This window comes from Cervus elaphus, chromosome 24, assembly GCF_910594005.1.
Source record: "Cervus elaphus chromosome 24, mCerEla1.1, whole genome shotgun sequence".
Classification (NCBI taxonomy): Eukaryota; Metazoa; Chordata; class Mammalia; order Artiodactyla; family Cervidae; genus Cervus; species Cervus elaphus.
The window spans coordinates 25,796,918-25,867,387 of NC_057838.1; the positions used below are offsets into that span (position 1 = coordinate 25,796,918).

General features: G+C 44.0%; 2 protein-coding genes and 2 long non-coding RNA genes across 16 annotated transcripts; 2 read left to right on the plus strand and 2 right to left on the minus strand.

Moving 5' to 3' along the window:
- Positions 1-1,817: 1,817 nt before the first annotated feature.
- LOC122682538 lies at positions 1,818-40,849 on the minus strand. 7 transcript variants are annotated; one of them, XR_006337413.1, is made up of 4 exons: positions 40,654-40,849; positions 40,455-40,566; positions 39,865-39,993; positions 1,818-2,312 (listed from the first exon to the last, which is right to left on the minus strand). It is a non-coding gene; the product is annotated as an uncharacterized LOC122682538 (long non-coding RNA). The 7 variants fall into 7 exon arrangements; XR_006337412.1 differs by lacking the exon at positions 1,818-2,312 and adding an exon at positions 15,604-15,733; XR_006337415.1 differs by lacking the exon at positions 1,818-2,312 and adding an exon at positions 22,174-22,508.
- Positions 3,267-3,935, minus strand: LOC122682539. Its single transcript, XR_006337417.1, has 2 exons — positions 3,747-3,935; positions 3,267-3,659 (listed from the first exon to the last, which is right to left on the minus strand). It is a non-coding gene; the product is annotated as an uncharacterized LOC122682539 (long non-coding RNA).
- Positions 3,962-17,151, plus strand: LOC122682537 (zinc finger protein 621-like). Of its 5 annotated transcripts, none has more exons than XM_043885359.1 (5): positions 3,962-4,117; positions 4,826-4,909; positions 12,155-12,281; positions 12,827-12,934; positions 14,290-17,151. In XM_043885359.1, the coding sequence occupies exons 2-5, from the start codon at positions 4,886-4,888 to the stop codon at positions 15,228-15,230; spliced, it is 1,200 nt and encodes a 399-aa protein (XP_043741294.1). In that variant the 5' UTR covers positions 3,962-4,117; positions 4,826-4,885; the 3' UTR covers positions 15,231-17,151. The 5 variants fall into 5 exon arrangements, with proteins under 5 accessions (XP_043741294.1, XP_043741293.1, XP_043741296.1 ...); XM_043885358.1 differs by having other exon boundaries at positions 4,023-4,358; XM_043885360.1 differs by having other exon boundaries at positions 4,025-4,358; positions 12,830-12,934.
- Positions 40,850-40,908: 59 nt separating the features above from the next.
- Positions 40,909-52,739, plus strand: LOC122682534 (zinc finger protein 621-like). Of its 3 annotated transcripts, none has more exons than XM_043885348.1 (5): positions 40,909-41,025; positions 41,734-41,817; positions 49,095-49,221; positions 49,763-49,870; positions 51,009-52,739. In XM_043885348.1, exons 1-5 carry the CDS (start codon positions 40,981-40,983, stop codon positions 52,058-52,060), a joined length of 1,416 nt encoding a protein of 471 aa, XP_043741283.1. In that variant the 5' UTR covers positions 40,909-40,980; the 3' UTR covers positions 52,061-52,739. The 3 variants fall into 3 exon arrangements, with proteins under 3 accessions (XP_043741283.1, XP_043741284.1, XP_043741285.1); XM_043885349.1 differs by lacking the exon at positions 40,909-41,025 and adding an exon at positions 41,032-41,266; XM_043885350.1 differs by lacking the exons at positions 40,909-41,025; positions 41,734-41,817 and adding an exon at positions 41,856-42,363.
- Positions 52,740-70,470: the final 17,731 nt, after the last annotated feature.

Here is a 70,470-nt window from a genome sequence, read left to right on the forward strand (position 1 = left end):
AGAATGTTAGCAGGGGAGGGGCTTCAGCCTGTGTTGTTGCTGGTTTCCTTCTAAGGCAGTTTGAGAACAAATACGTTTCCCCACAGTGAGAATTCATTTCCTTCAGTTTTCAATGAACAGATGACTATTCCTCACATAAACAAAAGGCTGCCTTCATTTCTTGTCTATTATAATTCTATCCTTAGGATTCCTTCCCTTCTCGTTTCATGTTGCACTCTGGAGATTTCTGGAATTAACTGACAATGTGTGGTCTAAGCACCAGATAAGTGTTCTGTAATCCGTAGGTTTTTCTCCTGGCAGGTTGAATGGGGTGGTCAGAGAGTAAGACTGATGTAAAAGAAGTCTTTTCACCCTGCCACGAATCTTTAGAGGATCTTTGTAGTTATACCCCTCAAAGATTTAGACCTTCCCTAAGCACTATTTATTTTCAGAAACTGTCCTGGGTTCCATGGCAGGTTTCATTCAGGCCAAATCCGATAAAAGGGATGGTGCAGTCATAAGACAACATTGAGTCATTTTGTCTCATTGAACCTACTAGGATTTGGTTACTTATTTTTGGCTGTGTGGCATGTAGGATCTTAGTTCCCTTTCAAGGATTGAACCCACCCCCTGTGCATTGGAAACCCAGAGTTTTAACCACTGGACCACCAGGGAAATCCCACTGAACCTAGGAGGATTTATACTCAAGTCTCTGAGTCTTAAAACTGTGTGTCTTGGATATTCTGAGTTTTGTACAAATGGCACCACTGACACACGGGCCTCACTCATCCTCCAGGATCCCTGAGTGTGCACGAGAAAGATCTCAGTAGCCGGACTCGGAAAAGGAGAGGAAGAGACGGCACAGCGGGCAAGCTGGACTCTGCGTTCAGTGGCAGAGGCTAGGCTGCTCCTCTTCCTATCACATTATTCTGCACATATTCCATGAAGTGTTTTTTCTAAACGTCCTCTGATTTGGCAGAGGCACCTTGGCATCATGGGGAACTGGCATTTGGGAGAAGCACTGAAGGTGCATTGCAGTGGAGGCTGATTTCTTAAATGCTCATAAATTCTGCACGCTGTGCATACAACCAAACCCATCACAAACACACACGGTCTGAAAATCCTCTTATGAATTCTTTTCAGTCTGTGCCTCTGCAGAGAACATGGGTGTCATCTGAAAAATAATCACATGATCTCCCAGACTCACAGTGGGATGAACGAGGGACTGATGGGCTTGACTCCCCATTTTTGGAACCTCTCAATCCCCAGGTTCCAACATTACAACTCACTAGTGGGGATGCAGGGGTGAAGGGAGGAAGGGGAGAGAAGGGAGAGAAAAGGGAAACAGCCAGTCACCAGTGGAGCCACAGCTCTTCTCTGGGGAGAGACTGATGTGAGGAAGGTGGGGAAATACATCTACCACAGCATAGAGGTTTTTGAGTCAAATATATCTGGGTCTAAATCCAATTCCTACTGCTTCCCAGCTGCATGACCAGAGGCAAGTCACCCAAAGCCCTGAGCCTTAGCTCCCTTACGTGTACAAAAAGGGTAAGAGCTAACTACCTTGAACAGTTGCTGGCAGGCTAAGATCATGATTGTGAAGAACACGGCACACAGTGGGTCTGCAGGAATGCTAGCTTCCTGACAGCTTTTCTTAGATGAGCGCTCAGAGAAGTCAGTGCCAGACTGAGGCCTGACTTGGCTTCCCCTTTGACAAACAGTTATGGCAGGTGTGGATGGATGTGTGTCCACCCAGGTTGGGGTGTGTTTGAGGAAATGTGGTTTGAGGTGAGATGAGATTATCCCAGCGGGAGATACCTTTGTCTACAGAGAGGACATGATTTTCAGAAGACCCATTTAATTGCATCAAGTGGAAGCACCTGTCAGTACAATTTTCTGGGGGCTAGAAACCCACATCAGTTTCTACAGACAAAGTCTACAAACAGGTAGGTCTCCTGTGCCAATTATTCACACCTGTCTTTGGGGGCCATGGGATTTAAGAGATTTTGGAAGACACCGTTGGGATAGTAGGATGAGTAGAGCATGAATCTAGGAGGGACAGGAGGAGGACGGCAAATACCATGACATCAGGCAGTTCAGACAATTGCTGGGGAAACACAGGAGGACTGAGCAGTGCAGCAGAGGCTGTGGGCTGTGGGGGCCAGGAATTCTCTGTCATGTTTCCATGGTGTTGAAAATGCTTTTCAGCTCCCAGGAGAAACTGTACAGATGTTGGTTAATAGGCTTTTCTAGCTCTGTGGCCTCATATTACATCTAAACTTCTTGAGGTTCAGTATTCTCACTTGTAAAATGGGGAACATAAGAGTACCTACCTAAGAAATGAAGATGAAAAGCAATGATGCTTATAAAGCCTTAGCATAGTTTCTAGCACATATTAAGGTCTCATAAATCTTAGTTATTATACAAAGGCCATTTAAGTGACTAGTGCAACACAACAATGAATATGAATTGATTCCAACAAATTCATATGTTTTCAAACATTAGTTTTTCCTTTTGGATTGCTGTTTCTATCCAGCTGTTTCTGTTTGATTTCAGTATCTATTTATATGTGTAATTACAAAAGGGAGCTGGGCTGGAGCAATGTGAAGCAGATGCTTAATTGCAGGAGAATTTGAGTATACAGTGTGTGAAAGGCCCCCATCATAGGGCTTCCTAGGTGGCATTAGTGGTAAAGAATCTGCCTGCCAGTGCAGGAGACATAAGAGACATGGGTTTGATCCCCGGGTCAGGAAGATTTCCTGGAGGAGGAAACGGCAACCCACTCCAGTATTCTTGCCTGGGAAATCCCATGGACAGAGGAACCTGGCAGGCTACAGTCCATGGGGTTGCAAAGAGTCAGACATGACTGAGCAACTGAGCGCTAAAGGTTCCATCACAGGGCATCTGAAACAGCAAAGGAGAAGTCCCTGGGTACCACAGTACCTGCGGCCACAGGAGAGAAGCCATTCCTAGTTCAGTTACTATCCTGGCCCTCTGTCGTTACAAAAACTTGAAGATGCCTTTGTAGTTAAAACCTTTCTGGACAGAGGTGCTGAATTTCTCCAAGTTGGGCCTGGAACACACATACAGGTATGTGGTGGGAAAGGGCTCTAAGAATAAATGCTAAAAAAAATAAAAAAATTAAAAAAAAAAATGCTAATCACTGTTTCCCTAAACTGTGTCACAGGCTGGAGTCCCAGCAGGGCTTGTATCTCTAAAAACAATACAGTTACAAAACAGAACAGCCTCACAAGCACTTATTTCGTCCCAGGCAGCACCGGAAACACTGCCAATCTGTGAATTCATTTAATGATTAAACTTCAACAGCCCTTTCTGGGGGTACCCCCATCATACCCATATAACAGACAGTGAATCAGGCAAACCAACTGCTGCGGATCCCCAGTTATTTTTAGTGGTTCAGCCAGGTTTCTGGAACTAACTGGTTGACGCTCTCAACCCGTACACATCTGGCCACTGAAATGGTGGGTACTAGTCTTCCCACTTCCAGTTCTTCTACAGCGGTGTAGGCACAGGGCCCAGGCCGCGTGGGCACATTGGAGCAATGTACCTGTTATCTGGAATGGCAACCACAAGTAGTGTACACCTCCTGGGAAATCCTCAGGGCTGCAACCATTCAGCCGCTTGCACTGGATTCCCATGTGGACCAGTGGTGAATTCGCCTGCAAATGCAGGAGACCCAAGGTTCGATCCTTGGGTCTGGACGATCTCCCGGAGGAGGAAATGGCTACTCACTCCAGTGTTCTTACCTGGAAAATTCCATGGACAGAGGAGCCATGGGGGTCGCAGAGTCGGACACTACTGAAGAGACTTCGCACACAGCACATACCTGGGCCCAGAGGCCGCGATCTGAGTAGATTAAGGGGTGCCGCGAAACCCAAACTCTAGTCGGCTCAGCAGCTGGAGCACAAGGGCGGAGCGACCAGCCTCTAGTTCTGTGTTACCGCGCCCACCAATGACGTCACGGCCAAGCGCCTGTCCGAAGCCCAGCCCCTTCGGGTTACGTGAGGTCGCGCCGCCGGAACCACCGAGATGGGCAGCCTAGAGGGATGGTGGACACCTGCGCCCGCTTCCGCATGGTCTTTGAGAGAACCCCTTTAGGGGTTATGAGGGAAAGAGGGTAAATTCTGGCGAGCTCTTCTTGTCAGTCCCGTTAGGCGCCGGCTTCCTCGTTTTCCTTAGCGCCTCGTCAGCACGCTGCCCCTGAACTCGCCTCCCTCTGACCGGATGCCCCGGCGTCTGGGCCTCACAGAAGCCGCAGAGGTGGCTGCGGGCCCAGAGCCCTGGTCCAGTTCCTTGCCCACCGAGGCGGGATCCTCTTTTTGTCTAAAAGAAGTTGGCCCAACAGTCCCCTGTGGCCGGTACTGAAGTTTCTGATGTTTGGGGTCTCCTGCTTGCTTGGGTGGAGAGCCTCTTGGGGTCTCCCGTGCCCTGATAGCTAATATGACCATGAATATTTCACTCAGTCCAAATCCAGCCAGCCTTGTCTCCTCTCTATAGGCACTTTTGGGAGTCAGTGACGTGGTCCCCATAAGCACTTTTTTAGGTTTTTAAGTTTGTTCAGACCCAGCACTGTAGGGGCCGAATTCGTCGTGTGTGTCTCGGTCCACTTGGTGTGAATGGGCCCAGTAGCGCTCTTGGGCAGAGGAGACAGGTGGTGGATTGTCCCGAATACCAGCTAGAGCAATTCATGAGAAGGTGGCGGTGATCAGCCAGTGGAGGGCTGGTAGAGACTCCTGCCAATGCTGGCAATGAGATGGAAGACTGGGCGTTTGTGGGTGATGATGTAGAAAAGGGACCATTGCGCTCATGGCTGTTCTTCTCTTAGCTTTTAAGGTTCTTGCTTTTCCAAACCGGGAAGAGTGCACAGAGCCAGGGGACATCAGCCATGCTCCAAACCACTTGGCCTCAGGTGAGCCTCCCTTCATTTCAGTCTTAAGAGTCACAGTAGCTATCAGGTCATTAGGAAGGGACCAAAAAGGCCTCACTTGTCCAGGCTGTGGTTTCCCTCTTGAGTCCATCCCCCGAGGCTAAGGTTGTAAATACGTGGTGGGGGAGGTTAGAGTCTTGTGTGTAGCCTGAAGAGTTTGGACATATCGATTTAAGTAGAAAAGGGGGGACCCAGGTCAAGAAATTCCCTCAGAATGTGAAAATCCAGATCATGTTGTACAAATAAAAGTTGTGTGCACAGATATAGAAAACAACCTTATCTAGAGGGAAACACGTTGAGGGTGGGGGATAAATTAGAAATATGGGATTAGCAAAAAAGATAAGGTTGCTAGGTGAGAAACAGCTTGAGACAAATTCTTAATTGAAGAGATTGTTCCTCAAATAGTAGGGGTATCCCAGAGAGACCTGCATTGTTCCTTCCATATGTGCTTTCAGATGCTAGGCACATAGGGCTGAATAATGCAGACAAGTTCTCCTTTCTCATGGAGGGTACTTTTACCAAAAACAAGTAAGTTGATATCATAAGTACCTTTTGCTCAAGTACAGTGCTTCCTAACAGTGAGGTCCACAGATGGGCAGCATCAGGATCACTTGGGTGCTTATTAAAACTGCAATTTGCTAGGTGCCACCCTAGATCAGTAATTATACTGGGGAGGAGGGTAGGTCAAGTCAGGAATCTGTTGTAGCAAGTTGTGTGGGTGATTCTCATGCACCCTCTCAAATTTGAGAAGCTTCAAAGAAGCTCCTTTTGAAGGTGATCATCAGGGAATCCCTCATGGAGGTGGTCACGTGAGCTTGAGACCTCAAGGATGAGGTAGAAATAGGATGGAGAACTACTGGAGAGAGAGCCAAAGCTGAGCTTTCCAGACTGTAGAAAATGCATCAGCCCTGAGGTAGGAGAGAAAGCTGGGTGTATTCTAGGGTAGAGAGAGGTTAGAGGAAGTAATTCATTGTGAGGTGGGACAAACTAGGCACAACTAGTGTCTCGGAGGTCACTATGAAGACTCAGGTTTCACTTCTGAGTTCAGTAGGAAGATGCTAAAGGATTTTAAGCAGGGCATGTGAAAGGGATGGATTTATATATTAAAAAGATTTTGGCCCATGGTGGTGAGTTGGTTGCAAAAGAACATTGTCATTTTGTAGGATATGACATCTGGGTAAGAGATTAAGTATTGCTCTCTCAGCTCCCTCCCTTTTCTTTTCTTAGTAGACTTCTTTTTTTTTTTTTTTAGAGAAGTTTTAGGTTCATAGCATAATTAAACAAATAGCACAGAGTTCCCATATGCTTTCTGGCCCCATACATGCATAGCCCATTGTCAGAGTGGTACATTAGTTCAAATTGATGAACCTCCATTGACACATCATAGTCACCCAGAGTCCATAGCTTGCACTAGGGTTCACTCTCGGTGTTGTACATTCTATGGGTTACACATGTATAATGACGTGTATTTACTATCGTTGTATCATACAGAGGCTTTTCACAGGCTCTAAAAATCCTGTGTCCTGCCCTCCTTTCCTGGCAACTGTCGATCTTTTTGCTTTTTCCAGAAAATTGTGTAGTTGGTATCCTACCTTTTTATGTTGGTTTCATTCATTTAGTAGTATTCATTTCAGGTTCTTGTGTGACTTTTCATGGCTTGATAGCTTTTTAAAGCGCTGTATAATATCCCATTGACTGTACCACAGTTTATTCACCTACTGAAGGACTGTTTCATTGCTTCCAAGGTTTGGCAATTATGAATAAAACTACTGTAAACATCCTTGTGCTTGTTTTTGTGTGGATATACATTTTTAGCTCATTGGGAAGATACCAAGGAGTATGATTGCTGGATCATATGGTTAGAATGTGTTTATTCTTGTTTTGTAAGAAGCTGTTAAACTGTCTTCCAAAGTGACTGCACCAGTTTGTATTTTCACCAGCAGTGACTGAGAGTTCGTGTTGCTCCACATCCTCACCAGTGTTTGGTGGTGTCAGTGTTTGGGATTTTGGTCATTCTACTAGTTGTGTTGTGGTATCTCATTGTTTTAATTTGCATTTCCCTGAACACATATGCTGTAGAGTATCTTTTCGTATACCTGTTTGCCATCTGTATAACTTCTTTGGTGAGATTTCTGTTTGGGTCTTTTGCCCATTTTTTAATCAGGTTCTTCATTTTTCTGTTGAGTTTTTAGAGTTCTTTGTGTACTTGGGATAATAGTCCTTTATTATGTGTGTCTCCTTAAATGTTTTCTCACTATCTATGGCCTATATTCTCATTTGCTTGAAGTATTGTCCTTTTCAGGTAGGGTTCAATTCCCTCCCATCTTTTCTTTCAAAGATGTATTTCCTTCAAAACCTTCTCAGGTAGTCTGTCACACTTACTTTTCTCAGATGACTTTAAATGAGCCCCAGCCTCTGCATTCATCCCATTGATTTTTTTTTGGTGGAGAAGTTGATTTTATCGGAATCATAGGCAAAATTGGGGATAATTGACTTCTTTACAGGTTTGATTCTTCCCATTTAGAAACACTGTATATTCTAATTTATTCAGTTCCTGCTTTATTTATTTTAATAATCATTTTGTTTTCTTCATCTTGGTTTTGCAGGTTTTTGTTGGGTCTACTCTTAGCTCTTTTCATATAAATGGCATCTTATTTTCTCCCATTTTGTCTTTTAATTGTTCATACTGATATTTTAAAAAGCTAATCATTTTGGTTCATGTATCCTGTATCTAGCTAACTTAATGAATTATCTTGTCAGTTTTAAATGTTTTTCATTTATTTTCTTGGGTCTTGGATATTTTTTAGGCAGATAGCCATTTCATCTGCAAGTAAAGATATTTATGTTACTTCGTTAGCTGTATTTATGCTGCTTGTCCAGCCTTTTACCAAAAGTAGAACCTCAGCGCATGGTAAATTATCAGCCATCAGCTTTAATGGATGTGCCCTGGCATTTCACTGTGAAAGTGGTATTTGCTGTTCTTCTCTGACCTTCTTCATAAGCGTAAAAATTCTATTTGTGATCGAACCATTTTTCAAATTAATTTTTCCCCAGGTTCATATTAATCATCTTGGATCTGCCAGACACTAGGAAAAGCTACTACTAGCTTTTACCTATTGCCGGGCACTAGGGAAAGCTACTAAGAAAACCTACTGTGCACTAGGAAAGCAATAATGAAGAAAGCAGAACCCTTGCCTCATGGCTTACATTCTGGTGAGAGGGAGATACCCGATAAAAGTGTAATTTGTCAGATGATGAAAAAATACAGTGGAGAAAAATAAAGTGAGGTACACAGGGACCATGCACAGGAAGAGGAAAATTATATCAACAACCTAACTGTCTTAAGTTCCCCTTTATTTAAAAAAACATGTTTTAGTTATTTTTTTGTGCACTGGGTCTCTGCTGTTGTGCTTTCTCTAGTTGTGAGCGGGGACTACTCTCTATTTGCGGTTTGAGGGCTTCTGTGTTGCAGTGGCTTCTCTTGTCGTGGAGCATGGTCTCTAGGCACGCAGGCTTCAGTAGTTGCGGCACAATGGCTTAGTTGCTCCACGGCATGTGGAATCTTCCCAGACCAGGGATTGAACCAGTGTCCGCTGCATTGCAAGGAAGATTCTTATAAATTAGACCACCAGGGAAGCCCAAGTTCCCCTTTAATAATGGGCATTTTTTTGGACTTGTGATACCTGGGAATATTTGAAAGCAGGTGGGAAGAACAGCATGTCAAGGAAGATGGCACTGGGTGGGGAAGACTGTGAGAGCAGCTCTGGAGACGTGAGGGAGTGAGACTTGACTTCCGGGAAGCAGAGTGAAGTTCGGTTTTCCTACCAGGCTGTGGCCGCTGTCCTCAGAAGCCCTTAATGCCTTGTTGCTGAATCGGTGATTACTCACAGGACATCGTGGTTCTATCAGATGTTTGGATTTTGGGCTCAAGTATTTCAGGGGCCCTGTGGACTTTGTCATTGCCCAGTTTAAGGGTCAGCTCTCCTTTGAGAAGTTTCTAAATTTGTTCTTTTATGTTCTTTTTCTTTCACTCTCTGCTTTTGAATTCCCTAGTTCTGGTTTGAAAAGGACCCCCTCATAAGGACCTGAGTTTAGAGCGAGGAGAGTAGCTAGGGGCAGTTACCAGCATTTATCCTGGGGTGTGTTTCTTCCCTGCTTCCTCCAGCAGCCGTTGTGAGAATGTTCCCTTCTCCCTGTCCCCTGTGCTGTCTCCAGAGCACAGGCTGCTCTGGGGGCTGCCGGGAGAGATTGGGACACTCACAGAATCAGGGGCTTAGCTGAGCCCCAGTGGGTAGGTGTTTTCATTTTCATCGGCTGAAAAGAATGCTGACTGCATAGGGGAGTGAGACTCCCAGGAGGTGGAATTATCTGTGGGGTCATCAAGGCGAGAAAGTGCAGAAGACTGGAAACCCCTTCTAGGTTGGGAGTCCAGTCTCTGTGGTCTGCATGGGGCAGCCTGTCCATAGAAGAAGCAAAGAGGGTAGCCAGTGGACGCCGTTAGAGACTGTTCTTGTGTCTCAGAAGATGCAGAGGCTCTGGCTTCTAGAATGATGTGTGCTGTTCTGAAATAGCTGATCCCTCAGTCTAGATTGGGGGAGGGGCCCCGTGTGGCCTGGAGGGAGCATGATAAAGATAGATTGACTGTTGATTTTGGAAGTTGTGGGTGTGAAAAGATCTTCTGCAGACAGGGGCGACACCAGGTTATGAGGAGGTTCAGGGGTTGGCTCTGTGTTTGGAGAAGTTCATGAACCCCGTGTCGGAGGCAGCTCGATATGTGGGAGGAGCCCAGGTTTGCTGTTTGACAAGTTTGGGTTGAAGTCCCAGCTCTGTCACTTCCTGGCTGTGTGATTTGGGGCAAAGTAGTGAATTTTTCTGAACTTTCATTTCATTCTTTGAAAAACGGGGGTAAATAACTCTGACTTCATATTGTGTTATAAAGAGTAAATGACAGACAAGATTTAGAAGTACCCACCCAAGAGCCTGGTGCCTAGGGTCTAGTCTATGAATGTGAGTTCTCGTCACTCTTGGGATGATGGAGGTGGCCCGGGAAGACAGGGAGGAGTGAACTTTCACGAGTGGGATGAAGCGCAAGACACAGGGCAGGGGATGTGCCCATGCCTAGGGACAGCACACAGCCAGCCCTCTCTGAAGATGTGCGGTTCAGAGAAGAGGCCAGAATAGGCAGGCTGCAGGTTTCCTTCAAGAGAGCTGGCTTTCTAATACGGTAAGAAGGAATGAAAAGAAATTTGTGAAATATTGGGAGTGTTTTTTAAGAAATGTTTTGTTTCCTATTGTAATATAGTTGATTAGCAATGTGTTAGTTTCAGGCACACAGCACAGCAGTTCAGTTATACGTATTCAAGTATCTATTCTTTTTCAAATTCTTTCCCTACATTGGTTATTGCAGAATATACAGATATACAGAATATACAGAGTTCCCTGTGCCGTGCAGTGGGCCTTTGTCAGTTATCTCTTTTAAACATAGTAGTGTATACATGTCAGTCCGGAACTCCCACTCTTTCCCTCCCCACTGACCTTCCCCTCTGGTAACCACAAATTCCTTCTCTAAGTCTGTGAGTCTGTTTCTGTTTAGTTCTTTCGTATCTTGTTTTTCTTTTTTAAGATTCTGCATATAGGCTATATCACATGATTCTCTCTCTCCGTCTGACTGACTTAACTCAATATGACCATCTCTAGGTCCATCCGTGTTCCTGCAGATGGCATTATCTTATTCTTTTTTTATGGCCAAGTATATTCCATTGCTGGCTTCCCAGGTGGCTCAGTGGTAAAGAATCCGCTTGCCAGTGGAGGAGACGCAGGAGAACTGCCTGGAGGAGAAAATGGCAACCACTCCAGTATTCTTGCCTGGTAAACCCCATGTACAGAGGAGCCTGGTGGACTACAGCCCTTGGGGTCGCGGGAGAGTCAGACACTGCTGAATTACTAAACATCAGCAACAATATTCCGCTGTATATATGTACCACTCCTCCATTGATGGACATCTAGGTTGCTTCCGTGTCCTGACTGTTGTAAACAGTGCTGCAGTGAACATTGGGTACATGTATCTTTTTGAATTACGGTTTTCTCTGGATATATGCCCAGCAGTGGGATTGCTAAGTCATTTGGTAGCTCTGTTTTTGTGTTGTAAGGAACCTCTGTACTCTTCTGCACAGAGGCTGTACCAGTGTACATTCCCATCAACAGTGTAGGGAGGTTCACTTTTCTCCATACCCTCTCCAGCATTTATTGTTTGTAGATACTTAGGTGATGGATATTCTGAACAGTGTGATTCCTCATTGCAGTTTTGACTTGCATTTCTCTAATAGTCTCTCTAAAGATGCTGAGCATCTTTTCACATGCCTCTTGGCCTTGGTGTATGTCTTATTTGGAGAAATGTCTGTTTGGATCTTCTGCCCATTTTGATTAAATTTTTTTTTTAATTGAGTGCATAAGCTGTTTGTAAATTTGGAAGATTAATCCCTTGTCAGTAATGTTGTTTACAGGTATTTTCTCTCACTTTGGGTTTTTGCTGTGCAAAGGCTTTTGAGTGTGATTAGATTCCGTTTGTTTATTTTTGTTTTTCTTTTCATTACTCTGGGAGACGAACTGAAAAAGATATTACTGTGATTTATGTCAAAAAGTGTTCTGCCTATGTTTTCCTTTAGATCTTTAATCTATTTTGATTTTGTTGTTATACATCATGTTAGAGAATGTTCTGATTTCATTTTTTTTTTTTAACGTGTAGCTGTACTGGGGCTATTTCTAAGGAGTGGCTTCTCTGTGTGTAGTGGAAGCTGGTGGGGAAGGCCAAGGAGAAACTGGATCAGGGAATACGTGCGGTGGTGTACATGTGCTTTGGCTGAGAGGAGACGGGGAGAGTAGTTGGGGTACAGAGAATAAGGTGACAGGTTATGGGTACCTCAGGGCAGTGGGTTCTAGAGAGACAGCTCCATGGAGACAGGGACATAAGCGGTTGATACAGTCACAGCCTGGAGAGCCCCGGATGCCAGGCTGTGAGGTTTGGATGTCAGTTTGGAGCCGCAGGGCTGAGCAGGTGGGACAGCCTTGGCGTTCCACATTTGAAGGTGGGAGCCAGTGCTCTTGTCCATGGAACAGGCCTTCCATGGGGCTCAGTCACAGACCTTGGCAGGTCCACCTCTTCCCAGAAGCTCACACTGGCCCCCTCTGGCCCTCAGTCAGAGCTTGAGCAGGAACCTGTTGTTTCAGGAGCCAGTGACCTTTGAGGACGTGGCTGTGTACTTCACCCAGAACCAATGGGCCAGCCTGGACTCTGCGCAGAGGGCCCTGTACAGGGAGGTGATGCTGGAGAATTATGCAAACGTGGCTTCCCTGGGTAAGGTCTCTCAGTGGCCCTCTGATAGTTGACGTACTCCTCAATTGTCTTGGAGGTTCTAGTAGTCCTTAGGGTTCTGTGGAGATGCTGGGTGGGGAAATGCCAGGTTCCCTCTGGCTTTGAAGTTGGACTTTATTCCTTCCCAGGGAAGAGCGTGGTTTTGGACCCTGAAGGAAAGGACTCTTGGGGTGCCCCCAGGAGGCCTCAGTTCCTCCGTCCTTGCAGTGTCGTGGATGTGGGCCCTCTCCTGTGTGCAGGAGCCTCCCAGGATCTCAGTACATTCATCCTTCCTGAGGGGATGTCCTTTCTTCTGAGTCAGGGCGAGCTTGCACTTTCTCCCTAGGGAGAATCACTGTCTCCCTGATCTTTCCACAGAGTGTAGTTTGGACCCTTTCCTCAGAACCCCTGTGTGGCTCATTGGTCCCCCAGGAAGCCCCCTTCTCCCCCGCCCAGTTCAATTTGCCTGCCTTGGGGTGGGCAGAGGGATCTCAGTAACAGCTCTGGATGTCTCCCTTCAACTTGTCTGTCTCTCTTTCTTGCTGGAGTAGTATCTCCATTCCCCAGACCCGATCTGATCTCCCAGCTGGAGAGAGGGGAAGCTCCATGGGACCCCAATCCCTGGGAAGCAGAGGATTTGAGAGGCATCTGTCCAGGTAAGTAAGGGGACTTAGCACCTTCTGGTTTCGCCTTCCTGGTTTACTGGAAATGTTTCTTCTGCAGTGGAGAGCAAAGCTCCCTGTAGCTGACTCGGTCACTTGCTGACCTGTATTGAGTTCCTGTTCCTAACCTGTAAGGATGGTTTTCATGGCGGGGTGGTAGGGTTTCAGCCATACTTTAAGGAAAGTGTGATTCTGTGCATCAGACTGATTTGTACCATAGCTATGATTTTATTTGCCTTTTTAGTGTTTATATCATTTTTAGTATTTTAAAGTTCCATAATGTTGTGGTTTACAATGAATTTGTTTTCAATGGGGCCATAGAGGAAAGGGCAAGAATACTGTCCCATTTCTACACTGAACACACACACCCACTAACCCTAAAATTTCCTGGAATCTTTGCTGATGAGTTAATCCTGGGAGGTTTTAATTATTTGGGTTTTCTTTGCTCATTCCCAGGTGGCTCAGATGGTAAAGAATCTGCCTGCAATGTGGGAAACCTAGGTTTAATCCCTTGGTTGGGAAGATCCCCTGGAGAAGGAAATGGCTACCCACTCCAGTATTCTTGCCTGGAAAGTCCCATGGATGGAGGAGCCTGGCAGGCTACAGTCCATGGGGTCATAAAGAGTTGGACGCGACTGAGCGACTTCACTTTTCTTTGCTTTAGGAAGAAACTTTCCAGGCCTCACTTCTCACACATATTGTAATATTGTAAAAAGTGGTTTCTTTAGCAGTAAAACCATGGTGGCCTACAGTTCTCCAATCAACTTGTATTCCCACTGACTTTCTGAAATAAATAATGTTTTATCCCAGAATATTATATGAAATATTTAAAAGTAGAATTGTTGCATTGTTATTTAGAATTCAAAATTGGGGGTGGTTTCCTGGCTTCCAGGTGGGGCATTGGGATCCATCATTTCTCTGTTTGTGTTTCTGGGCTTCTCAGCTGCTCCCCTTCATCTCACCGATGTCTCTTCCCTCCTTGGGGGTCTCCCTCTCTCTCTTTTGAAGCCTGTTTGCATTTTGTGCTGGTCTGTCTTAACTCGTCCACTCTTTTTTTCCCCTCTTGGTTCCTTTCCTTCCTACTCTTTCAAGTTCTCATTTGCCCACCTCACCTTCCCTGGTTCATTCCCCAGCCCTTCCTTATAAGAGGCACTTCCTGGACTGCAGTGTCATCACTTCTCCAGTTTATGCTGTTGTTTTTCTATTTCTTTCTTATCCTCCTTTGGAAGCTCATAACCATCTCATGGTATGTTTTTGAAATATCGCATCCTAGAAGAGAAAACCAGGACTGCTGGAACCCGTTTCCCTTCCAGTTCAGTAATGAGGAAACTTGTGGTTTCTTTGGTCAGGTGGTGAGAGGGGCATCAAGACAGAAGAGCCGGCGGTCGAGCAGCAAGCCTCTGAGGGCACAGAGGCCCACGGCAGGCCCGTGGGAGGGCTTCTCACGAACGTGTCTCAGCACTTGGATTTTGAAAGCAAGGCAGTGTGGCAGACTTTCAGTCTGAATCCCAATCTGATACTCCGAGGCGGCATGAAGTTCTACAAATGTAAAGAATGTGGGAAGATCTTCCGATACAACTCAAAGTTCCTTCGGCATCAGAGGACCCATGATGTGGAAAAGCCCTTCAAGTGCAAGGAGTGTGGCAAAGCTTTCAAGTCCAGCCAGAACTGTATCATACATGAGAAAAATCACATTGGTCAAGGACCCTATGAATGTAAGGAGTGTGGCAAAGGTCTGAGTTCTAAAGCCGCCTTGACCCAGCATCAGTGGATCCACACGGGGGAGAAGCCCTACACATGTAAGGAGTGTGGCAAAGGTCTGAGTTCCAGCACTGCCTTTACCCAGCACCAGAGGATCCACACTGGGGAGAAGCTCTATAAGTGTAAGAAGTGTGGGAAGGTGTTCACCCAGAAGATCACCTCCATTCAGCATCAGAGAGTTCACTCCGGAGAGAAAGCCTTCAAGTGGTACCCCAGCTTTCTTCAGCATCAGAAAAGGCACCGTGTGGAGAAGCCCATCAGGCCGCTCGGGCCGCCGCCCCTGCTGTGTCCCCAGGGCCCCTCTGCACCCTCAGCTCCCGGGCGTCTCCAGGGCCCGGGCTCTGCTCCTGCTGTGGTCGTGGCCTTGCCACACGCCATCCTCACTCCTGCCTCCGGGCCCGTGTTCATGCTGCTGCCCGCCTCTGGGGTGCTTTCGTCCTCTGTCCAAGTAGTTCTTGTCTTCCAGGGTCTTCCTCCTGCTGTGAAGCCTTCCCCAGTTATTCTGACCCCTGCTCCTCACCCCCCGTGACCTCTGTCTTGGCACTTCTCTTGCGGTTGCAGCAGATCTCTAACCTACCTTCAGCTTGATTATACTGTACCTGTGTTCCAGCTATTTGAGCATAAACCCCATTGTAATCGAGATATATTTAAAGACTGTGTTATATACAATATATTCTCTTCTGGGTAGAAAATGGAAACACTTGACTTTCATATTGGTCCCTTTCAGACTTGAACAGTGATGACCGTATCTGCATCATGGGGCTGCCCGTGGGTGAAGGGCTGGTAGGACGCTGCGGTGAATTACGGACATTTGAGAGAAGATATCCCCGTGTCAGGTCCCTGTGATGTGAGAGAAGCTGCCTGGGAGAAACAGGAGGCATGTGAGATCTGTCAGAGTTTAGAGTTGACCTGAGTTTCCAACCAGGGCCTCTAGAAATTAATGCAGGTGGTTCAGTGGTTGAAGGTTCATGGTGTTTTCATGCAGTTGAAGTTGGGTTATCTTTGACACAGATCATTGAGGATCTCGTACATCTGCAAAAAAATCATGTGAAATAACCAGTTAAAAAACATGTATTGGGCTTCCCTGGTGGCTCAGGGGTAAAGAATTCACCCCCAATGCAAGAGAAACGGGCTCAATCCCTGGTCTGGGAGATCCCACATGCTCTGGAGAAACTAGGCCCCTGTGTTGCAGCTACTGAGCCCACCTGCCTCAGCTGCTGGAGCCCGATTGCCCGAGAACCCATGCTCTGCAGCAAGAGAAGCCAGTGCCGTGAGAAGCCTATACTGCAACTAGAGAATAGCCTCTAATTGCTGCAGGCAGAGATCAGCCTGTGCAGTAAAGAAGACCCAGCACATCCAAAAAAAGGAAAGAAATTCGTGTACATAGTGATAGCAATTATTTATATGATTGATAGCAGTCATGTCGTGAAAGGTTTTTTTTTTTAATCTTTAGTTTTGCTCTTGATACGTAGTTGTTTCCTTTTAACTTTGGTTTCCTAAGCACACATACACCAAAGCATTCGTCTTTGCTCCACCCATTGTGTACATTTTTCTTGGTGGTGGTTCTGGTTTGCTGTTTGCAAGCGTTGGTTTCTGCATTTCCTTTTCTCCAGATAGCATAAATTATGAGTTTGGCAAATTACTAAAGAAATAGGAGCAGATGATTTGGGGGAAATCTGAATATGCCTGTGTCATGTTTTTAAAATATTTATTTATTAATTTTTGTTGGCACTGGGTCTTCATTGCTGCACATGGGCTTTCTCTACATGTGGTGTGTGGGCTTCTCATTGCAGTGGCTTCTCTTGTTGTGGAGCATGGGCTCTAAGGTGTGTGGGCTCAGTAGTTTTGGCACATAGCCTTAGTTGCCCCATATTATGTGAAGTCTTCCCAGACCTGGGATCAAACCTGCAGTCCACCAGGCTCCTCTGTCCTCCACTGTCTCTTGGAGTTAGCTCAAATTCTTATCCATTGATCGGTGAAGCTAGTTAACCATCTAGTCCTCTGCCTTCTCCTTTTGCCTTCAGTCTTTCCTAGCATCAGGGTCTTTTCCAGTGAGTCAACTTTATATCAGGTAGCTAAATTATTGGAGCTTCAGCTTCAGCATCAGTCCCTCCAATGAATACTCAGGGTTGATATCCTTTAGATTGGCTGGTTTGATCTCCTTGCAGGTCAAGGGACCCTCAAGAGGTTGTGACAGGTTAGTGAAGTAGAACTATGGACTGCTCTTGCTTTTGACTTTAGATGAGGTCTTTTATAACTATGCAAAGGACTATGTGAAGTAATTCCTGGGAAAAGAACTTGAGTTATTCATTACAGGCACACCTTATTTTATTGCGCTTCATTATATCTGTTTTGCATATACTGTGTTTTTTACAAATTGAAGGTTTGTGACAATACTGCATTATTGGAAAATGGCTAATATTTTAGCAATAAAGTAATTTTTAATTAAAGCTGTTCCTCTTTTTTTTTTTTTTGACATAATACTATTACACACTTCACAGATTGTAGTGTAAATAACTTTTATATGCACTGGGAAACCAAAGAATTCATGTGCCTTGCTTTCTTGCTGTATTTGCTTTATCATGGTGCTCAGGAACCAACCCACAGTATCTCCAACATATGCCTTACTAGCACTGTTGTGCTGTGCTTCGTCTCTCAGTCGTGTCTGACTCTTTGTGACCTCACAGACTGTAGCCTGCCAGGCTCCTCTGTCCATGGGGGTTCTCCAAGCAAGAATACTGGAATGGGTTGCCATGTCCTCCTCCAGGGGATCTTCCCAACTCAGCGATCAAACCTAAGTCTCCTGCATTGCAGGCGGGTTCTTTACCATCTGAGCAACCAGGGAGCCCAAGAATATTGGAGTAGGTAGCCTTTCCCTTCTGCAGGGGATCTTCCCGACCCAGGAATTGAACTGGGGTCTCCTACATTGCAAGCGATTGCATTGCATTGCAACCTCTTTCCCAGCTGAGCTACCATGGAAGCTGGTAAAGTATTAGCACAAATTTAAAGTAAATCCTTAAATGTTTATGGAAGGGGCCATATGTTTTTTAAAAGTTGCTTTTCTATCTACATGTTTCTCCGTTGAAATTAGTGCTTTTTAAACTTCACCATGTGTCTCAACAACCTGGTATAGAAAGAGTAATTTTCTGGCCTAACTCTCAGAGATTCTGATTTTTAAAACAATGTTTTATGAGAGTATAGTTGATTTACAACGTTGTGTTAGTTTCTGCTCTACAGCAAAGTGTCTGATTGTGGATATCCATGGTGATGCCCAGCCCTTTAGTGTGGACCACGCTTTGAGAGAGCTGCCTTGAGCAGAAGATGTCTGGGGGCGTACATTGATAAAGGGCTTGCACTGTTAACTCAGTGGTCTTCAGCAAAGAGACCTCTAAAAATAGTTTGGGTGGTGTCACTTTAGAAGGAGAGAGAAAAGGAAGTGGAATTGGTCCATAGGGAAGAAAAGGGAAGGGGAAAGAGATCTGATGTGGCCTATGGAGAGTCCTTGAGTTCTCAACCACCAGGAAGTTCCTGAGGTGGACAGTGGCTACTTTTTGCTGTTTTTGTGGCTTATTTGCATGTTGACTGAAAGAGTGAGAAAATTTTTTTGCTTATATAAAGTTAATACACTTGGGTTAAAGAGAACACAAAGTGGATGCTGCAGATGAATGGAACTGAACAACAACAGTAAAAATGAGATGTAGCCAGGCCTATGGGATGTGACAGAAGGTGGAGCTTGGAATAAGGTTTATAGTCTTGGATGAGTTCTTTGTGTGAAAAGTCACTTGGTCGTGTTCTGACTCTTTGCGACCCCATGAACTGTATAGTCTGCCAGGCTCCTCGGTCCATAGGATGTCCAGGCAAGAACACTGGAGTCGGTAGCCATTCCCTTCTCCAAGGGATCTTCCCCAGCCTGGGATCCAACCCAGGTCTCCTGCATTGTCCGCAGATTTCAGAAGTTACCTGAATCTTTCCTAACCTTTTCTGCCACATGGAGGCGCTGTTCAGCTTCCCGCAACTTGCTTTAGGATTTTTCTTACCTGTACTCAAAGTCAAGTACTCCTTCACCTAATTTCGATTTTCCAAACTGTTATAATTAGCTTATTTTCACTGTCCTTCTGAGTTTATGCCTTTCAATTTTTAATCTCTTTCTCAATGGGGTTTCAGGAGGGTGTGAATGCTATGTTCAATGGCCATCTTTAACAGAGTCCATTGTATCTTATTTCTGCTAAGTTTACTGGGGGAAAGGGTCTATATTTGTTTTTAGTTTTGGGGTAATTATTTTGGTTCCCACAACTACCACCATCCCCAACTCTGAACTACAAGACTTCAAACTTCCCAGGTGGATTAGTGGTAAAGTATCTGCCTACAAAGCAGGAGACCTGGGTTTGATCCTTGGGTCAGGAAGGTCCCCTGGACAAGGAAATGGCAACCCACTCCAGTATTCTTGAGTGAAAAATCCCATGGACAAAGGAGCCTGGAGGGCTACAGTTCGGACATGACTATGCGACTAACACTTTCTCTTTTCTGGAAGTGTAGGTGATGCTGGTGGGGTGAAGAACAGGAAAATCAACTAAAAGTCTTTAAGAAACACTGAGATTCCATGTCACTTACCCACCCCCTCTCCTTGGGAGCAGTGTAGCAGGAATTTTGGGTGTTGGGGAACAACAATAGATGTTAAGTCCTTCTCCCTGTAACCAAAACCTCCTCATCTCTTGAGGATGCTGCTTCCCTAGCAGCATCCCTCACATCACATATTCTGGGTCCTTTCTCTGTGAAAGTTTCAGGCCATTCTTCACCTCTGACTTTTCCCCAAAACCTCCACCTTTGAATCCTGTCATCAGGCTGGAACCTCTGGATCCTGTGCCCTTTGTTCCTTGAAGGTGTCAGCTCATCACCTGCTCTCACTCTGCTCAGCATTAATCTTATCTGAATTCTTGGTGTTTTCAGTGGACGAGCCTGCCAACAGCTCACCTCTCATTTTCCTTCTTACCCTTTCATTTTACCTGAACCACTCCTTTGATTGTGTCCTAGACCTCTTCATGATACTGTATCTCTAGGGTTCCCTTCATTTTGCTGGACTGCTGCTATGCACCTCCTCTCTCAAACCTCCCAGTACCTCCTGCCCAGTCCTCACCAGCCTCAGCTGATACATTCTGCTCTCTGCTGGGATAACTGACCTCCAGGGAGTGGCTGTGGCTTCATCCCTGGTGCCAGAATTCTGAAAAGACACAGATGGGCCCTACCTCATCTCTTCCACCTCCTTTTCAACTTGCAATACTCAGTTCTCATTCCTGTATACTAAGGCAGTTCTGTCACATTCAGCAGCCCACTTCTACTTCCTAATTCTGTGTCTGTGTGTAGTTGCAGACAACATTATCTTTTTTTCTTTGTTCACACTGTGCAGTTTATAGGATCTCAGTCCCCGAAGCAGGAACTGAACCTGGGCCCACAGCAGGGAAAGTTCAAAGTCCTGTCCACTGGACCATCAGCGAATTCCCCAGAATCTATTTTAACATGTTTAAGCAGAAATGGATTTGGTACAAACCACTAGGTAGCTTACAGAATTCCCAAAAAGGAACCAAGCTGGGCTCTCACATAGGCAGATGCCCAGAAAAGGGACCAAGGACAGTACCAAGAGGCTCCAGTGGAAACCCAGCAGCTGCTGGTGCCTGCTACTAGACTGGCACCCTCACCGCACCGAAGAGAGGGGCTAGACCTCCAGGAGGTTTGCTACCTGTTCTGAGAAAAACCAAGTCATCCACATCCACTTGAGAACGATCCTGACTATACGGTCTCATGACCTTTATTTCCATCTTCCAAGTTGTACCTGCTCAGTGAAAATTGGTTGTATGTGTACATCTAAAGAGCAAGGGCTTCTGGGAAATAGTTTTTGAATTCTGCCTCAGAAAGTGAGATTTATAATGTGGAGCAGTCCTAAAACAGAAAGGATTTTCAAAACATTTTGGACAGCTTTTATAAAATATCAAATATTCTTTTGAGACATAGAAAATGACCAAAATTTCTGAAGAATACATGATATTCATGGGTAGGGAAGGTCAATATCCAGATTCCAGTTTTTGCCAAGTGAATTTTTATGTTAAAAGTAATTCCAATCAAAGTTTACAAGGGAAGTTGTCTGTGTGTGCGTGCACGTGTGTACGTGTGGAACCTCACAAATTGACTCTAGAATTTATACAGAAAAGGACAAAGAATAGCTAAGACATTTTTGAAGAAGTTGGCTGATTTTGTGCTACCAGAGAATAAATATATTGATAATCAAAAGCAACCAAACAACAGCAAAAACAAAGCCTCCCTAACCTTAACGTACACTGTAATATGATTTATGTGAGTTAAAACAGCAAAGGAGTCTTTAGAAATGGACACATTTTATACACAGTTATATACCTTTATACAAAGTACAGAATTATGGAGAAAGTATAGAGTGATCAGCATCAGTGGCACAGGCTGAGAAAATACACCTCCTCTCCTCTTCTTGCTCCTCTGTTCTCCTCTTACTACTTCTTTCATTCTGTCCCACATTCCAGGAACCCAGTCCCAAATGCTGCCCCTCAGTGGTCCAACACTCCACACCTTTGCCCTATTCCTTTTCTGAAAGCAATAGTAGATATTCTGTTTCTAAAGTATCTTGAATTAAAGATTCTCAAAGTGCTTTACAAAATGTGGTCTTTTTACTCCTCTGTAAGTAGATCAGTACAAAAAGCTTATTTTACGGCTGTCCAGAAAGAAGTTATATGATTTCAGTTCAGTTCAGTCACTCAGTCGTGTCCGACTCTTTGCGACCCCATGAACCGCAGCACTCCGGGCCTCCCTGTCCATCACCAACTCCTGGAGTCTACCGAAACCCATGTTCATTGAGTTGGTGATGCCATCCAACCGTCTCATCCTCTGTTGTCCCCTTCTCCTCCTGCCCTCAATCTTTTCCAGCATCAGGGTCTTTTCAGTGAGTCAGCTCTTTGCATGAGGTGGCCAAAGTATTGGAGTTTCAGCTTCAGCATCCGTCCTTCCAATGAACACCCAGGACTGATCTCCTTTAGGATGGACTGGTCGGCTCTCCTTGCAGTCCAAGGGACTCTCAAGAGTCTTCTCCAACACCACAGTTCAAAAGCATCAATTCTTCGGCGCTCAGCTTTCTTTATAGTCCCAACTCTCACATTCATACATGACTACTGGAAAAACCATAGCCTTGACCAGACGGACCTTTGCTGGCAAAGTAATGTCTCTGCTTTTTAATATGCTGTCTAGTTTAGTCATAAGTTTCCTTCCAAGGAGTAAGCATCTTTTCATTTCATGGCTGCAGTCACAATCTGCAGTGATTTTGGAGCCCCCCAAAATAAAATCATCCACTGTTTCCACCGTTTCCCCATCTATTTGCCATGAAGTGATGGGACCGGATGCCATGATCTTAGTTTTCTGAATTGCTTTAAGGTAAAAATCATATTGTTTTATTAATTTTTTAAAGATTTGTTTATAGCTGTGCTAGGTCTTCATTGCTGTACTCTGGCTTTTCTCTAGTTGCACCGAGTGGAGGCTACTCTGTTGTGGCGCGCAGGCTTCTCATTCAGTGGCCTCATTGGGATGGGCACGGGCTATAGGCTCTCAGACTTCAGTAGCTGCAGCTCGCAGGCTCTAGAGCGCTGGCTCTATAGTTGTGATGTATGGGCTTGCTTGCCATGCAGCATCTGTGATCTTCCCAAACCAGGTATCAAACCTGTGTCCTCTTCATTAGCAGGTAGATGCTTAACCACTGCGCCACCAGGGAAGCCCCCAAGTCATATTATCTTAAAAGCTAGATAATATATAAAAGAATATGTTGCTTAAAGAAAATATTTTGAAATTTCTATTACATGCAGCCCAGTTGTAGGGTCATGTATAGGCTCATCTATTTCTCATAAATGAATCAGTAATGATTGTTATTTCTACGATCTCCTCACTAGTTACAATGTGTGTTAGTTGCTCAGTCTTGTCTGACTCTTTGTGACCCCATGGGGTGTAACCCTCCAGACTCCTCCGTCCATGACATTTTCCAGGAAACAATACTGGGGTGGGTTTCCATTTCCTTGTCCAAGGGATCTTCCTGACCCAGGGATCAAACCCACGTCTCCTGCATTGTAGGCAGACTCTTTACTGTCTGAGCTACCAGGACTGTTACAGGAAATTTCAGTTGGCCACAATTTTCAATTTACCCCATTACCACCTTCTTGAGGACACCTTGAATTGCTTTAGTCATGACCTGTGGCTTATGGGATTTAGTTTCCCAACCTGGGATCGAACCCAGGCCCCTAGCAGTGGAAGTGGAGAGTCCTAACCACTGGACCACCAGGGAATTCCCCTTGGATTTTAATAATGATAAAAATATCTACTTTACTGGTGCTGTTTACCATTTAACATTTAAGCACAATGCCACTGAAAGTTAGATATTTCTATATCAGGTTTGTATTTTAAAAAACACCAGGAACGGTAAATGATCTTGCTTCAGGACAGTGACTAGAGACAGAACTGAAGTGTATCAATGGCCACTTTCAGCTCTAATCTTTACTTTCTAAGAAAAGCAGTCTCAGGTATAGCAGTTCTCAGTGTATCAAATAATTATGTGGGATAGATGAATTTTTTCTTGCCCTTGTTTTGCCAGCAATCTTAGCAGTTTAGTTATAATTTGTTCTTCAGTGACTACTAGCAAATTGGTTATCTAAGGAAGGAGTGATGTTCATTAGATTCTGTCAATAAAAGTGCAAATAATGAGTCTCAAATGTATAGGGAGCACAAATGTGAAGCCAAATTGTGTCTGTTCCTAAGAACGAGGTTTTCTTTATAGCCACTGTTCTGGGAACAGAGCAGTTTTCTTGTACCTTTTCAGCTCTCTCATTTTCCATAAACAAGAAGCCTGATTATTATTTTTTAAATATTTATTTATTTGACTGCATGGAGTCTTAGTTGAGGCATACTACAACGATCTTCATTGCTTCCTGTGGGATCTTCCACTGTGGGGCACAGAATCTCTACTTGCAGCTTGAGGGCTTAGTTACTCTGAGACATGTGGGATCATAGTTCCCTGACCACAGGGGTTGAATCTGTGAACCACTGCAAGACGGATTCTTAACCACTGGACCAGCAGGCAAGTCCTGATACCTAATTATTTTACAAGCAATTAAGAAGAGGTGTCTACATTATCTCCACTTTTAATCTCTTGGCCATATAAAGTGGCTTTTAAATTTTTTTTTTTTTTTCTGATTAGAAATAACATGCTTTGGAGCAAAAATTTTGCCTGGAAAAATACCTAGGCCTGAATTTCACCATGTTTAATTCTTTGGTGAATATATAAACACACACACAGTGAGTGTGGATGCATCCATGAATTATAATTATGCATACTCTGTCATAGAGTTCTTTTAAGTTAGCAGAATACAAGGTAGGTGTCCTAGTAAACAAACGATCTATAACATGTTTAATAGCTGCATGATATTGCACTGCATGGATTTCTCTTCTTCCTGGAACTAATTTCTTATTGTTGAATGTTTAGGATATTTCCATTTTGAATCTCTCTGAATACTTAGATGAACAGCCAGTACATATGATTGACACAGTTATGATTTATCATTATTTTTTACCTCATTCCATTTAAAAGAAGTGGAATATATCTGTTAAACTAAGGGCCTTTTTGATACCCAGCCCAAGCTCATCCTGCTTACTGCACAACAGGCCAATAAATTAGGAGATGAGTTGTTGGAGCAAGAAATAATGACTTTAACTGGAAAGCCAGCAGGCCAGGAAGATGGTAGACTAGTGTCTTATTGCAAAGAACCATCTTTCTTCAGTCAGAATTTGGGCTCCTTTTACACAGGGAAGGGGGAGGGCTCACTGCAATGCCAATGGGCCACGGGGACCCACCCCTATTAGACCTTTTGTTCTTCTACTTCGCTTATTATTTCTCCAGAGCTACTCTATAAATAATAAATGGCACTGCTTTTCATGCTGAAAAAGTCAGCGTTGGTGCGACTGTCCCAGGGATGCTGGAGAGTCATGCCCTGTGTAGCCTTGTGTGCCAGTTCTCTGTTTGTCTCGGTGGGTTATTAGTCTCTCCCCTGTTACTCAGCAACATGCTCCCCCATTAACATTATGCTTGAGGTGTATTACTAGAGGATTCAGGAAAGTAAGGGAGTAAACCAAAAAGAAATATTTAGAGCTCAGGAAGTGGAGGATCCAGCATTCACAGGGTAGTGGAGGGAGGGGAGGAGAGCTCACACCGGTCCTAGGCAGCAGCCCGTTTGGACTGGAGCAGGACGACGAAGTACTGTGGGGGTTAGGCCTCCAGGAAGACAGGACAACAGTATTCTAATTCCAGGCACGTCATTATGCACTGTCAGAACACCAAGGATTAAAAGAAACTAAGAGCTTCTGCGGGTGTGTGGGAGTGGGGAACAGGTCACATACATCAAGGAACTGGAATTGGAATGGCACGAGACTTCTCAGTAGCATCATGGGATGCTCCAAGAGGATGGACAGTGCCTAAAAATTCTGGAGAAAATTATTTTCAGCCTAGGATTCCATCCCTAGCCAAACTGTCCATCAAAAGTAAATTAATGCAAGTAGAATGCTAAGTGTTAACTATAAATGTACTGAGAGTACTGAAACTGTAAATCACTTTGTGACCATTATAATAAAGACTGGTTCAGGTAAGAATCATCAATGGATGCTCAGTATAGGGGGAAATTTAATGAGGATCAGAATATTTGTATCTTCAGTGTTTCCCACGGAAGCTCATTAGTTGCAAGAGAAATCACAAAGTATCTACAAATTGCACAGCACCTTGACTGGATTATCAAAATTAACAACACCACAGAGGGGCATTTGGAGGTTGTATCCTTCATACCTGATGACCTGAGAAAAGCACATCACTTGTGAGTATCCTAGTAAGGGATGATTATCCCGAATCTAATCACAGGGAATCACCAGGCAAACCCAGTGTGGTGTATTTCTATTCAAAAAGGCGATTCTGTGCTCTTTTAAAAATGTGTCATAAAAGACAAAGACTGAGAAGGTATTCCAGATTAAGTGTGACTAAAGAGATATGATGCTAAATGCAATACTTGAGTGGATGTTCTGTTGAAGGAAAAATAAACTGCTCTAAAGGACAGTATTGGGCTGACATACAACATTAAAATATAGACAATAGATTAGATACAAATTGGATCAATATGAAATTTGCTAAAGGTTAAAGTATTGTTATTATGTAAGAATATTCTGAGGAAAGACGCACACTGAAGTATTTATGGATAAAGGGACATGATGTATGAACATTACTTTTTTATTTTTAATTATTTATTTTAATTGGAGGCTAATTACTTTAAAATATTGTAGTGGTTTTTGCCATACATTGACATGAATCAGCCATGGGAGTACATGTGTCCCCCATCCTGAAACCCCTCCCACTTTCCTCCCCATCCCATCCCTCAGGGTCATCCCAGTGCACCGGCTTTGAGTGCCCTGTTTCATGTATCAAGCTTGGACTAGTGATCTAGTTCACATATAATATACATGTTTCAATGCTATTCTCTCAAATCATCCCACCCTCACCTTCTCCCAGAGTCCAAAAGTCTGTTCTTTGTATCTGTGTCTCTTTTGCTGTCTCGCATATACAGTCATCATTACCATCTTTCTAAATTCCATATATATGTGTTAATATACTGTATTGGTCTTTTTCTTTCTGAGTTACTTCACTCTGTGTAACAGGCCCAGTTTCATCCACCTCATTAGAACCAATTCAGATGTGTTCTTTTTAATAGCTGAGTAAGCTCTCTCCCCCGCCGCCAGCGCACCACGTGCGTACACTCCTTCTCTCTCTCTCTCTCTCTCCACAACCCACCACCCCGCACTGGCGCACTCCTCCACTCTCTTCTCCTTCGAGGATGGATTCTCCTTCTATCTTCCTACTAAAATAGAGCTGTAACACTGATTTGTCTAAGAGCTATGACATGGTTTGTCCAGACCCAAGAGCTGTGACTGGCTGAGGGCTTTAATGTCCTTGGCGCCAAATCATTGTTGTGACGAAACAAGAACCTAGGAGCATACCCTCGCCTGACATCTGTGTTGCCGTGACTCGGATTTAACCTGGCAGAGACAACCTCCACACAGAAGAGTCCAGGCACAGCAGGAGCCCAACTCAGCAAAGCTCCCGCGGTAAAACCCGGAACGCCAAGAAAACCCAGCGCAGGGGAAGGCCCATCGTGCTGGAAACCGGGACAGTGAAACACGAACTCGGCAGAAAGCCCACGCGGCTCAGCCTCAGGTTCTGGAAGACCTCTGGTTAAGATAGGTCTTCGCTCCTGTGGCTGGAGGAACATGCCTAACGAAATCTTAATTCCTTTACAGTCTCTCATTTCTTGTTTCCTCGAACTCCCCGCAAACAGGCGGGCAGCAGTGGGCACAATTGAGGGGTTCTGGAGAGGCTACTCTTTGGTATGTCCCAAAGGCGCTATCTGCTGGGCCCCAGTAGCTGTTACCCAAGCCGGTGGGGGTTCTTCTGTCCTTACTCTTGTCTGTGCCAAGAATCAGGCCAATGAAAACTGTGAGCACAGGTCAGGTATTTAGCAGATTTTCCAGCAGGCTATGAAGGGGATCCCTTGGCACGTTTTTCCCACTGCTTTTTCCTCCTGTCCTTCAGCTCTCTCCCGGGACTCGATCCCGGCCAAAACCCAGAATATCTGGTTTCAGGACCTAATAAAGCTCAGGCTCTGAGGTCTTATTGGAAAAATTTAGTGAGAGACAAAGCCAAAGGTAAGAGGTGGATTTGTTAGGATTCAGAGGGAATCTTCAGGGTGTGGGCCATTGCTGAGGGCAGTGTGGTCTGGATAGGTTTTGCGAGTGAATTCATATGCTAATGAGTGGGACGATCTTCCCAGCCCTGGGGGAGCCAGCCACTCCTCCCTCTTTGACAGTGCCTTGGAGCTGTCTTGTCACCTCTGGGCGCGTCTGTGGTTTATAGATTGGGGACTAAGGTTTACTTGAATTTGACTTGTCTTCTTGGACCCAGCTGATTTTAATTGGTTTCCTTTATGCCCTTGTGCTGTGTCACTCTTTCAAAGGTTGTGCTCTGCCTCCTTCCCTCCTGTCTCATGCTCCTTTCCTCAGCCCCATCCTGGCCCACAATGTTGCCTCTACAATCTTCTAGAGGGACAATCAGAAAATAGCTGGACTTGGGAGGGAAATACTGTATAATATCCAACCCCTTAATCCTACCTAGCACTGGTAAAAAAAAAAAAAAGAAAAAAAAATAGCTGAGTAATATTCCATTGTGTATATGTACCACAGCTTTCTTATCCATTTGTCTGCCAATGGACATCGAGGTTGCTTCCATGTCCCAGCTACTGTAAACAGTGCTGCGATGAACATTGGGGTACACATGTCTCTTTCAATTCTGATTTCCTCGGTGTGTAGGCCCAGCAGTGGGATTTCTTCATCGTATGGCAGTTCTATTTCCAGTTTTTAAAGGAATGTCCACACTGTATGAACATTACTCTTAAATATTTCAGAGAAAGTGATCATCTGTCCCCACCCATCTACCCCTCCCTCCCTCCCTCCATCCATCCCTGAGAGAGAAAGAGGAGAGACAGAAAAAGAAAAAGCAGATATTAAAATGGAACAAAACGCTAGTAACAGGTGAATGTGTGTAAAGGCAACACAAGTTTCATGTAATTATTCTTATTCTTAGAACTATTCTATAAGTTGTAAATATAAAAAAAGTAATATAAACATGTTTTCAGACATCCAAGGACCACATAGTTTAACCATCATGTTATAAGAATGTGTGCTTCAGAAAAAACTACAGATGATCTAGGAAACTGGAAATCCAGCACAGGAGAGAAGGAGAAAGGAAGCCCCGAGAAGGCAACAGTAATCAGTCCAGATTGGAACAGAAGGATAAAGCATGGTGGGAGAGAGATCTGGAAAAAAAAATGGGACTGATAGATTACTTGGAAGTGTTTGAGTGTTCAGAAAATTATTGTTTCACAAATCTGTAGGAGAATTTGGGGAAAAAAAATAAGGGGCAATACAAAACAAAGCAAATTTCAAAAGAAAAAAAAATTCAGGCAACTGTGAAGTACAGGAAAAGCCAAAAACTTAGAAAGAAAAGGTAATCATAAAACACACCATGACTTATCAGGTAATGACATTTACAGTCATGATAAGTAAACACTGCATTTTTATAATCAAACTTTGTGATATATTGGGAGAATGATGGAGTATAGTGAGATGTAAAAAATTACATCCTCAATAATCACCATCAGAACTCAACAGATTCTAAACAGCCGTGTGAAGAACAATGTAAACGTATGTGGCAGTTGCCGCTGTTTGCCTACAAAACAGCCAAGCCCTTTGTTCCTCCTTCTGGATTTTGTTCAGCATTTCCCTCCTTCCACTGGCCATGTGTAGCAGGGGCATCCCCAAAGGGGAAATGCTCTTGGTCCAAGTTGATCATGCTGGGCCTATACCTCTCTTTTTACCAGCCAGGGCACGGCAGTGTGCTGTAGTTCTAGCTGATGACACGCTAGGGAGGGCTTCTCAGGGGTTTCAAGGAGTACATTTTACAGTCTTAAGAAATACATAGCAAGTGGCCTTTAGGCATTGTCATTTCTGGAGTGGTGTTCAGAGCTCCTGAGTCATCTTGTGGGCCTGAGGGGAGCCAGACAAGATGGCAGAGGGCAGAGCCCAGATCCTAGAGGAAGGGAGCCCTGGTCACACACAGCCCCTCTTTTCTTTTGAAGTATCTTGTAAAGATACAATCAAGGGAGTTCCCTAGTGGTCCAGTGATTAGTGGACTAGAGTTCCCTAGTGGTCCTGTGCTTTCACTTCTTAGGGCTCTGGTTCAACCTCTGGTCAGGGAACTCAGATAACAAGCCTTGTGCATAGCCAAAAAAAAAAAAACCATGATACAATCAACATACAATAATATACAATTAAAGACAAAAAATTGTAGTCTTCACCATCTGAATCTTTCATCTATATGTTACTGTGAACAGAGTGTATGTTATTCTGGCCTTTTGCATATGTTTATGCATGTGTTTGATTTTTACTATATGTCCATATGTATGTGTTCATATACATGTACACATACATAATTCTTTAAACCCACAATGGGATCCTCCAAGAGGCCAGTTCTCAAACTTGAACATGCTTAAGAATGATCCTGAGGACTCCATAAACACAGATTACCCGATGCCATCTGCAGAAACTGCCTCACTTCAGGGCTTACACCTCAGTCCTTCTAGGAACCAGTGGACAAACTCACCTGCAGTCCTGCCATGTGAGATCCTCTGAACACTCCCGATTCATGTTCCCATCCTCCCATTTCTTTCCAATCCTGGGAGCACAACTGTCTTTGTTCTGGATTTCCGTTCCAACCAGAAAAGCACAAAGCCTGCACTGCATCTTCTCCGTAGTCAATTGCCGGGCCAGCCGGAAGATTTCAGCGAGCAACATGACGCGTTCCTTTAGGCTAAGAAATAAAGAGACAGAACAGATGGGGTCGAGAGGATCGCTGCAGTCAACGATGATTCTTTATTTCTCAGGGTTACATATATACTAAACCAAGAAGAGAGGCATCCCAAAGAAAATTCTTCCCCATGTACATCATCTTTAAGATAACAATCACCAGAGCTCTCTCCTGGCGCCAAAGGCATCCTACTTATCTTAAGGGCAGTCGTGCAAAGCCATCTATCTGCACCTTGTGTGCATTCAAGGCTCACTAATGGTCTGTTAGGAGTTAACTCGGATAGTAAATTCCAGAGGAGTGGCGGGACAGAGAGCTATGTCTGCGAACAGACCCTTGATAATCAATCAAGGCAGCTCCCAGAGTCAGCTCTTTCAAGCCGCTCCCCGCAGTTAATGTCCTCCTTGTTTGACTTGCTACCTACCTCCAAACCCAGGTCCTTTATGGAGACATTGAGAAACAAGCTGGCAGAGACCCTCAGGGTACGTCAGCCGACCCGAATTGAAAAGGCTGTTTTCTAGAGACAGTCCTCAATACCCATCAGTGCAGGAGGGCCCCCAAGTGGCATATTAATAGCAAATGCCTATTAAAAATTTTTCTTTTAGATTCAAAGAGATTTTTATAATGATAAGATAATTATATCACTGCTGTGCTGTGCTGAGTTGTGTTTGACTCTTTGCAACCTTGTTATAGCCCATCAGGCTCCTCTGTCCATGGAATTCTCCAGGCAAGAATACTGGAGTGGGTTGCCATTTCCTCCTCCAGAAGTCTTCCTGATCCAGAGACAGAACCCGAGTCTCCCGAGTCTCCTGCAGTGCAGGTGGGTTCTTTATCACCGAGCCTCCTGGGAAGCCCATTTGCATCATTAGTAGTTCCTTTTAATTTCTTGGGCAAAATTTAGTAGGTGAAGAATCGAGATAAACTTGTATTTCCTCTTGGAGGTACTTCACATGGGTAAAAGAGGCCACATATTTGAAGGTTAAGGCCTGGCTCTCAGTGAAGAGCCCATGGATGGCTCTGTCTGGCAAGGCCATTGCTGGTAATATATAGACAACTGGAGGTCCATAGCTTAGGTTAAATATGCTCATTGGTCCATGTTATTGGGAGAATATCAGTTCAGTTCAGTTGCTCAGTCGTGTCCGACTCTTTGTGACCCCACAGACTGCAGCACGCCAAGTCTCCCTGTCCATCACCAACTCCCGGAGTTTACTCAAACTCATGTCCATTGAGTCGGTGATGCCATCCAACCATCTCATCCTCTGTTGTCCCCTTCTCCTCCCGCCTTCAATCTTTCCCAGCATCAAGGTCTTTTCAAATCAGTCAGTTCTTCCCTTCAGGTGGCCAAAGTATTGGAGTTTCAGCTTCAGCATCCGTCCTTCCAATGAATATTCAGGACTGATTTCCTTTAGGATGGACTGGTTGGATCTCCTTGCAGTCCAAGGGGACTCTCAAGAGTCTCTCTAACACCACAGTTCAAAAGCATCAATTCTTTGGCACTCAGCTTTCTATGTAGTCCAGCTCTCACATCCATACATGTCTACTGGAAAAGCCACAGCTTTGACTATATGGACATATGTCAGCAAAGTGATGTCTCTGCTTTTTAATACACTGTCTAGGTTTGTCATAGTTTTTCTTCCAAGGAGCAAGTGTCTTTTAATTTCATGGCTGCAGTCACTGTCCACAATGATTCTGGAGCCCAAGAAAATAAAGTCTGCCACTGTTTGCATTTTTTCCCCATCTATTTGCCATGAAGTGATCTGTGGTAGTTAGGTTCCATAAAGTCACTGTGAACACTGAATTAGCAAATATAGAACTCTTTTATCTCAGGGGAAGTACAGGAGTAGGTTTGTGAGACCTCTGGCCGTAGTTTCATCAACTAATAAAAACATGACCTTACTCAATGTGTGTTTTATTTTAGAGACAAGTTGTTTAATATACATCATTGATTCATTAATACTGAACTCATGGCCAACAGTATCATAACACATGCCTGAATGAAGTTTATCTAACAGACATATTTTCTCCATAAGGCGCATCACAGCCTTCTTGCTCTTAGGAACACTGGATTGCATTTCAGGACATAATTCCGGAGCCATCCTAAGCAGTGAAATTACCAACAAAAAGTGGCACAGAAGTGTGAACAGAGTGACATTAGATAGACTACAGAAAGGGCACTTGTGTATAGTCTGAAGGATGAATCAAGAAGGCAGAGTTCCCTTTATCAACCTCATCTAGGAATATGCAGGGTGGGTGACTCAAGGTTTTTAATCATTCTTCACATGTCTGTGAATGACCACAGAAACACTGAGGGTATTGATTTTGGGGTTACTGGTGAATTTTAGTGAGTATAGAAATCCACAAATATAGAACCTGTGAATATTAAGGATTGGCTGTATGCATCTCTTAAATATAAGAATTATTTTAAAAACATAGCTTCAATTACCATTTTTGCTGCTGGATTCCTTAACATTATGGAGTAGCCATCAAAATTCACATTTTCCCAACTGTCTTCTTAAAGCATCTTTATGAATCCATGGATTTAATCATAGCTGACATGTTTGAATTCATTTGCAAAGATTATTATGATTCATATTATTATTTATCTTATTATTATCACCCATGGTCAGACTGTCCCATCTTTGGCCAGTAGGAGTTCTATTTGTCCAGGCAGCATTGGTTCCTTCCCATGAGAAATGGGCTGTAGAGACCCTGCTACGGGTGCTCACTGCTATTCAGCAGTCAGTTTCCAGTGGACAGAACCGGGAAATACAGGAAGTACCTGTCTGTCTATGTATCTGTCTACCTATCTAGCTATCTATCTATTTAATCATAAAATACATCATGAATTTGAACCTGTGCTTCCTTTTAAGGTTCTGGATTATATGATTTTTACTCAATTCTTCTAATACGTGTATTTCCTACTTCCCATAGCCAGAATCTTTGTCCTCAAAAACAACGTGAATGATAAAACATCATGTAATTATTCAGCAGTTTTATCTGACATTGCATTACCCATGTGACAGGTCTAAAATAGCAGAACCACAGTAATATCATTATTGAAAAGTTACTCTGTTGCTGTTTTTTAAAATTGGAGGATAGTTGCTTTACAATATTGTATTGGTCTCTGCCATACATCAACATGAATCAGCCACAGGCATACATATGTCCCCTCTCTCTTGAACCTTCCTCCCACCTCCCACTCCATCCCACCCTTCTAGATTGTCACAGAGCATCTGATTTGAGCTCCCTGCATCGTACACCAAATTCCCACTGGCTCTGTTTTATATGTGGTTATGTATTTCCACTGCTACTCGCTCAGTTTGTCCCACCCTCTCCTCCCCGACTGTGTCCACAATTCTCTTCTCTGTCTGTATCTCCACTGCTGCTCTGCAAAGAGATTCATCAGTACCACCTACAGTCCTTTTTTTTTTTTTCACCTACAGTCCTTTTTGTACTTAGGATGTATCCCACTGGGAGTGTGCAGTCAAATACTTATAGCTTATCTCTGCAGTTTTGCTACCAAAATGGATACACAGCTAGGTTCATTTATTTCATTTTTTATATTTTGGGATTAATATTTTAAAGTGTAATGTTGTCTTTTGTGGTTTACTTGTCCATGGAAAAATAGAATTAAATCTGTATATATTTATATCCTTTATTATAGAAATAGTAGTATACACATGTTTCTGCACTTAAAAAAAATCACTTTAACAATGTATTTTGGAAATTACTCCATAGTAGATGGAGATACTCATTACAATATAGTTATATATAGTACTCTGTCATAAGGATGTACATAGTTTATTCAACCAGTTCCAGATTGTGGCATTTTAATTGTTTTCTGTCTTAGCTATTATAATGAGTGTCCTTGTACACCTCTCTCTTTCTAAAGATTTATTTATCTGTTTATGACTGCAGTGTGACTTTTAAAAGCTTTACGGCTGTGCTGGGTCTTCGTTGCTGTGCATGGGCTTTCTCTAGTTGCAGTGAGCAAAGGCTACTCTTTAGTTATGGTGTCCAGACTTCTCATTGCAGTGGTTTCTCTTGTTGCAGAGCATGGGCTCTAGGAACCGTGGGCTTCATTAATTTCAGCTCCCAGCTCTGGAGCACTGGTTCAGTAGCTCTGGTACACAGGCTTAGATGTCCCTTGGCATGTGAGATCCTCCCGGACCAGGGATCAAACCCATGTCGCCTGCATTGGCAGGTGGATTCTCTACCTCTGGGCCGCCAGGGAAGCTCCAGATATCTCTTTTATATTTGCCAGTATATATTTGAAATAGATTTCAAGAAGGATGATTACTGAATCAAAGGGTAAAAGAATATATAATTTTGCTAAGTATCTTCAAATTCTCTTCCATCCAGGTTATTCCATTTGCATTCCTTCTGTGTGCAAGCCTGTGTGTTCAGTCACTTCAGTTGCCTCCGACTCTTTGCCACCTAGGGACTGCAGTCCACCAGGCTGCTCTGTCTCTGGGGCAAAACACTGGCACGGGTTGCCATGCCCCCTCCAGGGTATCTTCCTGACCAGGAACCAAACAGGTGTCTCCTGCATTGCAGGCAGATCCCGTACGCACTGACGCACTGGGGAAACCCCTGTATTCCTTCTGGCGATGTGTAAAGGTGCTGGTTCTCCCAAAGTTTCATTAACAAGAGTGTACTGTTGAACTTTTTGATTTTTGCTAATCTCTTGGAAAGGTGAGAAATTGTATCAGTGTAATTTGCATTTGTTATTATTGCCCAACTTTTTGAGGAAAATACAATGTATTGGTAACATATAAAATAATACATTTCACAGAAACCCAAGTCTCCTTTCTTGGAAAGTTAATGTGGCTGCACCAAATCAACCTTTCCAGCTGGGGTGACTGGCTGGGACTGAGTCCAGCTGTCCACATTAGATGGGTGTGTGGTTCCTAGTTTAATACAAACTCCACTCTACCTTTCACTGGATTATAGAACCTGCCTTTCCCTGTCAGTGTTTGATCTGTCAGCCCATCCCTTGACTTGGAAAGTAGGTGTATCAGTTATCTGTTGCCAGAAAATGCGGCATCATGAGCATCACAGTTACAGAACTGCGGTGGCCTCTATCACACTGAGCATTTGTTGTTCTGCATCTGGGGTGATTGGCTGGCTGGCTATGCTGGTATTAGCTGGGCTCACTCACTGTGTGAGGGTTTGGTTAGCTGTCAACTGATCTAGATGAATTTTGACTGTATGCTTAGAGCCACATAGATGTGACCCCATAAGTGTAAAGCATAGTGTGTATTGGGTGGTGTGCTCTTTGTCCGGATGCAGCTCATGCACAAGCCCTACTGCTAGATTTATGGGGGGCCATGTCCCCCTAAGAGCCATGTGTCCTGTTCTCTGGGTGCCTCATCCCGATGACCGACCCCCAGCACTCTAGTCTCAGACGTCTGCTCGCTCAGTAAGGACTTTTGCTTCTCCTAGGTCCCTTGGCTCTCTCAAAGATGGGAATGTGGTCTGGTTCTGCGTGAACCATGTGGTGGGGCAGAAGAATGGAAGTAGTGATGTTGACCTGAACAGAAGAAGGCTGAGATCCCCGGGGAGAGGGATTCCTGTCCCTGACCACATCTGGGCTCAGACGGCAGCTCTTCCCTGGGTCTCCAGCCTGCCGGCCCGCCCTGCAGATTCTGGACTTTCCAAGCCTCCACGAACCAATTTCTTTCTTTCTTTTTTTGTTATTGGAGTATAATCGCTTTACAATGCTGTGTTAGTTTCTGCTGAACAATGATGTGAATCAGTCATGTGTACACATATATCCCTCCCCACCTCCCACATCCCACCCCTTTAGGGTCATCCCAGAGCACTGAGCTGAGCTTCCTGTGCTTTATATTAATAGCAAGTCCCCACTAGCTATTTGTTTTACACATGGTAGTGTATATATATGTCAATCCTAATCTCTCAATTCATCTCAGTCTCCCGCCCCCTCACCCCCGCCCCATGTCCAAATGTCTATTCTCTATGTCTGCAACTCTGTTCCTGCCTTGGAAATAAGTTAATCTGTACCATTTTTTAGATCCGACATAAAAGCAATAATATGCAATATTTGTTTTTCTCTTTCTGACTTCACTCTATATGACTGACTCTAGGATCATCCATGTATCTACAAATGATCCCATTTCATTCCTTTCACTGGCTGAGTAATATTCCATCGGCTTCCCTGGTAGCTCAGCTGGTAAACAATCCGCCTGCAATGTGGGACACCTGGGTTCAATCCCTGGGGTGGGAAGACCCCGGAGAAGGGAACAGCTACCCATGCCAGTGTTCTGGCCTGGAGAATGCTATGGACTGTAGAGTCCATGGGGCTGCGAAGAATCAGACACGACTGAGCAACTTGCACACACACACACACGAGCTCGTTTCTTTAAAGCTTTTTAAAGATGTGGTTTTTATTTATTTATTTTTGGCCGCACTGGGTCTTTCTGGCTAGTTGTGGCTGACAGGGGCTGCTCTCTGTTGTGGCGGGAGGGCTCTCACTGCAGTGGCTTCTCCTGTTGTGCAGCACGGGCTCCAGGCGTGAGGACGGACTTCTGAAATCGTGGTGCACAGGCTTACTTGCTCACAGCATGTGAAATCTACCCAGACCAGGGACTGAACCTGTGTCCCCTGCCTCAGCAAGCAGATTCTCATACACTGGGCCGCCAGGGAAGTCCCTGCATGAGCTAATTTCTTAGTCTCTCTGTACACACACACCCCGTTGGTTCTGTTTCTCTGACTAGTGCAGAATGTTAGCAGGGGAGGGGCTTCAGCCTGTGTTGTTGCTGGTTTCCTTCTAAGGCAGTTTGAGAACAAATACGTTTCCCCACAGTGAGAATTCATTTCCTTCAGTTTTCAATGAACAGATGACTATTCCTCACATAAACAAAAGGCTGCCTTCATTTCTTGTCTATTATAATTCTATCCTTAGGATTCCTTCCCTTCTCGTTTCATGTTGCACTCTGGAGATTTCTGGAATTAACTGACAATGTGTGGTCTAAGCACCAGATAAGTGTTCTGTAATCCGTAGGTTTTTCTCCTGGCAGGTTGAATGGGGTGGTCAGAGAGTAAGACTGATGTAAAAGAAGTCTTTTCACCCTGCCACGAATCTTTAGAGGATCTTTGTAGTTATACCCCTCAAAGATTTAGACCTTCCCTAAGCACTATTTATTTTCAGAAACTGTCCTGGGTTCCATGGCAGGTTTCATTCAGGCCAAATCCGATAAAAGGGATGGTGCAGTCATAAGACAACATTGAGCCATTTTGTCTCATTGAACCTACTAGGATTTGGTTACTTATTTTTGGCTGTGTGGCATGTAGGATCTTAGTTCCCTTTCAAGGATTGAACCCACCCCCTGTGCATTGGAAACCCAGAGTTTTAACCACTGGACCACCAGGGAAATCCCACTGAACCTAGGAGGATTTATACTCAAGTCTCTGAGTCTTAAAACTGTGTGTCTTGGATGTTCTGAGTTTTGTACAAATGGCACCACTGACACACGGGCCTCACTCATCCTCCAGGATCCCTGAGTGTGCACGAGAAAGATCTCAGTAGCCAGACTCGGAAAAGGAGAGGAAGAGACGGCACAGTGGGCAAGCTGGACTCTGCGTTCAGTGGCAGAGGCTAGGCTGCTCCTCTTCCTATCACATTATTCTGCACATATTCCATGAAGTTGTTTTTCTAAACGCCCTCTGATTTGGCAGAGGCACCTTGGCATCATGGGGAACTGGCATTTGGGAGAAGCACTGAAGGTGCTTTGCAGTGGGGGCTGATTTCTTAAATGCTCATAAATTCTGCACGCTGTGCATACAACCAAACCCATCACAAACACATGCTCTGAAAATCCTCTTATGAATTCTTTTCAGTCTGTGCCTCTGCAGAGAACACGGGTGTCATCTGAAAAATAATCACATGATCTCCCAGACTCACAGTGGGATGAACGAGGGACTGATGGGCTTGACTCCCCATTTTTGGAACCTCTCAATCCCCAGGTTCCAACATTACAACTCACTAGTGGGGATGCAGGGGTGAAGGGAGGAAGGGGAGAGAAGGGAGAGAAAAGGGAAACAGCCAGTCACCAGTGGAGCCACAGCTCTTCTCTGGGGAGAGACTGATGTGAGGAAGGTGGGGAAATACATCTACCAGCATAGAGGTTTTTGAGTCAAATATATCTGGGTCCAAATCCAATTCCTACTGCTTCCCAGCTGCATGACCAGAGGCAAGTCACCCAAAGCCCTGAGCCTTAGCTCCCTTACGTGTACAAAGAGGGTAAGAGCTAACTACCTTGAACAGTTGCTGGCAGGCTAAGATCATGATTGTGACGAACACGGCACACAGTGGGTCTGCAGGAATGCTAGCTTCCTGACAGCTTTTCTTAGATGAGCGCTCAGAGAAGTCAGTGCCAGACTGAGGCCTGACTTGGCTTCCCCTTTGACAAGCAGTTATGGCAGGTGTGGATGGATGTGTGTCCACCCAGGTTGGGGTGTGTTTGAGGAAATGTGGTTTGAGGTGAGATGAGATTATCCCAGCGGGAGATACCTTTGTCTACAGAGAGGACATGATTTTCAGAAGACCCATTTAATTGCATCAAGTGGAAGCACCTGTCAGTACAATTTTCTGGGGGCTAGAAACCCACATCAGTTTCTACAGACAAAGTCTACAAACAGGTAGGTCTCCGGTGCCAATTATTCACACCTGTCTTTGGGGGCCATGGGATTTAAGAGATTTTGGAAGACACCGTTGGGATAGTAGGATGAGTAGAGCATGAATCTAGGAGGGACAGGAGGAGGACGGCAAATACCATGACATCAGGCAGTTCAGACAATTGCTGGGGAAACACGGGAGGACTGAGCAGTGCAGCAGAGGCTGTGGGCTGTGGGGGCCGGGAATTCTCTGTCATGTTTCCATGGTGTTGAAAATGCTTTTCAGCTCCCAGGAGAAACTGTACAGATGTTGGTTAATAGGCTTTTCTAGCTCTGTGGCCTCATATTACATCTAAACTTCTTGAGGTTCACTATTCTCACTTGTAAAATGGGGAACATAACAGTACCTACCTAAGAAATGAAGATGAAAAGCAATGATGCTTATAAAGCCTTAGCATAGTTTCTAGCACATATTAAGGTCTCATAAATCTTAGTTATTATACAAAGGCCATTTAAGTGACTAGTGCAACACAACAATGAATATGAATTGACTGCAACAAATTCATATGTTTTCAAACATTAGTTTTTCCTTTTGGATTGCTGTTTCTATCCAGCTGTTTCTGTTTGATTTCAGTATCTATTTATATGTGTAATTACAAAAGGGAGCTGGGCTGGAGCAATGTGAAGCAGATGCTTAATTGCAGGAGAATTTGAGTATACAGTGTGTGAAAGGCCCCCATCATAGGGCTTCCTAGGTGGCATTAGTGGTAAAGAATCTGACTGCCAGTGCAGGAGACATAAGAGACATGGGTTTGATCCCTGGGTCGGGAAGATTTCCTGGTGGAGGAAACGGCAACCCACTCCAGTATTCTTGCCTGGGAAATCCCATGGACAGAGGAACCTGGCAGGCTACAGTCCATGGGGTTGCAAAGAGTCAGACATGACTGAGCAACTGAGCGCTAAAGGTTCCATCACAGGGAATCTGAAACAGCAAAGGAGAAGTCCCTGGGTACCACAGTACCTGCGGCCACAGGAGAGAAGCCATTCCTGGTTCAGTTACTATCCTGGCCCTCTGTCGTTGCACAAATTGAAGATGACTTTGTAGTTAAAACCTTTTTGAACAGAGGTGCTGAATTTCTCCAAGTTGGGCCTGGAACACACATACAGGTATATGGTGGGAAAGGGCTCTAAGAATAAATGCTAATCGCTGTTTCCCTAAACTGTGTCACAGGTTGGAGTCCCAGCAGGGCTTGTATCTCTAAAAACAATACAGTTACAAAACAGAACAGCCTCACAAGCACTTATTTCATGCCAGGCACCACCAATTCACTGTGCCAATCTGTGAATTCATTTAATGATTAAACTTCAACAGCCCTTTGTGGGGGTACCCCCATCATACCCATATAACAGACAGTGAATCAGGCAAACCAACTGCTGCGGATCCCGTTATTTTGAGCGGTTCAGACAGGTTTCTGAAACTAACTGGTTGACGCTCTCAACCCGTACACATCTGGCCACTGAAATGGTGGGCACTACTCTTCCCACTTCCAGTTCTCCCACAGCGGTGTAGTCACAAGGCCCAGGCCGCGTGGGCACATTGGAGCAATGTACCTGTTATCTGAAATGGCAACCACAAGTAGTGTACACCTCCTGGGAAATCCTCAGGGCTGCAACCATTCAGCCGCTTGCACCGGATTCCCATGTGGACCAGTGGTGAATTCGCCTGCAAATGCAGGAGACCCAAGGTTCGATCCTTGGGTCTGGACTATCTCCCGGAGGAGGAAATGGCTACTCACTCCAGTGTTCTTACCTGGAAAATTCCATGGACAGAGGAGCCATGGGGGTCGCAGAGTCGGACACTACTGAAGAGACTTCGCACACAGCACATACCTGGGCCCAGAGGCCGCGATCTGAGTAGATTAAGGGGTGCCGCGAAACCCAAACTCTAGTCGGCTCAGCGACTGGAGCACAAGGGCGGAGCGACCAGCCTCTAGTTCTGTGTTACCGCGCCCACCAATGACGTCACGGGCAAGCGCCTGTCCGAAGCCCAGCCCCTTCGGGTTACGTGAGGTCGCGCCGCCGGAACCACCGAGATGGGCAGCCTAGAGGGTTGGTGGACACCTGCGCTCGCTTCTGCATGATCTTTGAGAGAACCCCCTTTAGGGGTTATGAGGGAAAGAGGGTAAATTCTGGCGAGCTCTTCTTGTCAGTCCCGTTAGGCGCCGGCTTCCTCGTTTTCCTTAGCGCCTCGTCAGCACGCTGCCCCTGAACTCGCCTCCCTCTGACCGGATGCCCCGGCGTCTGGGCCTCACAGAAGCCGCAGAGGTGGCTGCGGGCCCAGAGCCCTGGTCCAGTTCCTTGCCCACCGAGGCGGGATCCTCTTTTTGTCTAAAAGAAGTTGGCCCAACAGTCCCCTGTGGCCGGTACTGAAGTTTCTGATGTTTGGGGTCTCCTGCTTGCTTGGGTGGAGAGCCTCTTGGGGTCTCCCGTGCCCTGATAGCTAATATGACCATGAATATTTCACTCAGTCCAAATCCAGTCAGCCTTGTCTCCTCTCTATAGGCACTTTTGGGAGTCAATGACGTGGTCCCCATAAGCACTTTTTTAGGTTTTTAAGTTTGTTCAGACCCAGCACTGTAGGGGCCGAATTCGTCGTGTGTGTCTCGGTCCACTTGGTGTGAATGGGCCCAGTAGCGCTCTTGGGCAGAGGAGACAGGTGGTGGATTGTCCCGAATACCAGCTAGAGCAATTCATGAGAAGGTGGCGGCGATCAGCCAGTGGAGGGCTGGTAGAGACTCCTGCCAATGCTGGCAATGAGATGGAAGACTGGGCGTTTGTGGGTGATGATGTAGAAAAGGGACCATTGCGCTCATGGCTGTTCTTCTCTTAGCTTTTAAGGTTCTTGCTTTTCCAAACCGGGAAGAGTGCACAGAGCCAGGGGACATCAGCCATGCTCCAAACCACTTGGCCTCAGGTGAGCCTCCCTTCATTTCAGTCTTAAGAGTCACAGTAGCTATCAGGTCATTAGGAAGGGACCAAAAAGGCCTCACTTGTCCAGGCTGTGGTTTCCCTCTTGAGTCCATCCCCCGAGGCTAAGGTTGTAAATACGTGGTGGGGGAGGTTAGAGTCTTGTGTGTAGCCTGAAGAGTTTGGACATATCGATTTAAGTAGAAAAGGGGGGACCCAGGTCAAGAAATTCCCTCAGAATGTGAAAATCCAGATCATGTTGTACAAATAAAAGTTGTGTGCACAGATATAGAAAACAACCTTATCTAGAGGGAAACACGTTGAGGGTGGGGGATAAATTAGAAATATGGGATTAGCAAAAAAGATAAGGTTGCTAGGTGAGAAACAGCTTGAGACAAATTCTTAATTGAAGAGATTGTTCCTCAAATAGTAGGGGTATCCCAGAGAGACCTGCATTGTTCCTTCCATATGTGCTTTCAGATGCTAGGCACATAGGGCTGAATAATGCAGACAAGTTCTCCTTTCTCATGGAGGGTACTTTTACCAAAAACAAGTAAGTTGATATCATAAGTACCTTTTGCTCAAGTACAGTGCTTCCTAACAGTGAGGTCCACAGATGGGCAGCATCAGGATCACTTGGGTGCTTATTAAAACTGCAATTTGCTAGGTGCCACCCTAGATCAGTAATTATACTGGGGAGGAGGGTAGGTCAGGTCAGGAATCTGTTGTAGCAAGTTGTGTGGGTGATTCTCATGCACCCTCTCAAATTTGAGAAGCTTCAAAGAAGCTCCTTTTGAAGGTGACCATCAGGGAATCCCTCATGGAGGTGGTCACGTGAGCTTGAGACCTCAAGGATGAGGTAGAAATAGGATGGAGAACTACTGGAGAGAGAGCCAAAGCTGAGCTTTCCAGACTGTAGGAAATGCATCAGCCCTGAGGTAGGAGAGAAAGCTGGGTGTATTCTAGGGTAGAGAGAGGTTAGAGGAAGTAATTCATTGTGAGGTGGGACAAACTAGGCACAACTAGTGTCTCGGAGGTCACTATGAAGACTCAGGTTTCACTTCTGAGTTCAGTAGGAAGATGCTAAAGGATTTTAAGCAGGGCATGTGAAAGGGATGGATTTATATATTAAAAAGATTTTGGCCCATGGTGGTGAGTTGGTTGCAAAAGAACATGAGTCATTTTCGAGGATATTACCATCTGGGTAAGAGATTTAAGTATTGCTCACTCAGCTCCCTCCCTTTTCTTTTCTTAGTAGACTTCTTTTTTTTTTTTTTTAGAGAAGTTTTAGGTTCATAGCATAATTAAACAAATAGCACAGAGTTCCCATATGCTTTCTGGCCCCATACATGCATAGCCCATTGTCAGAGTGGTACATTAGTTCAAATTGATGAACCTCCATTGACACATCATAGTCACCCAGAGTCCATAACTTGCACTAGGGTTCACTCTCGGTGTTGTACATTCTATGGGTTACACATGTATAATGACGTGTATTTACTATCGTTGTATCATACAGAGGCTTTTCACAGGCTCTAAAAATCCTGTGTCCTGCCCTCCTTTCCTGGCAACTGTCGATCTTTTTGCTTTTTCCAGAAAATTGTGTAGTTGGTATCCTACCTTTTTATGTTGGTTTCATTCATTTAGTAGTATTCATTTCAGGTTCTTGTGTGACTTTTCATGGCTTGATAGCTTTTTAAAGTGCTGTATAATATCCCATTGACTGTACCACAGTTTATTCACCTACTGAAGGACTGTTTCATTGCTTCCAAGGTTTGGCAATTATGAATAAAACTACTGTAAACATCCTTGTGCTTGTTTTTGTGTGGATATACATTTTTAGCTCATTGGGAAGATACCAAGGAGTATGATTGCTGGATCATATGGTTAGAATGTGTTTATTCTAGTTTTTAAGAAGCTGTTAACCTGTCTTCCAAAGTGACTGCAACAGTTTGTATTTTCACCAGCAGTGACTGAGAGTTCATGTTGCTCCACATCCTCACTAGTATTTGGTGGTGTCAGTGTTTCAGATTTTGGTCATTCTGCTAGGTATGTTGTGGTATCTCATTGTTTTAATTTGCATTTCCCTGAACACATATGCTGTAGAGTATCTTTTCGTATACCTGTTTGCCATCTGTATAACTTCTTTGGTGAGATTTCTTTTTTTTTTTTTGGTGAGATTTCTGTTTGGGTCTTTTGCCCATTTTTTAATCAGGTTCTTCATTTTTTTGTTGAGTTTTCAGAGTTCTTTGTGTACTTGGGATAATAGTCCTTTATTATGTGTGTCTCCTTAAATGTTTTCTCACTATCTATGGCCTATATTCTCATTTGCTTGAAGTATTGTCCTTTTCAGGTAGGGTTCAATTCCCTCCCATCTTTTCTTTGAAAAATGTATTTCCTTCAAAACCTTCTCAGGTAGTCTGTCACACTTACTTTTCTCAGATGACTTTAAATGAGCCCCAGCCTCTGCATTCATCCCATTGATTTTTTTTTGGTGGAGAAGTTGATTTTATCGGAATCATAGGCAAAATTGGGGATAATTGACTTCTTTACAGGTTTGATTCTTCCCATTTAGAAACACTGTATATTCTAATTTATTCAGTTCCTGTTTTATTTATTTTAATAATCATTTTGTTTTCTTCATCTTGGTTTTGCAGGTTTTTGTTGGGTCTACTCTTAGCTCTTTTCATATGAATGGCATCTTATTTTCTCCCATTTTGTCTTTTAATCGTTCATACTGATATTTAAAAAAGCTAATCATTTTGGTTCATGTATCCTGTATCTAGCTAACTTAATGAATTATCTTGTCAGTTTTAAATGTTTTTCATTTATTTTCTTGGGTCTTGGATATTTTTTAGGCAGATAGCCATTTCATCTGCAAGTAAAGATATTTATGTTACTTCGTTAGCTGTATTTATGCTGCTTGTCCAGCCTTTTACCAAAAGTAGAACCTCAGCGCATGGTAAATTATCAGCCATCAGCTTTAATGGATGTGCCCTGGCATTTCACTGTGAAAGTGGTATTTGCTGTTCTTCTCTGACCTTCTTCATAAGCGTAAAAATTCTATTTGTGATCGAACCATTTTTCAAATTAATTTTTCCCCAGGTTCATATTAATCGTCTTGGATCTGCCAGACACTAGGAAAAGCTACTACTAGCTTTTACCTATTGCCAGGCACCAGGGAAAGCTACTAAGAAAACCTACTGTGCACTAGGAAAGCAATAATGAAGAAAGCAGAATCCTTGCCTCATGGCTTACATTCTGGTGAGAGGGAGATACCCGATAAAAGTGTAATTTGTCAGATGATGAAAAAGCACAGTGGAGAAAAATAAAGTGAGGTACACAGGGACCATGCACAGGAAGAGGAAAATTATATCAACAACCTAACTGTCTTAAAATAGTAAGTTCCCCTTTATTTAAAAAAACATGTTTTAGTTATTTTTGGTTGCACTGGGTCTCTGCTGTTGTGCTTTCTCTAGTTGTGAGCGGGGACTACTCTCTATTTGCGGTTTGAGGGCTTCTGTGTTGCAGTGGCTTCTCTTGTCGTGGAGCATGGTCTCTAGGCACGCAGGCTTCAGTAGTTGCGGCACAATGGCTTAGTTGCTCCACGGCATGTGGAATCTTCCCAGACCAGGGATTGAACCAGTGTCCGCTGCATTGCAAGGAAGATTCTTATAAATTAGACCACCAGGGAAGCCCAAGTTCCCCTTTAATAATGGGCATTTTTTTGGACTTGTGATACCTGGGAATATTTGAAAGCAGATGGGAAGAACAGCATGTCAAGGAAGATGGCACTGGGTGGGGAAGACTGTGAGAGCAGCTCTAGAGACGTGAGGGAGTGAGACTTGACTTCCGGGAAGCAGAGTGAAGTTCGGTTTTCCTACCAGGCTGTGGCCGCTGTCCTCAGAAGCCCTTAATGCCTTGTTGCTGAATCAGTGATTACTCACAGGACATCGTGGTTCTATCAGATGTTTGGATTTTGGGCTCAAGTATTTCAGGGGCCCTGTGGACTTTGTCATTGCCCAGTTTAAGGGTCAGCTCTCCTTTGAGAAGTTTCTAAATTTGTTCTTTTATGTTCTTTTTCTTTCACTCTCTGCTTTTGAATTCCCTAGTTCTGGTTTGAAAAGGACCCCCTCATAAGGACCTGAGTTTAGAGCGAGGAGAGTAGCTAGGGGCAGTTACCAGCATTTATCCTGGGGATGTGTTTCTTCCCTGCTTCCTCCAGCAGCCGTTGTGAGAGTGTTCCCTTCTCCCTGTCCCCTGTGCTGTCTCCAGAGCACAGGCTGCTCTGGGGGCTGCCGGGAGAGATTGGGACACTCACAGAATCAGGGGCCTAGCTGAGCCCCAGTGGGTAGGTGTTTTCATTTTCATCGGCTGAAAAGAATGCTGACTGCATAGGGGAGTGAGACTCCCAGGAGGTGGAATCATCTGTGGGGTCATCAAGGCGAGAAAGTGCAGAAGACTGGAAACCCCTTCTAGGTTGGGAGTCCAGTCTCTGTGGTCTGCATGGGGCAGCCTGTCCATAGAAGAAGCAAAGAGGGTAGCCAGTGGACGCCGTTAGAGACTGTTCTTGTGTCTCAGAAGATGCAGAGGCTCTGGCTTCTAGAATGATGTGTGCTGTTCTGAAATAGCTGATCCCTCAGTCTAGATTGGGGGAGGGGCCCCGTGTGGCCTGGAGGGAGCATGATAAAGATAGATTGACTGTTGATTTTGGAAGTTGTGGGTGTGAAAAGATCTTCTGCAGACAGGGGCGACACCAGGTTATGAGGAGGTTCAGGGGTTGGCTCTGTGTTTGGAGAAGTTCATGAACCCCGTGTCGGAGGCAGCTCGCTATGTGGGAGGAGCCCAGGTTTGCTGTTTGACAAGTTTGGGTTGAAGTCCCAGCTCTGTCACTTCCTGGCTGTGTGATTTGGGGCAAAGTAGTGAATTTTTCTGAACTTTAATTTCATTCTTTGAAAAATGGGGGTAAATAACTCTGACTTCATATTGTGTTGTGAAGAGTAAATGACAGACAAAATTTAGAAGTACCCACCCAAGAGCCTGGTGCCTAGGGTCTAGTCTATGGATATGAGTTCTCGTCACTCTTGGGATGATGGAGGTGGCCCGGGAAGACAGGGAGGAGTGAACTTTCACGAGTGGGATGAAGCGCAAGACACGGGGCAGGGGATGTGCCCATGCCTAGGGACAGCACACAGCCAGCCCTCTCTGAAGATGTGCGGTTCAGAGAAGAGGCCAGAATAGGCAGGCTGCAGGTTTCCTTCAAGAGAGCTGGCTTTCTAATACGGTAAGAAGGAATGAAAAGAAATTTGTGAAATATTGGGAGTGTTTTTTAAGAAATGTTTGTTTCCTATTGTAATATAGTTGATTAGCAATGTGTTAGTTTCAGGCACACAGCACAGCAGTTCAGTTATACGTATTCAAGTATCTATTCTTTTTCAGATTCTTTCCCTACATTGGTTATTGCAGAATATACAGATATACAGAATATACAGAGTTCCCTGTGCCGTGCAGTGGGCCTTTGTCAGTTATCTCTTTTAAACCTAGTAGTGTATACATGTCAGTCCGGAACTCCCACTCTTTCCCTCCCCACTGACCTTCCCCTCTGGTAACCACAAATTCCTTCTCTAAGTCTGTGAGTCTGTTTCTGTTTAGTTCTTTCGTATCTTGTTTTTCTTTTTTAAGATTCTGCATATAGGCTATATCATATGATTCTCTCTCTCCGTCTGACTGACTTAACTCAATATGACCATCTCTAGGTCCATCCGTGTTCCTGCAGATGGCATTATCTTATTCTTTTTTTATGGCCAAGTATATTCCATTGCTGGCTTCCCAGGTGGCTCAGTGGTAAAGAATCCCCCTGCCAGTGGAGGAGACGCAGGAGAACTGCCTGGAGGAGAAAATGGCAACCACTCCAGTATTCTTGCCTGGTAAACCCCATGTACAGAGGAGCCTGGTGGACTACAGCCCTTGGGGTCGCAGGAGAGTCAGACACTGCTGAATTACTAAACATCAGCAACAATATTCCGCTGTATATATGTACCACTCCTCCATTGATGGACATCTAGGTTGCTTCCGTGTCCTGACTGTTGTAAACAGTGCTGCAGTGAACACTGGGTACACGTGTCTTTTTGAATTACGGTTTTCTCTGGATATATGCCCAGCAGTGGGATTGCTAAGTCATTTGGTAGCTCTGTTTTTGTGTTGTAAGGAACCTCTGTACTCTTCTGCACAGAGGCTGTACCAGTGTACATTCCCATCAACAGTGTAGGGAGGTTCACTTTTCTCCATACCCTCTCCAGCATTTATTGTTTGTAGATACTTAGGTGATGGATATTCTGAACAGTGTGATTCCTCATTGCAGTTTTGACTTGCATTTCTCTAATAGTCTCTCTAAAGATGCTGAGCATCTTTTCACATGCCTCTTGGCCTTGTGTATGTCTTTTTTGGAGAAATGTCTGTTTGGATCTTCTGCCCATTTTTGATTAAATTTTTTTTAATTGAGTGCATAAGCTGTTTGTAAATTTGGAAGATTAATCCCTTGTCAGTAATATTGTTTACAGGTATTTTCTCTCACTTTGGGTTTTTGCTGTGCAAAGGCTTTTGAGTGTAATTAGATTCCATTTGTTTATTTTTGTTTTTCTTTTCATTACTCTGGGAGACAAACTGAAAAAGATATTACTGTGATTTATGTCAAAAAGTGTTCTGCCTATGTTTTCCTTTAGATCTTTAATCTATTTTGATTTTGTTGTTATACATCATGTTAGAGAATGTTCTGATTTCATTTTTTTTTTTTAACGTGTAGCTGTACTGGGGCTATTTCTAAGGAGTGGCTTCTCTGTGTGTAGTGGAAGCTGGTGGGGAAGGCCAAGGAGAAACTGGATCAGGGAATACGTGCGGTGGTGTACATGTGCTTTGGCTGAGAGGAGACGGGGAGAGTAGTTGGGGTACAGAGAATAAGGTGACAGGTTATGGGTACCTCGGGGCACTGGGTTCTAGAGAGACAGCTCCATGGAGACAGGGACATAAGCGGTTGATAGAGTCACAGCCTGGAGAGCCCCGGATGCCAGGCTGTGAGGTTGGGATGACAGTTTGGAGCCGCAGGGCTGAGCAGGTGGGACAGCCTTGGCGTTCCACATTTGAAGGTGGGAGCCAGTGCTCTTGTCCATGGAACAGGCCTTCCACGGAGCTCAGTCACAGACCTTGGCAGGTCCACCTCTTCCCAGAAGCTCACACTGGCCCCCTCTGGCCCTCACTCAGAGCTTGAGCAGGAACCTGTTGTTTCAGGAGCCAGTGACCTTTGAGGACGTGGCTGTGTACTTCACCCAGAACCAATGGGCCAGCCTGGACTCTGCGCAGAGGGCCCTGTACAGGGAGGTGATGCTGGAGAATTATGCAAACGTGGCTTCCCTGGGTAAGGTCTCTCAGTGGCCCTCTGATAGTTGACGTACTCCTCAATTGTCTTGGAGGTTCTAGTAGTCCTTAGGGTTCTGTGGAGATGCTGGGTGGGGAAATGCCAGGTTCCCTCTGGCTTTGAAGTTGGACTTTATTCCTTCCCAGGGAAGAGCGTGGTTTTGGACCCGGAAGGAAAGGACTCTTGGGGTGCCCCCAGGAGGCCTCAGTTCCTCCGTCCTTGCAGTGTCGTGGATGTGGGCCCTCTCCTGTGTGCAGGAGCCTCCCAGGATCTCAGTACATTCATCCTGAGGGGATGTCCTTTCTTCTGAGTCAGGGCGAGCTTGCACTTTCTCCCTGGGGAGAATCACTGTCTGCCTGATCTTTCCACGGAGTGTAGTTTGGACCCTTTCCTCAGAACCCCTGTGTGGCTCATTGGTCCCCCAGGAAGCCCCCTTCTCCCCCCCCCAGCTCAACTTGCCTGCCTTGGGGTGGGCAGAGGGATCTTAGTAACAGCTCTGGATGTCTCCCTTCAACTTGTCTGTCTCTCTTTCTTGCTGGAGTAGTGTCTCCATTCCCCAGACCCGATCTGATCTCCCAGCTGGAGAGAGGGGAAGCTCCATGGGACCCCAATCCCTGGGAAGCAGAGGATTTGAGAGGCACCTGTCCAGGTAAGTAAGGGGACTTAGCACCTTCTGGTTTTGCCTTCCTGGTTTACTGGAAATGTTTCTTCTGCAGTGGAGAGCAAAGCTCCCTGTAGCTGACTCGGTCACTCGCTGACCTGTATTGAGTTCCTGTCCCGAACCTGTAAGGATGGTTTTCATGGCGGGGTGGTAGGGTTTCAGCCATACTTTAAGGAAAGTGTGATTCTGTGCATCAGACTGATTTGTACCATAGCTATGATTTTATTTGCCTTTTTAGTGTTTATATCATTTTTAGTATTTTAAAGTTCCATAATGTTGTGGTTTACAATGAATTTGTTTTCAATGGGGCCATAGAGGAAAGGGCAAGACTATTCCCCCAATACCACACTCTCAAGACACATCCACCCATCCTAAAATTTCCAGTCTGCTTACCAGTCAGTCCTGGAAGGTTTAATTACTTGGGTTTTCTTTACTTTAGGAAGAAACTTTTCACGTCTCACTTCTCACACATACTGTAATGTTGTAAAAAGTGGTTTCTTTTAGTGGTGACACCACAGTGGCCTATAGTTCTCCAATCACCTTATGTTCCCTCTGACTTCCTAAAAGAAAGAATCTTTTATCCCAGAATATTATGTGAAATGTTTAAAGTAGAATCATCTGGCTGTTACTTAGAATTCAGAATTGGGGGTGGTTTCCTGGCTTCCAGGTGGGGCATTGGGATCCATCATTTCTCTGTTGGTGTTTCCGGGCTGCTAGCTGCTCCCCTTCATCTCACGGATGTCTTTTTCCTCCTTGAGGGTCTCCCTTTCTCTCTCTTTTAAAGCCTGTTTGAATTTCTTTCTGCTCCCTCTTATCTCTGCCATTCTTTTTTCCCCTCCTGCTTCCTTTCCTTCCCACTCTTTCAAGTTCTCATTTGCCCACCTCACCTTCCCTGGTTCATTCCCCAGCCCTTCCTTATAAGAGGCACTTCCTGGACTGCAGTGTCATCACTTGTCCAGTTTATGCTGTTGTTTTTGCTTCTCTCTCTCATCCTCCTTTATGGAAGCTCATAACCATCTCATGGTATGTTTTTGAAATACCGCATCCTAGAAGAGAAAACCAGGACTGCTGGAACCCGTTTCCCTTCCAGTTCAGTAATGAGGAAACTTGTGGTTTCTTTGGTCAGGTGGTGAGAGGGGCATCAAGACAGAAGAGCCGGCGGTCGAGCAGCAAGCCTCTGAGGGCACAGAGGCCCACGGCAGGCCCGTGGGAGGGCTTCTCACGAACGTGTCTCAGCACTTGGATTTTGAAAGCAAGGCAGTGTGGCAGACTTTCAGTCTGAATCCCAATCTGATACTCCGAGGCGGCATGAAGTTCTACAAATGTAAAGAATGTGGGAAGATCTTCCAATACAACTCAAAGTTCCTTCGGCATCAGAGGAGCCACACTGGGGAAAAGCCCTTCAAGTGCAAGGAGTGTGGCAAAGCTTTCAAGTCCAGCTACGACTGTATCGTACACGAGAAAAATCACGTTGGTCAAGGACCCTATGAATGTAAGGAGTGTGGCAAAGGTCTGAGTTCCAACACCGCCTTGACCCAGCACCAGAGGATCCACACGGGGGAGAAGCCCTACACTTGTACGGAGTGTGGCAAGGCTTTCCGTCGGAGCGCCGCCTACCTGCAGCACCAGAGGCTCCACACAGGGGAGAAGCTCTATAAATGTAAGGAGTGTTGGAAAGGCTTTGGGTGTAGGTCACTTTTTATCGTCCACCAACGCGTCCACACCGGGGAGAAACCCTACCAGTGTAAGGAGTGTGGGAAGGCGTTCAGCCAGAAGATCGCCTGCATTCAGCATCAGAGAGTTCACACCGGAGAGAAGCCCTATGAGTGTAAGGTGTGTGGGAAAGCCTTCAAGTGGTACAGCAGCTTTGTTCAGCATCAGAAAGTGCACCCCGTGGAGAAGAAGCCCATCAAGGCTCTCGGGCCGCCCCTGCTGCGTCCCCAGGGCCCCTCTGCACCCTCAGCTCCCGGGCGTCTCCAGGGCCCGGGCTCTGCTCCTGCTGTGGTCATGGCCTTGCCACACGCCATCCTCACTCCTGCCTCCGGGCCCGTGTTCATGCTGCTGCCCGCCGCTGGGGTTCTTTCATCCCCTGTCCAAGTAGTTCGTGTCTTCCAGGGTCTTCCTCCCGCTGTGAAGCCTTCCCCAGTTATTCTGACCCCTGCTCCTCACCCCCCGTGACCTCTGTCTTGGCACTTCTCTGGCTGTTACAGCAGATCTCTAACCTATCTTCAGCTGGATCTGTAGCTTTTACACTGTACCTGTGTTCCTACTATTTCAGCATAAACTCCATTATAATTGAGATATATTTAAAGACTGTGTTTATATAATGTATTCTCTTTTCTTCTGGGTAGATAATGGAAACACTTGACTTTCATATTGGTCCCTTTCAGACTTGAACAGTAATGGCCATATCTGTATCCTGGGGCTGCTGGTTTGGGAAGTGCTGGTAGAACGCTGTGGTGAATTAGGCACTTTGAGATAGGACACCCCATATAAGCCCCCTGTGATGTGTGAGAAGCTGCCTGTGAGAAACAGGCATGTAAGATCTGTCAGAGTTTAGAAGTGGCATCAGCTTCCAACCAGGGCCTTTAAAAATAAATGCAGGTGGTTCAGTGGCTGAAGGTGTGGTGTATTCATGCAGGTGAAGTTGGGTTGTCCTAGACACAGACTGTTGAGACTCTTGTATGTCTCTGCTAAAAATCATATGAAATAACCAGTTAGAAAACATATATGTGGCTTCCCTGGTGGCTCAGTGGTAAGGAATCCCCCTGCCAATGCAGGAGACAGGGGTTTGATCCCCGGGCCGGGAAGACTCCCACATGCCGCGGGGCAAGTAAGCCCATGCGTCACAACTCCTGAGCCTGCTCTCTAGAGCCTGGGAGCCCTAGAGCATGTGCTCTGCAGCAAGAGAAGCCACTGCAGTGAGAAGCCCATGTATTGCAGCTAGAGAGTAGCCCCCGCTTGCTGCAACCTGAGAAGAGCCCGTGCAGCAATGAAAACCCAGCACAGTCAAAAATAAGTAAATAATGATAATAAATGTATGCAGTGATAACAATCATTTATATGATTGAGAGCAATCAGGTCTTGAAACATGAACTTGTTTTTTATCTTTAGTTTTGCTCTTGATACCTAGTTGTTTCTTTCTTTCTCTTTTCTTTTTTTTTTTAAGCAGATGAACTTTTAAAAAATTTATTTGGCCGTTCCAGGTCTTCACTGTGGAACAGGCGCTTCTCTAGCTGTGACACATGGGCGTAGTTGCCCCGCGGTATGTGGGATCTTAGTTCCATGACCAGAGATTGAACCCAGGCCCCCTTGCATTGGGAGCTCAGAGTCTTAGCCACTGGACCACTTTGGAAAGTCCCTGGTCGTTTCCTTTTAACTTTGGTTTCTTTAGTATGTGTACACCAAGACATTCATCTTTGCTCCGTCTGTTGTGTAAATTTTTCTTAGTGGGCATTTTGGCTTCCTATTTGCAAGCAGTGCTGGTTTCTGCACTTTTCTCCAGATAGCATAAATTATAAATATGAGTTTGGCAAATTACTAAAGAAATAGGAGCAGGTGATCTGGGGAAAATCTGAATATGCCTGTGGAATTATTTTTTAATAATTTTTATTTATTTTTGTTTGCATTGGGTCTTTGTTGCTGCATGTGGGCTTCCTCTAGTTGTGTGTGGGCTTCCCACTGCAGGGGTTTCTCTTGTTGCAGAACACGGGCTCTAGGGTGCTTTGATTCATGGTGACACATGGCCTTAGTTGCCCCATGGTATGTAGAATCCTCCCAGACCAGGGATCAAACCTGTAACCCACCAGACTCCTCTATCCCCCACTGTCTCCTGAAGTTAGCTCAATACATGTCCATTGATCAGTGATGCTATCTCAACATTTCATCGTCTGCTGCCCCCTTTTCGTTTTGCCTTCAAGCTTTTCCAGCATCAGGGTCTTTTCCAATGAGTTGGCTCTTCACGTCAGGTGGCCAAAGTAATGGAGTTTCAGCTTCAGCATCAGTCCTTCCAGTGAATATTCAGGACTGATTTCCTTTAGGATTGACTGATTTGATCACCTTGCAGTCCAGTGACTCTCAAGAGGTTGTGACAGGTTAGTGAAGTACAGTTTTAGATTGGTCTTGCTTTTGACCTTAAATGAGGTCTTTTATAACTATGCAAAGGACTATGTGAAGTAATTTCTGGGAAAAGAACTTGAGTTATGCATTACAGGCACAGCTTATTTTATTGTGCTTCATTGTATCTGTTTTGCAGATACTGTAATTTTTACAAATGGAAGGTTTGTGGCAGCACTGCATTATCATATAATGGCTAAGATATTTTAGTAATAAAGTATTTTTTAAATAAAGTTTTTCCTTTTTTTTTCCCTGACATAATACTGTTATACACTTCATAGACTATAGTGTAAACAACTTTTACATGCACTGGGAAACCAGAAAATTCATGTGACTTGCTTTCTTGCTGTATTTGCTTTATCATGGTGGTCTGGAACCCAACCCACAGTATCTCCAAGGTATGCCTTTATTAACACAAACTTAAAGTAAATCCTTAAATGTTCATGGAAAGTTGCTTTTCTATCTACATGTTTCTACCTTGCAATCAGTGCTTTTTAAATTTTGCCATATGTCTGAATAACCTGGTGTAAAATGAGTAATTTTCTGGCCTAACTCTCAGAGATTGATTTTATAAAAACTTCTTATTGGAATTTAATTGATTTACAACGTTGTGTTAGTTTCTGCTCTACAGCAAAGTGTCTGATTGTGGATATCCATGGTGATGCCCAGCCCTTGAGTGTGGACCACGCTTTGAGAGACTGCCTTGAGCAGAAGCTGTCTGGGGGTGTACGTTGATAAAGGGCTTGCCCTGTTTCTCAGTGGTCTGAGACCTCTACAAGTAGTTTGGGTGGTGTCAGTTTAGAATGAGAGAGAACAGCAAGTGGAATTGGTCTGTAGGGAAGAAGAAGGAAGGGGAAAGAGATCTGATGTGGCCTATGCAGTCCTTGAGTTCTCCACTGCCTGGAAGTTCCTGAGGTGGACTGTGGCTGGGTTTTGCTGTTTTTGTTGTTGACTTGCATGTTGGCTGAAAGAACATTTTTTTTCTTACATAAATTAATACACTTGAAAATAGCTCCTGAGTTAGAGAGAGCACAAAGTGGATGCTGCAGATGGTTTAGAAATGAACAACAGTTGTCAGGAGACTTAGCGGGGTCTATGCGATGTGGCAGAAGGTGGAACACAGAGCAAGGTTTACAGTCTTGGATGCCTTCTTTAGAAAACTAGTTTGAAGGCTTGCAGTTCAGAAAATTTGGGCTGGTGGTAGTGGTGGGAGCCAAAAAAATTAACCAGAAACTAAAACCAAACAAATAGATCCCTCCTCCTCCAGTAAACTTTGTGGAAATAAGATGCACAATGTAGTTTTGTAAAAATGGTGGTTGAACATGTTGACATTCACACCCTCCTGAAACCCCATTAAGAAAAATGAATTAAAAATTAAAAGACGTAAACTCAGAAGGACGGTGAAAATAAGCTGATGATAACACTTTGGAAGCTCGAAATCGGATGAAAGAGTTGTGACTTGGAGCAGAGCTGAGAAAAGTAAATTCTAAGCCACATTGCAGGGAGCTGAGCAGTGCCCTCATGTGGCAGAAAAGCTTAGGAAAGACTCAGATAACTTCTGGAAGTGCATGGGGATGCTAATGGGGCAAAGAACAGGAAAATTGGCTTTAAGTCTTTCTTAAAGACTTAGATTCTGGGTCACCTCCCCACTTTTCTCTCCTCGATAGCAGTGTAGCAGGAATTTTTGGTGTCAGGGAACCACACTGAATGTTAAGTCCTTCCTGCTCTGATCAAAACCTCCTCACTTCTTGAGGATGCTGCTTCCCCAGCACCATCCCTCACATCACATATTCTGGGTCCTCTTTCTCTGTCAGTTTCAGGCCATTCTTTACCTCTCACTTAACCCCCAAACCACCTCCACCTTTGAATCCTGTCATCAGGCTGGAACCTCTGGGTCACATGCCCTTTGTTCCTTGAAGGTGTTAGCGCATCACCTGCTCTCACTCTGCTCAGCGTTAGTCTTAATTCTTGGTGTTTTCAGTGGATGAGCCTGCCAGCAGCTCACCTCTCATTTTCCTTCTTACCCTTTCATTTTACCTGAAACACTCCTTTGATTGTGTCCTAGACCTTACCATTTTAAAACTTCACCCCTCTGTAACCTCAGCACTTTAAATATCTTGCTCTGTGACCTGTCTCTCCAGTTTCTTCCGTTTAGAATCCTGATGCTAACAGTCCTTCAGCTCCCACTGTTTCTCTCTTTCACTGCCCTTCACTTCCTTCATGCCTGTTCTTTCTTTATCCCGCTTAAAGTCCATGGTCAGTTATTACAGCAGTTCCTCCACATTCTCCTTTAATGGCCTTGCCCTTTTCTGGCTTTGGTATATACTCATTTGGCAGGACCCCACCTCTGACTAAATGCAGTTCTTTGCCTTCTTTGTGCCTGCATCCATGCTACCAAAAGTGGTCAGGAGAAAGTGCATTGTCATGTGGAATTATCCTGCTTGAGGTTCATGACAAGTAACTTCAAGTAGGCCCTCAATGCCGCCTATAGTCATACTGTATCTCCAGGGTTCCCTGCATTTTGCTGGACTGCTGCTATGCACCTCCTCTCTCAAACCTCCCAGTACCTCCTGCCCAGTCCTCACCAGCCTCAGCTGATGGATTCTGCTCTCTGCTGGGATAACTGAGCTCCAGGGAGTGGCTGTGGCTTCATCCCTGGTGCCAGAATGAAAGACACAGATGGGCCCTACCTTATCTCTTCCACTTTTCAACTTGCAATATCTGATCTTCTATCACCCAGTTCTCATCTCATGTACTAAGGCAGTTCTGTCACAATCAGCAACTCGCTTCTACTTCCTAATTCTCGGTCAGTGTGCAGTTTCAGACAACAGAATCTTTTTTGGGGTTTTTTTTTTTTTTTGGCCACACCATGTGGCTTATAGGATCTTAGTTCCCCAACCAGGAATTGAACCTGGGCCCATAGTAGTGAAAGCATAAAGTCTTGTCCATTGGACCATCAGGGAATTCCCCAGAATCCATTTCAACACGTTTAAGCAGAGAGGGATTTGCTAGAAACCGCTAGACAGCTTACAGAATTCCCAAAAAGGAACCAAGCTGGGCTCTCACATATGCAGATGCCCAGAAAAGGGACCAAGGACAGTACCAAGAGGCTCCAGTGGAAACCCAGCAGCTGCTGGTGCCTGCTACTAGACTGGCACCCTCACCGCACCGAAGAGAGGGGCTAGACCTCCAGGAGGTTTGCTACCTGTTGTGAGAAAAACCAAGTGCATCCACATCCATTTTGGTAGGATCCTGACTATACGGTCTCATGACCTTTATTTCCATCTTCCAAGAAGTTGTACTCGCTCAGTGAAAATTGGTTGTATGTGTACATCTAAATAGCAAGGACTCCGGGGAAATAATTTTTGGATTCATTCTCAGAAAGTGAGATTTATAATGTGGAGAAAGGAGAAAGGATTTTAAAAATATTTTGGGCAGCTATAAAATATCAAATACTCTTTACAGGCATAGAAAATGACTGAAATCTCTGATGAATGTGCTATATTCATGGGTAGGGAAGGTGAATATCTAGATTTCAATTTTTACCAAATGAATTTATATATTAAAAGCAATTCCCATCAAAATTACTAGAGGAGGGGGTTGTGTGTGTGTGTGTGTATGTGTGTGTGTGCGTGCGCGCGCGGACACACCAGCAGCCTTACAGATTGATTCTAGAATTTATACAGAAGAGCAAAGGACAAAGAACAGCCAAGCCATTTTTGAAGAAGATGGGAGATTTTGTGCTACCAGATAAACATTAAATACATTGATAATCAAAAACAGAACAAAAGCAAAAACAAAACCACACCCCACAACCTAATATACACTGTAACATGGTTTATATGAGTTAAAACAACAATAGAGTGTTTAGAAATAGATGCATTTTATACAAGTAGTGAAGTAGTGAAAGTCGCTCAGTTGTGGAGAATTCCATGGACTGTAGAGTCCATGGAATTCTCCAGGCCAGAATACTGGAGTGGGTAGTCATTCCCTTCTCCGGCGGATCTTCCTGACCCAGGAATTGAACCAGGATCTCCTGCATTGCAGGCAGATTCTTTACCAACTGAGCTATGAGGGAAGCCCTAGTTATGCACATTTATACAAAGAGCAGACTTTTAGAGAAATTACATTTAGAGCGATCAGCACCAGTGGTGCAGCCTGGGGAAATATACTGTCCTCTCCTTCCTCCATTCTCTTACTGATACTGCTTCTCTAGTTCCGTCCTCCATTCCAGAAACCCAGTCCCAAACGTTGACTCCCAACCTTTGCTCTACTTGTTTTCTGAAAACAATCGTGGATTTTGTTTTCAAAAATATCTTGAATTAATGATTCTCAGAGTATTTTACGAAATGTGGGTCTTTGAAAACCCCTGTAAGTAGATCAGTACAAATAGCTATTTCATGGCTGTCCAGAAAAAAGTCATATGATTTGCTTTAACCTAAGAATCATATTATTTTATTTTAAGATTTACTTATTTTTAGCTGTGCTGGGTCTTTGTTGTTGTGTTCAGACTTTTGTCTAGTTACAGCAAGTCGGGCTTACTCTTCGTTGCAGTGCGCGGGTTCATTGCATTGCGGCAACCTCATCGGGGTGGAGCAGGGGCTATAGGCTCTGCAACTTCAGTAGTTGCCGCTCACAGGCTCTAGAGCGCTGGCTCTGTAATTGTGATGTGTGGGCTTAGTTGCCATGTGGCATGTGGGATCTTCCCAGAGCAGGGATCAAACCTGTGTCCTCTTGATTAGCAGGTGGATTTTTAACCACTGCGCCACAAGGGAAGCCCCCAAATCATACTGTGTTAAAAGCTAGATATTATATAAAAAATATATTGCTTAAAGAAAATATTTTGGCACTTTGATTACATGAAGCTCAATTATAAGACTGGCTCTTGTATTTCTCATAAATGAATCAGTAATGATTGTTATTTCTACCAGTCTCCTCACTAGTTACAATAGATTTGTGCTGTTAAAGGAAATTTCAGTTGGTCACAATTTTCATTTTACACCTTTGCCACCTTCTCAGTTCAGTTCTGTCGCTCAGTCACATCCAACTCTTTGCGACCCCATGGACTGCAGCACGCCAGGCTTCCTTGTCCATCACCAGCTCCCAGAGATTGCTCTGATTCATGTCCGTTGAGTTGGTGATGCCATCCAACCATCTCATCTTCTGTTATCGCCTTCTCCTCCTGCCTTCTGTCTTTCATCAGGGTCTTTTCCAATGAGTCAGTTCTTCCCATCAGGTGGCCAAAGTATTGGAGTTTCAGCTTCAGCATCAGTCCTTCCAATGAATATTCAGGACTGATTTCCTTTAGGATGGACTGGTTTGATCTCCTTGCAGTCCAAGGGACTCTCAAGAGTCTTCTCCAACACCACAGTTCAAAAGCATCAATTCTTTGACACTCAACTTTATTTATAGTCCAACTCCCATGGATTACTGGAAAAACCATAGCTCCGACTAGATGGACCTTTGATGGCAAAGTAATGTCGCTAGTTTTTAATATGCTGTCTAGGTTGGTCATAACTTTTCTTCCAAGGAGTAAGCGTCTTTTAATTTCATGGCAGCAATCACCATCTGGTGATTTTGGAGCCCAGAAAAATAAAGTCAGCCACTGTTTCCACTGTTTCCCCATCTATTTGCCATGAAGTGATGGGACCGGATGCCATGATCCTAGTTTTTTTAATGTGGAGTTTTAAGCCAGCTTTTTCACTCTCCTCTTTCACTTTTATCAAGAGGCTCTTTAGTTCTTAGCTTTCTGCCATAAGAGTGGTGTCATCTGCATATCTGAGGCTATTGATATTTCTCCTGGCAATCTTGATTCCTTTCCCAGTTTTGAACCAGTCCATTGTTCCATGTCTGGTTCTAACTGTTGTTTCTTGACCTGCATACAGATTTCGCAGGAGGCAGGTAAGTGGTCTGATATTTCCATCTCTTTATAAAAATTTTCCAAAGTTTGTTGTGATCCACACAGTCAAAGGCTTTGGCATAGTCAATAAAGTGGAAGTAGATGTTTTTCTGGAATTATCTTGCTTTTTCTGTCATCCATTGGATGTTGGCAATTTGATCTCTGGTTCCTCTGCCTTTGCTAAATCCAGGTTGAACATCTGGAGGTTCTCGGTTCACATGCAGTTGAAGCCTGGCTTGGAGAATTTTGAGCATTACTTTACTAGCGTGTGAGATGAGTGTACTTGTGTGGTAGTTTGAACATTGTTTGGCATTGCTTTTCTTTGGGATTGGAATGAAAACTGACCTTTTCCAGTCCTGTGGCCACTGCTGAGTTTTCCAAATTTGCTGGCATATTGAGTGCAGCACTTTCACTGCATCACCTTTTAGGACTTGAAATAGCTCAGTTGGAATTCCATCACCTCCACTAGCGTTGTTCATAGTGATGCTTCCTAAGGCCCACTTGACTTCACATTCCAGGATGTCTGGCTCTAGGTGAGTGATCACACCATTGTGATTATCTAGGTCGTGAAGACCTTTTTTGTATGGTTCTTCTGTATATTCTTGCCACCTCTTCTTAATATCTTCTGCTTCTGTTAGGTTCATACCATTTCTGTCCTTTATTTTGCCCATCTTTGCATGAAATGTTCCCTTGGTATCTCTGCTTTTCTTGAAGAGATTTCTAGTCTTTCCCGTTCTATTGTTTTCCTCTATGTCTTTGCATTGATCCCTCAGGAAGGGTTTCTTATCTCTCCTTGCTATTTTTTGGAACTCTGCATTCAGATGGGTATATCTTTCCTTTTCTCCTTTGCCTTTAGCGTCTGTTCTTTTCTTAGCTATTTGTAAGGCGTCCTCGGACAACCATTTTGCCTTTTTGCATTTCTTTTTCTTGGGGATGGTCTTGATCACTGCCTCCTGTATAATGTCACGAACCTCCTTCCATAGTTCTTCAGGCACTCTATCTATCAGATCAAATCCCTTGAATCTATTTGTCACTGCCCACTGTATAATCGTAAGGGATTTGATTTAGGTCATACCTGAATGGTTTAGTGGTTTTCCCTACTTTCTTCAAGAAGACCTTTAATTTTTTCTTTTCCACTGCAGGGGGCCAGGTGTTTATTTGTTTGTTTGAAAAACACCTTCTCAAGAGCACCTTTAATTTTTTTTGGTTGTAACACTTGGCTTGTGGGATCTTAGTTCCCCAACCAGGGCTTGGTCCTGGGCCCCCTGCAGTGGAAGTTGGGATTCCTAACCCCTGGACCATCAGCGAATTCCCCTTGAATTTTAAAAATGATAAAAATATCTACTTTCCTGGTGCTATTTACCATGTCATATTTAAGCACAATGCACTGAAAGCTGTATTTCTCTATGTCAGGTTTGTATAAAAAGAAACTCCAGAAATGGTAAGTGACCTTGCTTAAGGACCCAGTGACTAGAGACAAAACTGAAGTATTTCTTTTTTTTTAAGATTTGAGTTCTTTATTTTTTTTAAATTAATTTATTTACATTGGAGGATAATTACTTTACAGTATTGTGGTGGGTTTTGCCCTACATTGACATGAATCAGCCACGGGTGCACTTGTGTCCCCCCCATCATGAGCCCCCCTCCCACCTTCCTGCTCACCCCATCCCTCAGGGTTGTCCCAGAGCACTGGCTTTGAGTGCCGTGCTTCATGCACCAAACTTGCACTGGTCATCTATTTCACATATGTTAATATATGTGTTTCAATGCCATTCTCTCAAATCATCCCACCTTTGCCTTCTCCCACATAGTATGTTCTTTACATCTGTGTCTCTTTTGCTTTCTTGCATATAGGGTCGTCGTTACTGTCTTTCTAAATTCCATGTACATGCGTTAATATACTGTATTGGTGTTTCTCTTTCTGACTTACTTCACTCTATATAATAGCGTCCAGTTTCATCCACCTCACCTCATTAGAACTGACTCAAATGCATTCCTTATTATAGCTGAGTAATATTCCATTGTGTATATGTACTACAACTTCCTTATGCGTTCATCTGCTGATGGACATCTAGGTTGCTTCCATGTCCTAGCTATTGTAAACAGTGCTGCAACAAACACTGGGGGTACATGTGTCTCTTTCAATTCTGGTTTCCTTGGTAGAACTGAAGTACTTCAATGCCCACTTTCAGCTTTAATTTTTACTTTCTAAGAAAAACAGTTTCCAGTATAGCAGGCATTTTCAGTGTATCAAATAATTACTTACATGGGATAGATGAATTTTTTTCTTGCCCTTGTTTTGCATGCAGTCTAACAGCTTAGTTGTAATTTTTTCTTCAGTGGCTGCTAGCAAATTGGTTAACTATGGAAGGAGTGACGTTCATTAGATTGTATCAATAAAAGTGCAAATTATGAGTCTCAAATGTATAGGCAGCAAAAGTGTCTAGACAAATTCTATCTATTCCTGAGAAGGAGGATCTTTTTATAGCACTGTTGTGCTGGGAACAGGGCAATTTTCTTGTACCTTCTCAGCACTCTCGTTTCTATAAACAAGATACCTAATTATTGTATAAGTAATTAAGAAGAGGTATCTATATTATTTCCACTTTCAGTCTCTTGACCATATAAAGCGACTTTTAATTTCTTAAGTTTCTTTTTTTCTAATTAGAAATACATGCTTTGGAGCAAAAATCTTGCCTGGAAGTACCTAGGTCTGAATTTCACCACTTTTAATACTTTGGTGACCACACAAACACACGAAGTGAATGTGCATGCATCCATTAATTATAATTGTACATACTCTGTCATAAACTTTATCTAGTTAGCAGAATACCATATACCTGTCCTAGTTGGCAGATCATCTGTGATATCATGTTTAATAGCTACATAAAGTTGCAGTGCATAGATTTCTCTTCTTCCTGGAACCAGTCTCTTATTATTGAGTAGTTAGGATATTTCCATTTTGAATCTCCTTAAATACTTTGATGAACATCTAATACATACATGATTGACACAGTTACGGTTTTTTATTATTTTTTTTAGTTCATTTATACGGTTTTCTTTAAATAAAAGAAATGGAATATTTCTGTTAAACTAAGGGCCCCTTTGATACCCAACCCAAGCTCATCCTGCTCCCTGCAGGACAGGCCAATAAATTGGGAGATGAGTTGTTGGGGCAGGAATAATGACTTTAACTGGAAAGCCAGCAGGCCAGGAAGATAGCAGACTAGTGTCTTGTGTCAAAGAGCCGTGTTCCTCCAGTCAGAATTTGGGCTCCTTTTACAAAGTGAAGTGGGAGGGCTCATTGCAATGCCAGTAGGCCTTGGGGACCCGTCCCCATTACACCTTTTGTTCTTCTGTTTCGCTCTTACTATTTTCCCAGAGCTAATCTATAAATAATAAGTGGCACTGCTTTTCACACTGAAAAGTTGGTGTTGGTGCGACTGCCCCAGGAACGCTGGAGACAGTTACGCTGTGTGCAACCTTGTGTGCTGGTTCTCTCTCATCTCTGTGGGTTATTAGTCTCTCCCCTGTTCTCAGCAACATGTTCCCTCATTAACATTGTGCTTGAGGTGTATTACTAGAGGATTCAGCAAAATAAGGGAGTAAACCAAAAAGGAGAAATGTTCAGAGCTGAGGAAACGAAGGCTTCAGCATTCACAGCGTAGTGGAGGGAGGGGAGGAGAGCTCACACCGGTCCTAGGCAGCAGCCCGTTTGGACTGGAGCAGGACGATGAAGTACTGTGGGGGTTAGGCCTCCAGGAAGAGAGGACAGCATTCTAATTCCAGGCACATCATGATGCGCCGTCAGAACACCAAAGATAAAAAAGGGTGTGTGGGAGTGGAGAACAGGTCACATGCATCAAGGAACTGGAATTGGAATGACACGAGACTTCTCAGTAGCATCATGGGATGCTCCAAGAGAATAGACAGTGCCTTAAAATTTCTGAAGAAAATTATTTTCAAACTTGAATTTAATTCCTAGCCAAAGTGTTAGTCACTCAGTAGTGTCTGACACTTTGCGACCCCATGGACTGTAGCTTACCAGGCTCCTCTGTCCGTGGGATTTTCCAGGCAAGAATACTGGAATGGGTTGCCACGCTCTCATCTAGGGAATTTTCCCAATCCAGGGATTGAGCTCAGGTCTCCTGCATTTTAGGCAGATTATTTACTATCTGAGTAGCCAAACTATCCATCAAGTAGAATTAATGCAAGTAGATTCTACATTAATGCAAATAGAATGCCAAGTGCTAACTATAAATGTACTGAGAGTGCTGGAACTAGAAAAATCATCACTTTGTGACCATTATAATAAAGATTGGTTCAGATAAGAGTCATCAATGGATGCTCAGTATAGGGGGAAATTTAATGAGAATTGGAGTATTTGTATAACCTTCAGTGTCTACCCGTGGAAAGCTTATTAGTCGGAAGACTAATCACAAACTCTACAAATTGTACAGCATTTTGACTAGGTTATCAAACTTAACACCACCAGTGAGGGGCATTTAGAGATTGTATCTTTCATACCTGATGACCTGAGAAAAGCACGTCACTTGTGAGTATCCTAGTAAGGGATGATTATCCCGAATCTGATCACAGGGAATCACCAGGCAAACCCAGTGTGGTGTATTTCTATTCAAAAAGGAGTTTCCATGTTCTTTCAAAAATGTAATTGTCATAAAAGACAAAGACTGAGAAGGTATTCCAGATTAAGTGTGACTGTAGAGATATGAGGCTAAATGCAATACTTGAGTGGATGCTCTATTGAAGGAAAAATTAACTGCTATAAAGGACATTATTAGGCTGACATACAACATTAAAATATAGACAGTTAGATAAAAATTGGATAAAAATTAGTTTAAAATTGGTATTAAATTTACTTAACATAATAGTATTGTCATTACATAAGAGAATATGTCAATGTATGACAAAACCCACTGAAAAAATAAATAAATTAAAAAAAAAAAAGAGAATATTCTAAGGAAATATACACACTGAAGTATTTGTTGATAAAGGGCCATGATGTATGCAAATTACTCTGTCTCCTTCCATCTATCCCTTCATCCATCCATGAGCGAGAAAGAGGAGAGAAAGAAAAAGGAAATGCTAAAGAAAATGGAGCAGAATATTAGTAATAGGTGAATGTGGGTAAGAGATAACATGACTTTCATGGAATTAGTCTTAGAACTATTCTACAGGTTTGAAATTTAAAAGTAGTATAAAATGTATTTTCAGACATCTAAGGACTAAGTAATTTAATCATCATGTTACAAGAATATGTGTGCTTCAGAAAAAGTTATGTAGAAAAAAATACAGCAGATCTGGGAAATTGGAAATCCAGCACAGGAGAAGAAAGGGAGCTTCAAGACGGCAACAGTAACCAGTCCAGATTGGAGTCGAGGGAGAGGGATCTGAAAAAACAAAAATAAAACTGATAGATGACCTGAAGTGTTTGACTGTTCAGAAAAAGATATTGTTTCACAGATCTATGGGAGAATTTGGAAAGGATATTAAGGGGCTGTACAAAACAAAGCAAATTACAGAAGAAAAATCTAGGCAACTATGAGGTACAGGAAAATAAAAACGTTGAATAAGAAACATGTAATCATAAAACATACCTTGGCTTATCAAATAACTATTTACAACCATGATAAGCAAGCACTACATATCTTTTTTTTTCCATCTATTTTTATTAGTTGGAGGCTAATTACTGTACAATATTGTAGTGGTTTTTGCCATACATTGACATGAATCAGCCATGGATTTACATGTATTCCCCATCCCGATCCCCCCTCCCACCTCCCTCCCCATCCCATCCCTCTGGGTCTTCCCAGTGCACCAGCCCCGAGCACTTGTCTCATGCATCCAGCCTGGGCTGGTGATCTGTTTCACCCTTGATAATATACATTTTTCGATGCTGTTCTCTCGAAACATCCCACCCTCGCCTTCTCCCAGAGAGTCCAAAAGTCTGTTCTGTATATCTGTGTCTCTTTTTCTGTTTTGCATATAGGGTTATCGTTACCATCTTTCTAAATTCCATATATATGCATTAGTACACTGTATTGGTGTTTATCTTTCTGGCTTACTCCACTCTGTATAATGGGCTCCAGTTTCATCCATCTCATTAGAACTGATTCAAATGTATTCTTTTTAATGGCTGAGTAATATTCCATGGTGTATATTTACCACAGCTTCCTTATTCATTCGTCTGCTGATGGACATCTAGGTTGCTTCCATGTCCTGGCTATTATAAACAGCAAGCACTACATATCTTACAACCAACATTTGTGATATATTGGGAGAATGATGGAGTATAGTGAGATGTAAAAAATTACATCCTAATGATCACAACCAGAAAATGTCTAAAATTAATTACTCTGTGAAGAGCAGTATAAACATGTGGCAGCTACTGTTGATTGCCTACAGAACAGCCAATCTTTTTCTTCGTTCTACCCAGTTTTCAGCATTCTCTCCTTCCGCTGTCCATGTGTAGCAGGGGCATCTCCAAGGGGTAAACCCTGCTTGGTCCAAGTTGATCGTGCTGGGCCTATACCCCTCTTTTTACCAGCCAGGGCACGGCACTGTGCTGTAGTTCTAGCTGATGACACGCTAGGGAGACCTCAGGAGTTTTAAGGAGTACGTTTTCCACTCTTAACAAAAGAGACACATAGCAAGTGAATCTTTCAGCCATACGTTACTGTGAATGGAGTCTGTTATTCTGGCATTTTTGCATATGTTTATGAATGTGTATGATTTTTAAATATGTGTACGTATATATACGCATGTGTGTGTATGTACATGTACTCACACACAGTTTTTTAAACCCACAATGGGATCCTTCAAGAGACCAGTTCTCAAATTTGAACGTGCTTGCGAATGATCCGGAGGACTCCATAAGCCCAGATTACCCGATGCCCTCCACAGAAATTGCCACACTTCAGGGCTTACAGCTCAGTCCTTCCAGGAACCGGTGGACAAACTCACCGGCAGTCCTGCCACCTCAGACCCTCTGAATACCCCCGATTCGCATTTGCATCCCTCCCATTTCTCTTTCCAATCCTGGGAGCACAACTGTCTTCATTCTAGGTTCCCCTCCCAACCAGAAAAACACAAAGCCAGCATTGCATCTTCTTCCCAGTCTAGTTAATGTCCTCAAGAAATTTGTTTCTAATAGCAAATGCCCGGTTTTAGTTTTTTAATTTTTTGGCTTCAAAGAGATCTTTAGAATGATATTTATATCCTGCGCTCTGCTGTGCTCAGTCGTGTCCGACTCTCTGCGACCCCATGGACTGCAGCCCACCGGGCTCCTCTGGCCATGGGATTCCCCAGGCAAGAATACTGGAGTGGGTTGCCGTTTCCTCCTCCAGGGGATCTTCCCGAGCCTGGAGTCTCCCGAGTCTCCTGCCTTGCAGGTGGATTCTTTACCACTGAACCACCTGGGAAGCCCAGATATATCACTAATAATCTCTTAATTTCTTGAGAGTTAAGGCCTGACTCTCAGCAAGATCCCATGGATGGATCTGACTGGCAAGGCCATCGCTGGGAAGTAGACAACTGGAGGTCCATAGCTTGGTATTAAATATGCTCATTGGTGCATCTTTATGAGAATGTAGCAAATGCCTGTTTTTAGATATTGTTTGCATGCTAGGCTCTGATTTACAGTTCTTTTTTTTTTAAGAAACGAAACACAAACCCTTCTTAACTGCCCCCATCGGGAGAGGGAAATCCAGATTTTATTTTCTGAGATATCTGGCTACTCTCCTGGGAGAAGAAAAAAATTGTTATCACTCTTGGATGAATGACAGTAGTAGAATAAAAAAAAAAAACCCAAATCACAAGCCACTTTCTTAGTCACCCTGCCACATCCCCCATATGACAGGTGCTATAGTAAGCTCTGGTAGGTCATCAGATGAACCTTTGCAGAATGTCTTCTGTCTTGTCCTTGACTGATTTACCATGTTCTGTACAACAAATATCCTCCCTTAGAGATTGCATGCTCATTCTATTTGATTTTCTACCCACCCCCAAACCCAGGTCTGTTTGGAGACATTGAGAAACGAGCCAGCAGAGATCTCCAGGAAACACAAACAAACCCTAGTTGAATATGATTGCTGTTTTTTCAGAGACAAACCTCAGTCCCCTTTGATGCAGGGGGAGCCTCCAGAGGTTCTGGCCTCCTTTCTGCTCCTGCTGCTGGGGCTGGGGAACAGGAGAGGACCAGTGTCTGCTTTAAGCATGTCCCTGGAGGTTTCCTCTCTCCTCCTTGTGAGGTCACAAGTAAGAGTGCTGTCAGGGTGCTGATCCTGTGGGGCTGCAGGTGGCCCTGCTCCACGTGCCTCCAGCACCACCTTCTTCCTGCTGGGATTCCTGTCACCAGTCCTGGAGTCTAATATGAGCTTTATCTACTGCACCATCAAGGGCCCTGTTTGTGGAAATGAGCCTCTGGCGGGATGGCCAGAAGATGCCACCAGGCAGGATCCAGTGTCCTCACATCCACAGGGGCCCTTCTTGGATTTCCACCTTGTTCCATTTCCTTCATCTCAAAGGACAAGCCCCCCAGCACCCTCCAGCCCTCCGCCTCCCTGGGAGTTTGGTCAGGAAGTTTGTGCTGCGCAGGGCTAGGGCCCCGTGTCTTAATTTATTCTGGGCTCTGGGGCTGATGGGTTGGTTTGTTTTGTGCTAATAAAAGGATAGTTAATTTAAAAAAATGTTTCCTTGTAAAATGTCCCCCGGTCTTGATATGAATGGTTACTTCCTCTGGGTACTGACTTGTTCCTCTCTTCTCCGTATCCTTAAAGTTTGTCAAGAGATTTGTTTAGATTCTGGCAAAAACATGTAATGGTGATGCAGTATCTTTCAGGAGGCTTTATGCTAAGATACCTTCCTATTAGGACTTCCCCAGTGGCTCCGTGGTAAAGAATCTGCCTGCAATGCAGGAGATGCGGGTTCAGTCCCTGGGTTGGGAAGATTCCCTGGAGGAGGGCATGGCAACCCCGCTCCAGTATTCTTGCCTGAAGAATTCCGTGGGCAGAGGAGCCTGGTGGACTACACTCCATAGGGTTGCAAAGACTCAGACATGACTGAAGCGACTTAGCATGTACACGTGCACCTTCCTGTTAACAATGCTAAGTTTGATAACTTGGTTAAAGTAATTACTCAATCTTTCCATTGTAAAGGTACCTTTTTCTCTTTGAAATCACTGTGTAATTTAATGTCACGATACTTTAACATTATGCTAATTTTTCATTCCCCAACAACCTTTTGTCTAATTGTTTTAGAATCCATTAATGATTTTTTTCCTGAATAGTTCATTAGAAATTGCAGGAGGGTATTTTTCCACTCTGTTATTTCTTCTACATTATTTAGCCAGTGTAAAGACAATCTTTTTAGGGAATTCCCTGGTGATCCAGTAGTTAGGACGTCATGCTTTCACAGCCATGGCCTGGGTTCAATCCCTGTTAGGGAATTAAGATCCTCCAAGTGTGTAGCATAGCCAAAAAAATAATAGCAATGATAATCTTTTTATCCTTTTTCACTCTAAATATTGCTGTGGACTCATGCTTTTTTGTAATCATATTTCTTCCTCTTATTATTCTTAAATTATCTCCAATTAGTCCTTGATCATTTTTGCGTTTTCTGGCTGACAATTCCCATCCCCAGCCCTAAAAGAAACCATTTCTCCAAGGAGCCCTGATTTGGGGAACAGTATTTGGAAACTGAGAGCTGGGAGCCGGGCGTCTTGAGTTAGCTTGGGCATGAATTGTTCGAGGCTGAGGTTGGTACATCTAGTCTAGTTCATGGCTGTGGGGCTGTTGGACCTTTTTCTGGCTTTCCAACTCTCTCTTCATGCAGAAACCCAACCTGAATGATAAGGTAGATCTCTGTAATCTTGGTGCTGAAAGATGGTAATCAACAGTCATCAGCTGTTGGTTCTCATTTGAACTTGTAGCCATTGTGGTGGTTTTTTGGTGTTTTTTTTTTGTTTTTTTTTTTCAGTATACGAAAAGAGTAAATAATCTATGGTTGACTGACATGTCTAATGCATACAGCTCTCTCGTTCCCAATAACTGACAGAGTGCCTGACACATTGAAGGCTTTCAATAAATGCTTTTTGAAGAAATAAATTACAAAACCATCTTTGTGTAAGTAGTTATTGCCTTCATCATAATTCATGCTATAACTTAATGTCACCAGAAGACTAAGCAGTAAATATATAGGGATTCATGAACTATAAATTGTAAAACAGCCTTCACTACATACTAAAATACAGACAAATAATATCTATGGATCCTAGTTTGTTTATAAATTGAACAAGCTCCTCCCACAATGATAGGATTACTTTAAGGACAGGCAGAAAAGATTTTCTTAAAACATTAAGCAAATGTACATTTGTAGATGGGCTTCCATGGTAGCTCAGATGGTAAAGAATGTGCCTGCAATGCAGGAGACCTGGGTTTGATCCCTGGGTTGGGAAGATCCCCTGGAGAAGGGAATGGCAACCCACTCCAGTATTTTTGCCTGGAGAATTCCATGAACTGAGGGGCCTGGCAGGCTACAGTTCATGGGGTCGCAA

What these genes read in the sequence shown, in the direction of transcription:
- LOC122682534 (XM_043885348.1), top strand. Translation starts at nt 40,981, where the DNA reads ATGATCTTTGAGAGAACCCCCTTTAGGGGTTATGAGGGAAAGAGG. An exon ending in TGCAAACGTGGCTTCCCTGG is followed by an intron (nt 49,222 to 49,762) that starts GTAAGGTCTCTC and finishes TTCTTGCTGGAG; the next exon opens with TAGTGTCTCCATTCCCCAGA. An exon ending in TTTGAGAGGCACCTGTCCAG is followed by an intron (nt 49,871 to 51,008) that starts GTAAGTAAGGGG and finishes TTCTTTGGTCAG; the next exon opens with GTGGTGAGAGGGGCATCAAG.
- LOC122682537 (XM_043885359.1), top strand. Translation starts at nt 4,886, where the DNA reads ATGCTCCAAACCACTTGGCCTCAG. An exon ending in TCCAAACCACTTGGCCTCAG is followed by an intron (nt 4,910 to 12,154) that starts GTGAGCCTCCCT and finishes CTGTTGTTTCAG; the next exon opens with GAGCCAGTGACCTTTGAGGA. An exon ending in TTTGAGAGGCATCTGTCCAG is followed by an intron (nt 12,935 to 14,289) that starts GTAAGTAAGGGG and finishes TTCTTTGGTCAG; the next exon opens with GTGGTGAGAGGGGCATCAAG.